Source organism: Coturnix japonica, chromosome 9 (genome assembly GCF_054131305.1).
Source record: "Coturnix japonica strain WE chromosome 9, WE-NBRP24, whole genome shotgun sequence".
In the NCBI taxonomy this organism is placed as follows: domain Eukaryota; kingdom Metazoa; phylum Chordata; class Aves; order Galliformes; family Phasianidae; genus Coturnix; species Coturnix japonica.
Window position 1 is genome coordinate 11,053,373 of NC_140671.1, and position 69,411 is coordinate 11,122,783.

General features: G+C 51.0%; 2 protein-coding genes across 9 annotated transcripts; one reads left to right on the forward strand and one right to left on the reverse strand.

The window, feature by feature from the left end:
* Positions 1-30,431: 30,431 nt before the first annotated feature.
* LOC107321106 (uncharacterized) lies at positions 30,432-40,575 on the reverse strand. Of its 7 annotated transcripts, none has more exons than XM_085509579.1 (3): positions 40,312-40,569; positions 39,471-39,546; positions 30,432-30,966 (listed from the first exon to the last, which is right to left on the reverse strand). In XM_085509579.1, the coding sequence occupies exons 1-3, from the start codon at positions 40,457-40,459 to the stop codon at positions 30,870-30,872; spliced, it is 321 nt and encodes a 106-aa protein (XP_085365705.1). In that variant the 5' UTR covers positions 40,460-40,569; the 3' UTR covers positions 30,432-30,869. The 7 variants fall into 7 exon arrangements, with proteins under 7 accessions (XP_085365705.1, XP_085365706.1, XP_085365701.1 ...); XM_085509580.1 differs by lacking the exon at positions 30,432-30,966 and adding an exon at positions 33,456-33,720 and having other exon boundaries at positions 40,312-40,564; XM_085509575.1 differs by lacking the exon at positions 30,432-30,966 and adding an exon at positions 35,849-36,449 and having other exon boundaries at positions 40,312-40,575.
* Positions 40,576-40,679: 104 nt separating this feature from the next.
* TBX3 (T-box transcription factor 3) lies at positions 40,680-52,559 on the forward strand. 2 transcript variants are annotated; one of them, XM_015878342.3, is made up of 8 exons: positions 40,680-41,110; positions 41,718-42,163; positions 43,857-44,124; positions 45,240-45,386; positions 47,156-47,232; positions 48,553-48,710; positions 49,872-50,575; positions 50,953-52,559. In XM_015878342.3, the coding sequence occupies exons 2-8, from the start codon at positions 41,769-41,771 to the stop codon at positions 51,400-51,402; spliced, it is 2,199 nt and encodes a 732-aa protein (XP_015733828.1). In that variant the 5' UTR covers positions 40,680-41,110; positions 41,718-41,768; the 3' UTR covers positions 51,403-52,559. The 2 variants fall into 2 exon arrangements, with proteins under 2 accessions (XP_015733828.1, XP_085365700.1); XM_085509574.1 differs by lacking the exon at positions 40,680-41,110 and having other exon boundaries at positions 41,616-42,163.
* Positions 52,560-69,411: the final 16,852 nt, after the last annotated feature.

Consider the following 69,411-nt stretch of genomic DNA (forward strand, 5'->3'; position numbering starts at 1 on the left):
CTTTGCAACCCCAAAACCCTATGGTCAAACAAGTAGCACACGCGCATGCCCTCACCTGAACCTCCCTCCAGCGGGGCTGGTTGCTGCCCGCCTCATTTATCTAAAACACGTCTAAATAAGCCATGGCAAAAAAGATAATTCCTTGCTCTAAATCCCAGCGTTGCACCACAACCATGGGCTGTGGGTGCCATAGATGAGGTGCAAGGTTCCCTGCTGCAGATGCTATTAGTGCTGCATGGGCTGTTCCAGTGCCTGCTGAAGGAGGAGGGACCCCGAGTGTCTGGGGGGAGCAAAACCATTCCGTGCGGCTCTCTCTGCCCATGTGCTCCTGCTCTGTTGGGAGAAGCTTGAACCACACAAACATCGCGTGTGAAAACTCGCTCCTGTCAGGAAAGCTGCTTCCCATACACAGCATAAACCCCAAGTGCTTGTGATTTAAGACCAAAAAAAAAAAAAAAAAAAAAAAAGGCAAATAAAAGGATTTGCTGTTAAAATTATGACTTGGCAGCACCATATATGTGCGTGGGGGGGAAGCGCCTGCAACCTTTTTAGAGGAATACTTGCCCTTTGGAGAAGGAACTTCCATTAAAGTAAAAAGGTTCTCCTTAGTAGGTGGGCTTCTGGCAGTGTAGGACAGAGGAGAGGCTGGCTACCCCATTTCAGCTGCAACAAAATTAGATGCTTTCACGCAGTCCTCTTATCCCTGACAGCTGTGGTCTCCTGGTGTTTACAGTAGACATCCTGTTGCTCAAGGGAGACTCTTTTGCCTTGTTGAAATGAAACAATTTTTTTTCTTCCCCCTCCTTGTTTCCAGTCATCGCTTTACGCAATTCCCATTCCAAGGGGCCATTGGAGTGGGGACTCTCTCCTCTGCTCCCAAACAAAAACTGTATTTTTCAACAGCGGGTTCTCTATTGGGATGAGGAAAAGAAACTCCAATTTGTGGGGGGGAAAAAATGGTCCCAGCACCCGTGAGGCCAAGTGGTGCATTCAGCATGGTTCAAAGAGGCAGAGCCCAATGGCTGTAGCAATTCCACCTGTGGAGTGGGAGCTGCCACCTCCAGTGATGTGGGGACATGGGGAAGCACGTACCCATCCCCCAACCTCCTGCAGGAGGCCTGAGATGGAAGAAATGGTGAGATTCTATAAGATCGCTATCAGAGGAATGGCTTTCAAGTGACAGCAGTGTCTTTAATCCAGCAAAATCTTTCTGCTTCTCTTGTTGCCCTACAATAAAAACAAAGGTAAAGAGAGAGAAGAATTAAGAACGTAGAGACTTGGGTTTAAAAGGCTTATAAAAATACATGTAAAGCGAGAAACGAAGAGAACAAAGGGGTAATGGAAGACGGCAGACAGTTCTCATGCCATTAAAACTGCATCTCAGGAAAAAAAAAGAAAGAAAAAAATCCCCCAAAAAAACATTAACCATCACTGGGAGGACAGGGGGGAAGCTTTTTTATTGTGAACATGTGCAAATGGAGGCTTCAGCCGTATAAAACCCATGCCCACAATAAGTATATTTGTGTAGCAATTAATGTGAGATCACAGGCTTGTCTTTTGCCAAATAGTCGTGTCAGCATGGGGTACATTATGTGTGTCAAGAATCCAGTTTCCAAATGTGGAAGGCATTGGGATCGCTGTAATTAAATGTTTTGTCATCACAGGGCAGAGCCGTGTGCACTTCAGCTGAGAGCAGCACCTAAAACACAATCTCAGAGAGTTTGCTTTTTTGGCAGCTCTTTAAGGAAACTTAATGTAGAAAGAATTTCAAGACACTCGTAATTAGATCTAACCCCCCCTTCACTTCCTCTCCCCTTAAAATGCAAAGGGCGAGCTTTATTTTTTCTCTTGTGTCAAGGAAACTGAGTTCAAATCTCTCTTTATTGTAGCGGGGCTTATCTCCCTGGTTTGCTGCTTCTCCATGAGATTGATGCTAGGGTTTCTAGTAACACTTCTGTAAAGCCAAGACTTTCTGGGAAGTTTATTACAGCAGCTGCTAAAGGCAGAGCAGAGGTGTCCAAAGAGTGCAGGAATACGCATTTACCACACTTGCGACTCAGATTTAGTTACAAGAACTGCTGCAGTTTTTTCTGATATTCTTTTTTTTTTCTCTCTCTCTCTTTCTCTTTCCTATTCCTTGTGGATTTATGAAGGCTGAAATAAGGCTGTGGTCTCTGGTACTGTGTTGTAAGTGAGGCCAGAGGCTGGAGGTGGTGTGGGAAGGATGCTGAAGAGGGGTTGAGAAGTGGGGAAGGGAGTGGGATACATGGCAGAGTACATGCGGAGACAGCATCTTTTATGGACTTTGTGTGCACTGAGAGCTCCCTGCAGGGCTTTCATCACCCCAGTGTGTTCTGAGGATGTTTGAAAAGCAAAAAAGAAACTGCCAGTGGCCTTGTGGGATAATCGCCAGCCCGTCTTCCTGCCCTCAGCCCAAGGAGAGGGCAGCAGTTGAGACTTATATATTATATATATATTACATATATATATATAGTATATATATATATATGCCCATGACTGCTCTATGTTTTACTTTACCTTAGCAAAATACCCACTGTTTTATTTTATTGTCTTTAACCACAGCTCCTTGGGAAGGATGGCAAGAGAGACTTACTGGCTGTGTTGGCTTTGGGAGATGGCATTTCTTAACAACACCTGCTAATTCATTGCAACCAGGCCCTGAACAAGGACTTCTCACTGCTTAGGCAAGGTTTTATGTGAGCATGGGAGCATGTGATTACACGGACAGCCAAGTCTGAGCAGAACTGAAACCTGCAGCAGTCCGCATCGCTCAGTATGTTTGTTTGTCTTCTAGGTGTTGTAGAGGGATGTAATTTTATTATTATTATTATTAAAATCCCCCTGATCCATGGAACACCCTGTCCCCCTGCATGCAGAGTCTTGTTGGGCTGGGAGAGTACAAGTTTGCAGCCAGTGCACTCCCAAGGAGCCGCTGCTCCATGCCTGCCCCAAACCAGCAGAGCCCCAGTGAACACCAGCGCAAAGCTCGTCATCAGCTGTGGAGCTGGCTGGGAAAGGAAGTGGAATAAGCGAGGCTGTTTTCACTCCAAGAGTAAGGCGAATAATTCAGTACAAGCAACACAGCCACCTAATCCTATTACGGCTGCTCCTGGAAGGCAAAATCCCCAGGCAGCTCCATGAATAATTTCAAAGAAATCCCAAATATTAACAGAGAAACCAGAGGGAGGCAGGGGAGCAGAGGTGCTTTTGGCTTACTTGCAATCCTCCACGTGATGCTGGAGGGAGCAGAAGTGCCCTTTCCCTCTGCACCAGAGATGCTGAAAGGTTTACTTTGCATTTTTGTGCCCTCCAATTATAGTATCAAAATAGCCTCCAAACCCCACAAAGGAGAATTTGTGGCAGTGCTCACTTTGTCTAGGTCAACAGAGCAGCTGGTGTGAAAAAGAGAGGTCATTAGTGCTGTTCTCCAGGGGCAACGGAAGGGTCCTGAGCTCCTGAACCCTGCTCTCCTATTCCTTTTGCTTCTTCTTCCACCACTAATCCATCTGACAGAGTGTGGAAGCTCCAGTAGAGACTGCAACCCCACTGCATCCCCACTGGCACCCATTCAGGTGCACAGCAGTGGCTCTGACAGCACATGGACAAGTGCCACTAGCCAGGATACCAGCTGGGATGTCACTGGGATGGCTCATGATGGCATACTTTCCTTGATCCTGCTCCCACGTTAGTTGTTTCTCAGAATATTTCACTACACCAAGGTCACACTTCTGTCTGCTTGGCTCACATGGTGCAGAGACAGGTATTTATGAGTGGGGTTGGAGTTACCCATACCACTGTAATTTGGGAATCATTACATGAATGCTTCTGCTGCTCGCTTAGCTTTGCAACGGGGTGTTGGCAGAGAAGCTGAGGCTTTCCCAGATTCATTTCAAGCCAGGCAGACGTGTGCTAGCTGAGGCATTCACCTCAGCCCATCCAGATCAGTTCCAAGCCTGTAGCACATAGGACATCAATGCAGGAGATGTGGGCACAAGGCCATGGGTGCTGTTGGCAGATGGGACCCCACAGCACACATCTCAAAGGAGAAGTGCTGCCCTGGCACCCTGGTTAAGCTCTATTTGAATAACGAGGCACATAGTTCCCATAAACCCCCATTACTGTGGCTCTAAGGGATGATTTTAATACACAGGGAACCAAAAGGTTTGCCAGCAAGTGGGAGCATAGCTGAGCACTGACATCCTACAACCTGTGTCCCTCAGAGGGAGTGGACTTCAAACCCAGCAAAGCTCTTCCTTCAGCTCCAGCAGGACTTAGGAGACTGATGGAGGACATGGAGACTGCAGATCTTGTTGGGACCAGGAAACGATGCATTGGGAGAGATGAAGGTAAGAGAGCATCACACTGAGGCAACAAGCGTCTGAGCACAGCAGTGGAGTTGGCAAAGGCACAGTAAGGTGCTAACAGAGCATTTGAAGCTCAAAGATCAGTCAGGAAGGAGGAAAAAGCATTTCCATGAGGTGGCTGTTATGGAACAGCCCCATTCTGACAACTCCTCCCTGGGGATCTGGGAGCTGCATGCCACCTGCGGGCTGAGCAGGAGCTTAACTGTGTCCTACCGTAGGCCAAGGGCTTTGCATCTGGCACAGCCAGCCCTGGTTTGAGGATGATGAAGTGTGTGCCTTCACTATCTATTACTGGTACTCTGTGGAGGCAGCAGAGCCATTTCCTGATTTTTTTTCATGCAAAACTGTGCAATTTTGGCCAGGATATCTGCTTGTTTCAGATATGATTTTTGAGCAGTGATGAATTTGTTTCTTGTAACTTGGCTTGGCTACTCAATCTGCTTCTTGATGCTCTCATGCATTTTTGTATTCTACTACAGGAAAAGTGGAGCTAAGCTCAGCCTAATTACAGAGACAAATCTTTGCAGGTATGACATTTGCAATTGTCTGGACCTAATTTCTTTAGGAACATTCCTGACATTAGTTCAGGAGCATTTCTTCTTTATAATTTGTATTTTGCATTGTTAGAATGTTTTGGGGGGATCTGTTGCTGTAACTGGTTCCTTACCTACATAAGAAACCACAGCTTTGATACAATAAGCTGCAGCAGAGCTCTATTTAGACCTGTTGTTTTCCAGTAAGTGGCCATCATATTAGCAAATGAGACAGCGCCGTGCAGTCTCATGCAGACAAACCCCCTTCCTCACTTGCCAGCATACATCAGAACTAAGGAGGGCACCTAAAGCCAGAGAGAAGCAGCAGCAGGGCATTTTGCAGCTGGAAGGAACGCCCTGCTGCACCGATACTGGAAATACACACAGCTTTCATGTTTTCTCAGTAAATAGTTGAATAAATATTTATCAGTAAACAGAGAGGGTAGGATGTGTTGGGTACGTGTGCACACAGTTGTTGGGTAGGAACATGGACTGGCAAAGGGGTCATGGTGACAGTGGGAATTTATTTGAATTGCAAAATGCCTTATTTGAATCTTTTCAGAATGAGAAAGCTATGTTTTCTTTCAGTTCTCTTGGAAGGGAATCCATAAAGAAGGAACTGAATAAGAGTCTCCGAAAGCAGATGAAAGCATGTGCACAGCACACTGAGATGAAACATTTTGTTGAACTTGAAAGTATTTGTGTTCTTGGAAAGGCTCTGGCTCTGTGTGTGTGTGTGGTTTGTTTTGCTGCTCTGCAAAATGTTTTTAAGATGTTGAGGACTTGGAAGGTAGAAAATTTCCCAATTTCTGCCTTCTTCAAAGCAGCTGCAGCCATTTGTGCCTTCACCCTGCAAAGAGTTGTTAAAATAGTGAATAAATGGCAGGTTTTGATGGGATGCCATGTGAACAGGCAACAAGGTGCTATTTGGAGGGTCATCCCTGACCTGAGAGGTCCCATTGCAACCTCTCCAAGCCAAGTGCCAAGTCAGTTGGGTACCACCATGCAGCATCACTAAGCTCCAGACTGCTCTGCCTGGGCCTGGGGGCTCTCAGGACCATTCATCCTCCTGAAATGCCTGGAAATGAGGACTGACAATGGAAAGCTTGTTGTTCAGCCATGCAGCTGCTTCTGAGAAAGATCCCCTTCAAGTGGGATCTAAACCAAAAGGTGAATATCCCTTATTCTGGGAGCAGAACCCAGGGCACTGAGCATCCCTAAACCTGCCTCCCAATGGATGATTTGCACCAGCAAACCACAGGGCTTTGCAGGTGTATATATGGATGAGAATAAGGATGTATCTGCTTGTGTGATGGCATTCCCCTCCCAGTTGCAGAAGGAGAACACTTTTCCCTGCACAGATCTATGCACTCAGAGTGCACTCAGTGTGCATAAGGTGAGCAGCTCCCTTTTTCCTTAAAGGAAAGCATTTGGCTGAAAACATTGACAAAATCTAACATTCCCACTTATTTTAGCACTGCAGGGAATGACAAAGAGAAAAGAGTTTGGAGAGAGGTATAGCTCTGGGCTGAGCACAGATTTAGTTGCGTGTGGAATGAAGAAAAGATAGAAGTATGGAATAGGAGGAAGTCTCCTCTGCATGGTATGCACACACCACTGATGGTTTTGGAGGAACAGGGGGCAGGGCAGGACCTGAGGTTTGCATCCCCACTGCTGCTGATTAGGAGTGTCTCTGAGCCAGAAGAGCAGGCTGCTTGGGCTCATGATATGACATGGACACAGGGCTCCAGAGCTACTGCACTGGGGCCAGTGCAACTTCCAGTACTTTGAGGGCTGTGACAAGATGAGGGCTGTGACAAGATGAGGGCTGGAGGATCCGGCACCAAACACAGTGAATCAGAGGGCAAACATGCAGCAGACGAGCCCAGTGACCTCTAGAGTTGTATAGCATTACTGGGAATCAGCAGGAAGGGGGACTATGGAGAAACCAGGCTGGACTCAAATTTATTAATTTCTTGAACATTCTAATGTGCTTTCACATCTAAACTTGCTAATTTCCCCTCGTGTCTCTCTCCCAAATAGCTGCAGTAGCTGGGGGCTGAGCATCTGTAAGTGTTAAAGCGAGCCCTTCCAGGGGATTCAGCTGCTCTTTGTTTTCTCTTTGTGTGCTACAAATATATGTCTAAATATTGATGCATTCCTTGAGCATCCACCTAAGCCTGGAAATGCACGAGGGAACCGAAAAGTGGCATGTTGTGGACGTGTAAATAGATAGTGTTACACTGAGGCTGAGGGGCAGAATCAACCCTCAGTGGAAGCGGATTACATTTGTGCGCTGATTAAGTTCATCTGGGGGCCAGGCATCATACAAACTACTGCAGGTATTCCTTGTTTTTAGTCTTAAAGAAGGAAAATCCCTAAACCAACTCCAGCAATAGTGAGGTGAGCCCCTTGCTCACAAGGAAGTGTGCACACAGACACGCGATAACTTTGTCTGGAGCTGTCATAAAAACAGAGACACTTATATGGGGGTGAGAGGGCACGGGAGGCTTTGATTTAATAACAGGGGTAATGCTATTTTTCTGTTATTAATTACGCATTATCCATAGGACGTTCACTGCACTCACTTTAGATAAGTCACATCTATATTTTTATTTGAGAAACTTGTCGGATCACATAGGAGATGATGGCTGAAGGCAGAGAAAGAAGTATGCTTGGGGGAGAGGGGGGGAAGAAGCACTGCTGCACACTCCCCACCCCCCCACCCCCCCCTTCATTCCCCATCTGGGACCTGAGCCTGACGCATTCTTGGCATAGCTCACTCAGTGAGCACCGAATGAATGGGGGCTCAGAGGAAACCTGGGACAGCACCCACCCAGAGCTCCCAGATGGATACCTGGCTAGGTATCACTCCTTGCTGCATGCAGGGGGTGGAGGTTTAGCAACCATGGGATGGAGCATGGGTGTTCCCCCAAGGACTGCCCCAAAAGGCAAAGGTGCTGCACTGTTCCCACTGCTGCTGATGGTCCCCAGGTACCAATGCTGCTCTCAGAATGTGGCCAGCACTGATTTCCCATCTCAGAATCCACATAGGAACAGTAGAGACAGATGAACGATAATGAGATGAGGAAAAAGAGATGAGAGGAAATGAACGCCCTGTGAGGAAATGCTCTGTGAAGGCACTACTGTGTGTCACAGTGCACTGAAGGGCCTCTTCACCTCTTCTTCAGGTGAGCAGACCCTTCTCCTTGCAAAGGGCTGCTGCTCTGTGGCTCCATAACTGGTTGTGCCAGCCCTGTCCTCCTGTCCCAGGTGCAGGGACTGAAATGGGAATTTCTGTTAGTTTTTCTTTCACATACACACACATCTCAAAATGTTTATATTTTTCTTTTCCCAACACACTGAGGCATAAAAGGATGTTACTCAGTCACTCCAGCTAGAAAGCAAAAAAGATGGAAGTTCCTGCTATTTTGGGCTGTATGAAAAACAACACGGGGCTGTGCGTTTTGCACTTTAGTTCATGTTCTATAACCTTCACATATTACGCTAGGGAGGGCTCCCCTGGGTTCTCCCCCCCCCGAGTCAAGGGATGTCCCATGGGTCCCATTAATATTGTGTGAAAATCGTATCTCCCTTTTCATAGCTGGCATGCTCATAGCACAGTGGTTTGCATGCATAAAGACTTAAACTTCTCTTCAGGCTCTTCCTAAAAGTGTAGTTGTGGAACTTTGCTGCTTGAGAACATGTGTACCTCACATTCAAGGGGCCAACTTAAGCATGAGGAGGGGGACTTTCTGGAGGAGTATGGATAGAGAAAAATGGAGCAATCCCTGAGCAGAGGCACAGTGATGTGCTCCCACGCAAAGTGGAATGATTGAAAAAAGGCTGCTTTTGTTCTTAGTGTAGACCCAGTCATAATAGGAACAACAGGGAAGTACTTAATAGGGTTTCAGCTTGCAAAACAGTAATTAGAAATGATATTCCTCTGATTGCTCAGGGCTGCATTTGTGATAGGTCATTCCTCAATCGTGGCTGAATATATGTGATGTCGAGGCCCATGCTTGCAACATTACAAGGCATGCATGCTTTTCTTTAATCATTATTATTTCACTTACAACCTGGGTGAGTGATCCCAGCTGGTAGATAAGAATCAAACACACACAAATACGGCTCATCTTTCTTAACATATTGAAAACCTGAATGGTAGAAGTAGTCTTCATCCCAAGCCCTGCTCACCCCGTCTGCCCAGATGGTGTTTCTGTCCTGGTTTAGCTGTAGTTAATAGATGAGCAATTACCTAACCCAAACTCAACTTTTCTCTGAGTGCTGGAGTTGTAAGTCCTGGGCATTATAGGGGACTTGAATCATTGGCTGGCTATTCCCTTCTGCTGAGCTTGGGATGCAATCTTCTGGCCAACTCCAAACCACACTGTTTTCTAGCTGCTCCTGTTTTATCTTTATGCCCCAACTCTGGTATCCAGACACTTTTTTCCTTGAGTCCAGTAGGTCATGCTGTAAAAGGTATTTCCTCTCTGAGTCATAGAGGGATTTGCCTTTGTTTCAGCAGGTTGCCTGCACAATCAGAGCAGCACCAGAATAGTCTCAAGGCATGCATGCATCTTCCATATGTCAAAATACTTTGCCCTTTACATTAAGATGTAGAGGGGGTAGAAAAATCCCTGATGAAGGGAAAGGGGTAACAGTGTCTAATCACTGCAGAACCATCTTGAGCTAATTGAGTTTGTCTAAAATTCGTCCAGCCTTTAAGATTTAATAGAAGATGATGGTCTTAATGCATCACATGCCTTGGAGTAAATGGATACTCTGCTTTAAAGGCCCTGTTGATGTTATGTGAAGGGGAACAACAGTTGTTATGATTCTGAAACTCAGATTGAACCCAATTAATCAATGCTGAGATGATTTGAATCATGTGGCATGCATGGTCACCTCTCTGATATTCTATCCTTATCCCTCCCTAGACTGAGACATGATTGATGTCAACTGTACACCGAATTTTCAGGGGGAAGGCTGAGCCAAGTCATTTGGACAGAGAAACAAATTAGATCAAAAGTGTGATCCAGGGAAAGAGAGATCAGTTTCAGGGCGGGAGCTTACATTTATTTTTATACCTTGGGTACTGTGTCCGGGTGCATGTGTGTCTTGGGGACTGCACCGGGCACTACGAGTGTGTGTGTGCATCAGCACCATTTCGGGCTGAGGTGTGTTGCCAGAGACAACTACACGTGCCTCTCTCGCAAAACCAAAGTGCAAATCTCACCGGGAGTCACGTTTGCAGCTTCATGCGGTTCTTAGTGTAAAAATAAATCTCGCCGCCATCCTCAGGTCTTAGGTTTCAACCAGTCGTGGTTACCTTACGACTTTTTCCTCGGAGAAAGGGGATCTGGAGCGGGGTGAGGGGGGTGGAGCTGCCTTTGCCCACGAGCTCCCGGTTGTGCCCAGATCGGCTGCGGGGAGCGGCGGCTCCGGCGGCGGCTGCTTCCCCCGGTGATGCTCTCGGAAGTTCGGATTCCACTCCCTGGGGCCGCCCCGGCCGTGTCACAAAGCGCCGGGCAGCACCACAAAACCACTGGGATTTGCAGGATGCTCGCCCCAAACCTGAGCAAGGCTTCCGAGCTGCCGCCGGTTCCTTCGCCCCTCTTCCTCCCTCATGTTTGAACCTGGGGGTCTTTTCCAACCTTAATCATTTTGTGATTCCTACCCTAAAATTAAACCCAAGCCTCCCTCGTCCGCTCCGAGCTGCTGGCGCGGCTCTGAGGGGCAGCGCTAATCGGCTGCTTCCCGGTCGTGCCGGGCTTTATGGAGCGGGTAATGGCAGCAGGAGCTCCTGCGGGACCTGAAGTCATTGCTACTACACCCTGTAACGCTTTTGGGGCGGAGGAGCTGGGATCGGGCAGCCGCTTCTGCCGGAGAGGAGCGAGAGAGTCTCTAGGCTTCCCAGTATTTCGACCCTTCCCAAAAGCCCAAACCTCCCCAGCTCCTTCCTATTGCAGGACGGTCAAACCCTCTTTGCCCACCAAACTTTCGGTGTCCGTCCCAAACTCCCGTCGCTGGGAAGGAGCTGGTAATGCTGAAGTTTGCTGATGCTGGAAGCCAACTAGAGGGGGGGGGGGGGGAACGAAACAAAAAACGGGAGTTTGCCTTAGTTACTATTTTAAGCGATTCCGTCTAATTTTGATTAAAGTGAACGTTGTAACAGTTCAATACAACCTCGTCTCATCTCTTTAATAGCTTTCAGAGCGTCTGCGGGAGAAAGAGACCTGAAGGAAGTTAAATGATGTCAAGATTATTTTTCATTACTGCAGTTTTGTTACAGTTAGAAAAGCAACAAATACTGTTAATCTGGTTCAGTGAGGGGGCAAAGCCTTTAAGTACAGATGCTTTTTTCTTTACTCATTAACTTCATTTGTGAAAAACTCTTGTGATATAATTGCGTGTTTATATTTCCTTAGCTCGTTTTCCTTTCTTTTATTTTCTTTTATATATATATATATATTTGCCCCCATCGAAACTAAAAGTCAGTGCTGCTGAAAAGCGCTGATTACCCTGACACGTTTCTTCTCCCCCAGTGGAAACGAGGATGTGTTGAAGCAGAGCAAATAGGAAATTCTGACGAGAGATCTATTGTTTTTAAGAAAGAGCTGAACAATATATGCCTTGTAAGGCTCTGCTTGTGTGTATGAGTTAATTAGAGGCTGTATAAATAGCCCCACACAGGTACGTAAGTAGTTTCCGCAAGTTTCCAAAGCTTTGCTATAGGCTGCACTACGAACAAAAGAAAATTGGGCTTTTGGGGAGAGATCTGAGCGTATAAAATGTTTTCGCTTTTCTCACCACCGACCCTTCAGCCCTTCCTGCCTCCTCTTCCGTCCCCTCACCGAAGAAACCAATGAGGCTGGGATAAGTGTTGCCTCTGCGACTTGGAGGTTTGGGGCTCTTCCCCTCTTCCTTCACAACAGCTTTCTGCCCCAATACCGGGGGTGTGGGACAGAACGCATCCTGCCTGCTGCCTACCCAGGCTGAGGGGGGAAGGAGGAGCAGTTGTGGGAAAGAAGAAGGATTTGGGGGTTGAAAACGGGAAACAGTGCGGCTGGGACGTCTCATTTGTTGGGATTTTTTTTCCTCTCCAAACCAACCCCCCCCCCTCACCCCCCCACCCCCGCCGCTGCCCGCTCCCTCGAAGCCTGCACATTGTCAATCAGCGGCAGAGCCCCTCCGAGCTCCGCTCCTTTTGTGTCCTTTCAGCCCTCTGCCTAATTGTATTCCCAATTGCATTTGCTTTGATGGATTTACTTCCTTTTATAATTTCCCTGTTATGGACCCTGGTTTTGCCTTCCCGACACTTAATGTGGAAAAAAACGTCCCTTCTTTGCTTAGCTGGAGAAGCTCTGTGCCGGGCTCGGCAGGGCTCAGCTGGCGTTTTTCTTCTCTTTATCAGGCCTTGCTATTCACCCCTCTTCTCACGGGTTTTACAGTGTCTCCTCGTCCCCTGCTTGATGTTCTTACGCAGCTCGAAAACCTCAGAAGACGGGGAGAGAGCAAAAGCCGTGAGAGCTCTCAAGAGAAAAGCGCAGAGTGTATGAAGGGGAGACTGAAGAAATGCAGGAGTTATTGCAGGGCAGCAAATAGCAAAAACGGGGAGCCGGGCCGCTCAGCTCCTCCCTGCAGCTCTCCCGTACGTGGCTGCATAGTGCTTAATGCATAAAACAGATTGTTATGCAGACTAAGGAAGATAAGGGAGGTGTGCTTGCCCTGGGCGCTTAGGGGACGCAAAAACACTGATGCAGACGGAACGAGTTTCGGAAGCAGGGAAGCAGCTGGGGCTCAGCGGAGCCGTGGGGCTGCCTGGGGTCCCCCGCCGGGTGCGGTCCCTGCGGGCGGAGTGAAGCGCTCGGGGAACCGTCGGGGCCGGGCCCAGGGCCGCAGGGTGCCGGCATCGAGCTGGGGCAGAGGGAGAGGAGCCTTTGGGAGATGAGCAGTCTGCCTTTGGGAGATGAGTAGTCAGCTCTTGAGAGATGAGCTATCAGCCCCTGGGAGATGAGCAGTCAGCCCTTGGGAGATGAGCAGTCATCCTTCGGGAGGGGATCAGACATCCTTTGGCAGAGGTATGCACTTCTTGTAGAATAGTCATCCTTTAAGAGAGGAGTGCCCATTCCTTGGGAGAGAACAACCATCCGTCAGGACAGGAGTACCCATCCTTTAGGAAAGAATTAACTCTCCTTTAAGAGAGGGCTATTTATCTTTTAGGAGTGGAATAACCATCCTTTAGGAGAGGAGTAGTTTACCCTTTAGGAGAGCAAATGTCATCTTTTCTATGTCGAATAGTTATCCTTTAGGAAAAGACTCTCCATTGTTCAGGAGAAGAATCTCCACCTTTTAGTAGTGAAATTCTCTCTTTAGGAGAGGAATCTCCATCCTTTGGAAGCATCTCCATTATGAAGCAGACCTGACATGGTATTATCAGGGACAACCAGGGCAGAGAGGCTGCAGAGCCCAGCCAGGGCTGCTCACCAGCCTCTGAAATCAGTTTCAAGGCTTTGGGTGCAACCTCCAGCCTGCACTGAGGAGATGGATCTACCATGCCTCCCATCACCATGCTCCTCAGGAGCTGCATTTTTCCTGTTTTTCAAAAGCTGCCACTTCCTTCTTTACCCAGCCCTATGTCATCATGTTTTAAAATATTTTCATGCTCCCAGGTCCAAGTCTTCTCTTTGCACCAGGAGCCACCCAGGGCTGTCCCCAGCCCCACAGCCTGGCAGTGCCCACTGTGTGTCCTGGGATTGCAGGGAGTGGAGGCTCAGAGGATGCTTGGATGTGCACTGCTTTGCACTTGTAGTAGATGGGGGAAAAAAAAAAACAAACCCTTGGCACCCCTTTCCCAGTGAGCTGTAAGAGGTCAGACAGTGGGGGGCAAAAGGTTATTGAGGGCTGAAATAAATCCCAGCACCCTGCACCCACTGTCCTTTTCACGCACCCCATGCATCAACAACAACAATAACAGTCAGGCTGACACTGCGCCCATTTGGAGAACAATCCTTTTAATCAGGGAATAATCCACAGGACACTTTAAAGAAAAGCTCGAGCATTAACCCTATGCCCCAGTATAATTCTTCCGAGAAGCATCTGGTACTTATATCACAACATGGGATTAGCTTTCTCCTCGCCAAGTATGCCAGATCAAAGGGGTTATCCACACTATACGGGGACCTTATCAAGGTGTCCCCTCTCCGAGCTCATGGCAGCAGTGGTGTGGAACACATGTGGGTTTCTGCAGCCTTTTCACAGGGTTTTGACATGAGGGAACTTCAGTTGGGCTTGCCAACCCCTTGCTGGGGTTGATAGGGAGGGTCTGGGTGATGAAGGGATATTGATTATTTGGGGCTTTATTCTATCCCCTTCTGTGCTACCAAGACTCTGTTTTGAGTATCATATCCCAGGACTCCACATCACTAAAGAAGTAAGAAGGGAAGGCAAGAGACACTGTGCTCCTTCCATCCTCTCTCTGTCACCCATCCCGCTGCAGCTCCAGTTTAGGCCTCACTGGTGTTCCTGGGTCATAAAAAGATTTACAAGACACTGTTAAACCAGCAGTAAAAACAATTAACTTTAATGGCACTTTGGTAGAATTTTTCTCTCTCTTCTCCTTTCCCCCAAAGCCAGAACACAGCACAGTATCTGCCCAAGCCTCATCCCAGCCAGCATCGCCATTGGGGTGGGACAGCCTGCACTTGGGCCATGGGGGGAAAAGATTTAAGGTCCCCTCTGGCAGCCCTAAAGGGGCTGATGAAGTGGAGGGGCCCCACGGCCAAACACCTGCAGCAGGACCTGTCCCACAGGGATGCAGTGGGAGAAACCTGCTCCTTCCCTGTGCTCTGCCCCAGGCCAGTTGGGTGGCTGCACTCTGAAATGTGCCTTTCAGAAGGCAGGGAGAGCCAGGAAATGCTCTGATGAGTCTTCTACATTGAGCCCTGTCTGCCATCCCTCAGTCTCACATAGGGGTATTTTCTTTTCTTTAACTTGCAAGGAACTGGAATTGTCAGTGGCAGATATAAAGCTGAAGTGGCCAGAGGATGAGCCTTATCCAAAGCGAAGCAATTTAGTAAAACCGTCACTGTCCCTCCATCTTCTTCCCCTCCTCCAATGAAAATCAAATTAGTCGTCCAGCAGTATAAATGATAGTGTGGCAGCAGTTGGAAGCACTGCTTGGGGTAAGTTCATTAAACAGATGGTTTACAGAAAGACCCAGAAAAAAATACAAATACAAATTGATATTTACTTCTGGCAGTTGTCGGTGAGGGTTTTCTGCCAACAGTATGATAGCAAGTATATTTCCAGCCCTGAAATAGAGCCACAGTACTTTATAGAGGAAAGAGACAAACTGGGGCGTCCTGCATGAGAGTTCAGCAGCCTGTTGGTTTTAGAGAAGTTTTGCTGATGAAGAAAGTCTGATGGTAAAAATGAATCCTCTGAGTGTGGCTCTTGTGTCTCAGACCCCCATGAACTGCACCGAGAGGCTTCAGTCCTGTGTTCACCTGTTCAGGGTATCCTTCATGGGGATACACACAGCATGGGGTGAGAAGAGGGGACATTGGTAATGTGTTCAGTGGTTCACTCTCTACAGCTCATTTCTCACTCTTTCCAGTACCAAAGCATCTTGTTTGGCACAGCGATGCCACTGCACAGTTTGCTGCAGCTTTCTGCCTGGAGCTCTGCCTTTGTGCACATGTCCAGGAAAGCGGTGTAATCACAGGGTTGCTGACACAGGGCCACACAAACACGCTGTAGCCTGCTGCCCACTCACCTCTGTCTGGGCACCTGTTCTTCCCATCTCCAATGGGAAGTCACCCAGAGCAGACCTCTCCTTTTGCAGTAGAGAAGGCTCTGGGGAGACCTCATTGTGGCCTTCCAGTACTTGAAGGAAGCATATAAACAGGAGGGTGAATGGCTGTTTACAAGGGTGGACAGTGATAGAACAAGGAGGAACGGTTTTAAACTGAGATGGGGAGGTTTAGGTATTAGGAGGTTTTTTACTCAGAGGGTGGTGACGCACTGGAACAGGTTGCCCAAAGAGGCTGTGGATGCCCCAGCCCTGCAGGCATTCAAAGCCAGGCTGGATGTGGCTCTGGGCAGCCTGGGCTGCTGGTTGGCAACCCTGCACATAGCTGGGGGTTGAAACTAGATGAACATTGTGGTCCCTTTCAACCCAGGCCATTCTATGATTCTCATTCTGTGACTCCTCCCTCCCTTTCTCCCTCTTTTGCGTTTCCTCTTTCTACCCACTTAAAAAAATGCTTGAAAGGCGTCTCAGAGAGCAGCATTCTGAAGCAGACAAATCAAAAGAGCTGGAAAGCAGTTTTCCTCCCTCCAGAGCAGACAAACCCTCGACCTTTGTTGGTTCTGCAGGTATATAAACTTTTCTCAGAACAGGCGTTCTAACTGCTTGCACTGGGCTCCCTTTGAGTGCTTGGCACCCTGTGTGAGTGGAGCAGAGAGCAGCTGCTGCAATCGGCTCTATCTCAAGGAACCCATTACACCCGCAGAATAAAAGCATGGACAGGTAGTTGCATGCAATTAGGCACTGTGAGCTACCGCTTATCGGCATTAACCAGCTAAGCACATGCTCTTGGCATGTTCTTGTCCTGCAATTTCCAGCCTTGTCAGTCCTCTAATGCTTTTTTGTTTTTTTCCATGGATCCCAGCAGTGGTTTAGCCCTGGTGACAAGCAATTTGATTTCCAGCTGATTTTCTCAAACCTCTTAACACCAGACTCAGACTCAGGCTGGAAGATGCTGTCCTAGCCCATTCCTGCAAAGAGTTTGCTCCAACTATCTATGGAGAGTGCATATGCAAGACAGTGAGTGTGGTTCAGCGAACTAGCAGTAACTCGTTAACTTTCAGGGACTTAGTCCTTTATGTTTGCCTGCCTGTAATGGAGACCACACAGAAGCAGGGAGCAGCAGGCTCATTCCTTGCCACTGGTATCCAGAAGCAGGGGGAGGTGATAATTATTTGCTTGAGCTCTCCTGTTTTAGGATAGTTGCCGTTTGTTTGTTTTTGGAGTGATCAGCAGCCAAGTTGTGGCTTTGTGAACTTAAAGGCAGCTTATGAGGGAACAGGATCTTCACCTTATGAAGTGAAAAAAGCCCTATGAGTGGCTTTGGTGTTAGGAGTTGCAGTGGATGGATGAGTGCAATGAATGGAATGGGTGCAATGGATGAGATGAGAGTGATGGATTGGATCGATGCAATGGTGGGGGTGAGTGTAATGAGTGAAATGGATGGGAGGGGTACAGTGGCTGAGATGGACTGGATGGATGGGATGGATGCCATGAATGGGATGGGTGCAATGGATGAGATGGACTGGGTGGATGGGATGGGTGCCATGGATGGGATGGGTGCCATGGACTGAATGGATGTGATGGATGCAAATGCATGACCTCACCAGGAGTCATTTGGCAGTCACAGCAATTGAGTTGCACAAGGGGCTGTCAGCAGGCTTGACGAGGGAGTCTCCCATGTGGGAATGGGACTAGAGAATGTCCTTCCATAATTCCACAACAGATAGCCAAAAGAAAAAGAAGTATTCTGTTTCCTCAAGCAGGTTTTGTTAGAGCTCACGGTGAAAGGGAGCCCAAGCTGAGATTTAACCCCTGAGCATGTTCTGCCACTGAGCTTAGTGCTTCACCTCCTCTGATTCCAGCTGAAGGCCCCTAATTCTCGTCTTGCACTATATGTAGGGCTAAGCATGGGGCTGTGTGCTGTGCTGAGATGCACAGTTCCCACCCCACAGAGTATTGGCAGGCCTCTTGCAATGGGAAGCCACATCAGCTTTTTAGATATTTAGATTTCTAGATTTTCTTTGGGTTTTTAGCCAAGGGCACCAGCTGTGGAGTTCACTGTCACTGTTGGTAACTGGAACCTGAACTTTCTTATCACCTCCCATGAGAAGGCAGGAGCAGTGTCACACATAGCACCTTGAGGCAGGAGAGCAACAATGCCATGCTGCTGCTTTAAAAAGCCTGTCACAGATATGGTTCTCTGCTTTTCCTCTGCTGGTTATACAAGTGCTGCTTTAAAAAACAAAAGCAAAAAAAACCATGGAGGCAGACTTGAAACAACTGCACTCTGCTGGAAGAGTGTGCATGTGAGATATGGAGTAGATTACACCCTGACATGGCACATAAAAACACTCTTTCCTTTTAACACCTTTATTGCTAGATTTAAAGGGTAATCAAAATATGTTCCTAGCTGTTTGCTTACACGCTATAAAAGGACACTCATACCTGTGAAATTAGATGACCTACAAATAGTAAAATTGGTGTATTTTTTTGTGCCCATGACCTTTTGAGCGAGGCTGCATAAATAAAGGAGAAGCAAACTGTTGGAGACGCGTCAGGGAGCAGGAGGTGATGGGGACAGCGCTGCTTCTCACCAGCATGGCTGAGAAAAGTACCATGAGCGTTTGCTAGAGGAAAATGACTCTGATCCTGGGCAGCATTGTTTCTTTGAAGTCAGTGGAAGGATGCCAGTTGGTATGGGGCCTTGTGGAAACACACTGTCTGGCCTGTGGGAAGGCACCTGTGCCTACTTGCACATCCTCCCTGTGCTCAGTCCTTGGTCCTCATGTGTTTGTTCCAGGGTATCCTCAGCTGCTTTTTTTTTTTCTGGAGGGACTGGATGGGGTGGGTTCAGACCTAGCAGGTTGGGAAAGGACTAAGTGAAAGGGTAGCAATATAAAAAAGAAAATAGATGGATAGATAGATAGATAGATAGATAGATAGATAGATAGATAGATAGATAGATAGATAGATAGATAGATAGATAGATGGATGGATGGATGGATGGATGGATGGATGGATGGATGGATGGATAGATAGATAGATAGATAGATAGATAGATAGATAGATAGATAGATAGATAGATGGATGGATGGATGGATGGATAGATAGATAGATAGATAGATAGATAGATAGATAGATAGATAGATAGATAGATAGATAGATGGATGGATGGATAGATAGATAGATAGATAGATAGATAGATAGATAGATAGATAGATAGATAGATAGATAGATAGATAGATGATAGATAGATGATAAGAGGGAGAGAGAGAAAAGGAAAAAAAATAGAAGAAGGGGAAAAAAGGGGGGGGGGGGGGAAGGAAAGTAAGAGAATAAGAGGAAGTGATGTGTTGTACCATGGAACCACACGGCAACAGCGATGTATGCTTCTCCCACCACCACGAACCCCTGGCTGATGCTGAAGGGGGATCCCAGTGGCTGTGGTCTCTCCCAGACTGCTCCCACCACTCCCTTCCTGCGCCCCTATGCCCCACAGCTCACAAGGGCCATAACCTACAGCCTTTGCATTGCTCACAGTGACAACTGACAGCCACTGCATCCCCTACAGCACTGCCAGGAGGGACGGGCAGAGAGACAGCCCTCCCCACAAGATCCATCCTCTATGCTACAATTTTTGTTTCTGATTCTTTGCATTGTTCCTTGTTTTCCCTTTCTCCTCCACATCAAGCATGATGAAGGGCTGAGAATGAAGCCAAACAAGTGAATTTTGTGGCCTTGCCCACACGAGGTCATGAGATTTTGCAACAGACCATGGTCTGGAATACCTTGAGCCCTCATTGTCAGTGCTGCCCTTTGATTCCCCAGACATCCTGCAACTTTCATAGCAAGCAGGGAGTGGGGAGCTGATGCAGTGCTTAGGAGAAGGTGCGGGAGCAGTGGCAGCACTGGTTGGGCCAGATGGCGGCTGACTCTGTCCTTCTGTCTGGAAATGAAGCAAATGCCTCTGCTCTCACTATCAGCTCCATGCATCACATGATTCATGCTCAAGGAGTCCCAGAATTACAGCTGTAAGGCACGTTGTGTTTAGGGTCACTGAAATCGTTCTATCATAAAAGAGCCGTTGTTGTGGGTGCGCTGGGTAAGAAACAGCAGAAGGGCTGGATGGGCCAGGTGCCCAGCCATCTTGTGCAAGCAGGATGCATGCAACTGTTTCCTTACTGCCAACATGGGTCTTTCAAAACACTGAGCTGAGAGCAGATGCCCTGACCCCCAGAAACACAAGTGCTGGGTGCCCACCTCTCCACAACACCCTGCAAGGACTGCAGCCAGCCTTCACATTCACTACTAAAATGCATAAACATTCATTTCCAAATTATCCCAAGCTCCCGTGACTCAATTAAAGCTGTTTGCAGTGTTTCACCTCCTCAGTGCTGTTTTTCAGGGGCTGCGGCTGCAGGAAGCCCCCAGTCCATCACCCTCTTATGTTCCTCTGGCATTTGCAGGTGTTCTCAACTCAGACCCAACTTGGCCAAACAATTTAGTTACCAAACAAAAACAATGCTTGCTGGCTCCTGTGTGTCATGGCCCGTACAGGATCCTGAAAGGCGGTCGGTGAAGCAAAGGGGAGGGAACCTCAGAAAAATTTATTGCAATCGAAAGCAGAAATAAATCCTGCTCCTCCACTTTCCCACTGCCAGGTACTCTCTGCCAGCGCCACTGGGCCAGCTGCGTGAAGGGAGTGTGGGCACCAAAGGGCTGTCAATGGGACACCTCTTTTCTCACTTTTCTGCTGAATGTATGGGAGTAAGGACTTTTTTTTCCACCTGAAGTGATTAAAAAAGACAGACAGGTTGGTGTCAATCAGACTCTTTCCCGCAGCACATGCAGGCAATGGACGCAAGCTGGGGTTGTTGGTACAGTTCTGTTTGTTATTCCACCAGGTCTAATTGCTGTTAGTCATACAGTCATGCTTACTGTTAACCACTTTCCAAATTCATCCTGGGGACACCTCTCCTAAATTATTTCCATGCTGGTCATTTGCCATTTATTTCCTTCTCCTCTGTTTTCTGTCTCAACAAGTTTTTAATCTATGACAGCACTTTATCTCCCAACCCCATGATTATAAAATTTCCTTCAGAGGCTCCACTGAAGGGCTTTATCAAAAGCCCTTTGAACCTCTCCATAAATTAGAATCTCTGCTCTCCTTTTCCTACTATTTTGTTAACTCTTTCAGGGGGTCATGGGGACAAGTAAGCTTCAATTCACCTTGAGTAGGGCTAGATTCCGCTCTCTCCTCCTGTACTCCCAGTGGTTAATCTACCTCACTCTTTCAGCATTATTCTCTTTTTATCACCCCTCTCTCATCCTCCCCAACACATCCCAATCTCTGGCCTGGGATCGTGTGTTGTTGCTCCCCAATGGGGGTATGGCCTTGATGGAGCTCACAGCTCCCCCCTTCTCTCTGCAGCACCAGAAATGGATGAGGCAGAGCAGACCCTGCCAATGCCCATGGGAATGTGACACTGTGTTGGTGTGTTTTATTCTGGAAACAGACTCCTTAGCCTCAGAAGCATTTGGCATTCTCTGATGGCTGCGACAATCTTGTCTCAATATTTCTCCACTTGATGCTCTCTGGCTCCTTCCTAACTTCTCAGACTGACATGAGGTGGTCCTTGCACTAGGTGATAGGAACAAAGCAAAGGGGTGGGTGGTGGCAACCCTGTCTGAAGGATAGAGCATTGCATTGGCACTCTGCAGACTCAGATTATTTCTCCCTGTTTCTGTTCTTGACCAGATAGGTAACCCAGGGTGAGTCAGTTCAACACTCTTTAACCCTCCTATTTTCCCTCCCACACTCCTTCTATCTCAGCACCTTAGATTTTAATATATCTAGTGCAGGAAATTGTCTCTTACTATGTGTTTGCACAGTGCCTTTTGCAATCAGATCCTGGAGGAAAAATCATAAGTCAACACTGTAGTCTCTTCCTTGAATATCTGAATCTCCTTTCCTTCTTTGACTTTCCCGTGACTTCTTCTCTGGCTGCATGTGGATAATGCATGATCAGTCCCTTTTATTAAGACAGCTGCTAAGAAAAGGATATCTAAGTGCCTTTGGCTTGTCCCTCCACCCCCTTCCCCCAGTACCTCAAATAGAAGCAGTGGTTTGAACTTTGGTTTGAGTCAAAGTTGACCAAAGGGTGGAAGTTCCCTTCTGTGAAAATTGATGACAGTAGAACAAATGAGGAGCCCAGCAGTGAATCCCACCAATGTAGTATTAAAGTAAGCACATATTTCTGCTCAATTTTCTAAGGATCCAAATGGGGGACAGCACCCAGAAAGGGTGCTATGAAAGAGTTAACATGGGTGTCACTAGGGTCCATGTGCTATGGGATGCTGGAGAAGCTGCTCTGAGGGTCCTCCTCCCTTGCACAGAATCCTGAGTGATGAGTGAGGAACACACCTCAGCCTGAGCCTTAGCACTGTATAGTTTAAAGGGGCAATCAGCCATGGAAACCAGGCTAGGTTTGTTCTGTTCTGGTTTTCATAGCACTGTGTGCTCCCTGTGACAGATGTGTCTGGGGGCACTCAATGTCCGCAGAGCTGTTTGGGAACACCTGCCTCCCATTCACTCATTGCCCACACACTGAGCTCTGGGGCAGAAGTGGGGGAAGACATTACTTGCTTTCATTTCCCCCTCTAGGTATCTCTTCGTTGAATGTGCTGAACGGTTGGGATTTGGGGCTCGGCAGTTGCAAACCCTGTTATCATAAGAGCATAACAAACCACCAGTTTTGGATGCCCTGATTTTCTCTGAGTGGGTGGTTTAGAAGATGAAGGAGTTGACTTTCGGAGTGCCGCAAAATCCTTCCGCCAAATATTTGGCTGCTCAGCAGTCCTGAATACTGAAACCCTCAGGGCATTTTTGGGTTGGGAGTGTGGAAAATGAGGAACCCTGAATGAACAGACTCGCAAAAATTAGAGGTTCCTCTATGCTGTGCCTCAGTTTACTCATAAGTAAATTGGGCAAAGTAACCCTTGGGTTCTTGCCTCAGGGGGCCCCGAGTCAAAATTCTTCATGCTTCAAAGTCCTTAAGGCACTTGAATGAAAGACTCTGGCCCCAGTAATTACAGAGTGTCGTGCTTCCCTATGAGATAGGGAAACATTTGCCAGGCAAGGTTTTGAAAAGAAAATCAACGTTGCGCTGCCAAATCCTCCAAGGGAAAATGGAAGATTTACTGTGTGAGCATCAAAATGATCTGTTGTCATTTAAGGCCATTGCTAATGGATTTGTGGCCAGGCTTTATTCGCACAATCCCAGCTAGCAGGTGGAGGGAGCATGGCACATGGTGTGGTTGCTGGTCGTGGGGTAGAGATTTGCATAGGCGATGGTTCTGAGGAAGTGCCTGCCCAGCAGAGCCACGCTACTCACTTCCCTAAGCTGAGTTTTTGGCTTAGTTCCTTGAAAAACATCTTCTCAGATAGAGAGAAAGGAGGTCAGCTGTGACAGAGGATGTTTTGCCTGTCTCCCTTAGGACTCTGTTATGAATTTAACACAAGATTTCCTTAAAGCTCTGGGAAAGAAGGCAAGCTCCAAATTGTAGGTCAGAGCTGTGATTCACCCCTTGGCTTCTCCTTCATTTCAGGAGGGAAGGAAGTAACTGGGGTCAGGCCTGGGCTGAGCAAGGGGTGTCCCTGCTCCATGTGGCTGTAGTGCGGTGCCAGCAGGCAGGAAGGAGCAGGGCTGCCCTGTCCCACCGCTCTCCTCCTTGCTGAAGAACAAGATGTTGCCCTCATAAGCCACTTTCACCCCTCTGTGCTGTGTCTGGTGCTGGAGACGCAGCAGAGAGGAGCACAGCCCATCCAATGCTGTCCATCTCTTTTGCAGTCAAAGCCATAAAACGTGCCTCAGGCCCTCCCATGCGCAACAGTAGGAAAAGTTACAAGACCCCTCAATGCTAAAACCTCTTTGAGAAGTGCCACTCAGAAGCACTGTGTATCAAGGAAGGTGTCAGCACGAGATGATAAACGATGAGGTGCCTGCATTGTTGCTAAAGGGCCCATTAAAAATGAGACCGCTTTGAATTCGCAGAGTAATAACAGGCATGGGATATGGGTTATTGGCCTCTTTTTCAGCAGAGAAATGATAAATGCTTCTGTAGAAAGAAGGGCCACACCTCCTCAAACAAGACACCCTTCCCTTTCCCATCAAAATTCCTAGGTCAAAGGAAAGGGGTTGATTTCACTGCTAACACTCAGCCATAAGAAGTATGTGCTAGGTGCAAAAGCCACCTGTTCTCAGCGCAAACCTGGCAAGGGAAATGCACAAAGCGTGAGGGCTGCAAGGCAGTTTGCCTGTCACTCATCCTCCTGGGAACTCGGGAGTGATGTGTGCGCTCAGATGTGTGTGTGTGCAAGGCACGCACACGCCCCTGGGAAAGCTGTCACTGCAGGGGAAAGTACAGACAACTTCTTTCACTGTTTTCTTTTTTTACAGCAAAGAAATCCAGCTACTTCACTGCAAAAAGGACAATCAAAAAGGCAGGGGGTATTTTGTACCCATCTCACACAGCATCACCGAATGGCCTGGGTTGGAAGGGACCTCAAGGGTCATGAATCTCCAAACCCCTGCCACAGGCAGGGCCACCAACATTTAATACTAGACCATACTGCGCCAGGCTCCAACCAACCTCACCTTGAACACCTTCATGGACATGGCGTCCACAGCCTCTCTGGGCAGCAATCTCCTCATGCAGCCCTTGGAGGTCCCATTGCCAATGACTGTATGCAATGCTCATCTCTGCCTGTTTTGATCTTTGTACACTTAGGGCTTGACCTGAAGTCTAGAGAAATTGATGGGAACCTTTCTCTCCCCCTCACTGGGTATTTAGCTTAGGGACTTATTGATTGATTTTTAGCTTTGTTGGCTGTGCCTGCATCATGGACTTGAAGTACAACATGAAAATTTAATGAAATATTAAAATAGGATATTTGTTGACAAGAGTGACCCTGTGTGTCATGCAAGAAAAACTGCACATTCTGAACTGTCTTCTGAGTGTCCTCAACTTCTTCCAAATCTGATGTTTCCCAGCCACATGCTCCTTCTAGGGTGGTATGTTTAGGTTGTGGTTGGACTTGGTGATCTTTAAGGTCTTTTCCATCCTGAGCAATTCTATGATTGCATGATTCTGTGATCTTCAGGACTTCTTTGGCTGGATGAAGTGTCTGATCATGGCAGGTCTTGGGTAGGCATATAAAATGTCTGAGGTTTCTGAGCACACCCTTTTCCATGCTGGGAAATTATGCTGAGTTAGAGCACATCCACATCTCCCAGCAATTGAATATATGCAAACAGGCTGTGCCTTGGGAACAGGCAGCACACCTAGCACTGCTGGCATGCCCCAGGTGTGCTGTGTGTGCTCTGCAGTGGGGAGCAGCACTACCACAGACAGGAGAACAGAACAGGCTCCTTTCCCCATCTGGGAAATCCATGTTGGGAAAAAGCATGTCTCCACCAGGAAGGAAACCAAATGCAGGCCTTGGTGAAGGGAGGTGAGGAGTGGGTTGTTTCGCTAAACATCTCTCACTGAACAAAGCCTGCTTCAGCAAACACCTCTGGTATGAACTCCAGCGCCTCCAATCATCCCAGCACACAGGGATGGGATTTGTCCAAGAGACAGCATCCACACTATGTAAAGCAATGACGTGTAATAACTAGAGCTTGAACTTGGTTTTGTGGTTGCTCTGAAATCTTCAAACTGTCTCACTGCCTAAAATTCCAGCAGTGATGGCTGTGTAAGTACCTGCTTGGAGAGAGGGATGCACAGCACTGCCTAACCCTGCATGGTCATGCATCTGTATGCTTCCCTTTTTACCATAGAACAGAATCATATAATTGTTTAAAATTGAAGGTACTCTTAAAGGCCAACACCCCTGCAATCAATAGGGACACCTATAGCTCCACCAGGTGCTTAGAGCCCCATCCATGACCCTGACCTTGAATGTCAGCCCCTCAGAGTGGCTGAAAAAGGCATGATTCGACATCATAGGATTTTATTCTATCCTCTTCTTCACCCCACTAATTCCAAAGAGCATCTTTGCCTCTCCTCTACACGTCCTTTCCTCCACAAAGGAGTCCTGTGCAGGCAGCTGAGCCTAAGCATTCATGCTGCAAACTGCAAACCAGCCACATCCCTGCTCTGCTGCCCTCTGCACTGTTATCTGAGCATTGTCTCTCACCTTTATTTTTGTTTGTTGTGCATAGTCTGCAAAAACTGCATTTAAAAAAAAAAACAAAAAACAAAAAAACATAATGGGAAAACAAATATACCCCCAAAACATTATCTGAAAGTTGCCGAAGGATATTCTTGGTCTCATTGCTTCCAGCAGTGTCTTCACTGGCAGACTCCTCCTAATAAGCCTCAGCTTCCAGAAGGTGATGCAGCAAAGAGTCACCTCTGGTCCTTACAGGCTACAAAGGGTTTAACTCCATCCCCTTTGCCCCTCTCTTTTCCTGATATCTTCATCCATTTTCTTCACTGAAGTGAATCTTACTGTGGAAGAGGAGATTATCTCATGATTACTGTACATTAACGATGTGCACTGTAGGTGAAATGGTGAGTTATTAACTCTTTGTGTACCCTAGAGAAGTTTTTCACACCTATTTCTCTGGCCAGAGAATCAAAACTCAGCTATTAAGAGAAAGAAAGCTACAAAATCTATCTCTGGGCATTTGAAGAAGCCTAAAGATATTTTCAGAAGTGCCGAATCCTTAGAGGTTCCCAAAGATTTTAGAAGAATTTCGAGTTCTTGCCTCTGGCCATAACCTGAGCCCAGAGCTTAGGGCTGTGGCCATGAGCAGGGGGGACCTGTTTTCAAATCCCCATACTTGCCTCATTTGGGACAGGTTTTCTAAACTTTCCTAGCCCCCGGGGAGGTGAGTCCTCCCATCAGGCATTCCCAGTCTTCTCTGTTGAAACCACTTGACTTTGTGTCATTGGGAAATCATCACTGGAATGGGCCCCAGAAGAGGCATGGGGGGAGAAACAAGAAAATTTCTCTTGTGTGTGTTAAGGTATCACAGCTGGAGAGATGAGGAGAATGTGGCACCTATCAAACTTGAGGTACAGGTGCCTGTTAGAGCAGCTTAGGACTTGGCAGTCACTCTGTGCATGGCATCCTGTGTCTGTGCATCCCATGTCCAAGCACTATGCTGCTCTGTCCTGGAGAATGTGGGCACCATGGTATCCATTGAGAGAGCTCATTCTATGCTGCAGCAACACGCCACCTTTATATCTGGCTCATTAAGGTACCCAGACTGGAAGAGAAAACATACTGGCCCTGCTCAGCAGTGTTTGGATGATGAGATGCTGGGCACTTGCTTAAAAGATGTTTTGGGGTAGGGGCTATCAAAATTATTTCCACCTCTCTCTAAAGGAGATAGGACCCTCAAGTATGTCCCCATTGCCCTCAGGCTGAGTGGTGGCAGCCAACCCTTCACCCAGGAGTGCTGAACATAGGGCTGAGTGGCCCCAGCTCCACCAGACACCACACTTGAGAGCTGGATTTGAGGAGGGTTTTCAGCAGACACTAGAAGGTGGCAACAGGCTCTTGGTGGGGAGATGGAGAATGCAGCCTTTGTCCTCTCCGCAGATGAAGATGGCAGCCAGGTCTAGACAGATTCCAGAGGCATCTGGACAGCCTCTGTCATCGAGGTTGGATCGCTACGGGAAGCACATAAGGGCGGTTATCTCCCCTATGCCTTCTTGCTGGGAGGGGCCAGCTGAGGTTTAGGGGAAGCTGGCGGCTGCACAGGTATAGCAGGGAGGCTGTGGGGTGGTGGTTGCAGAGCACTCATCACAACTCAAGTGCCAAGAAGTGGCTTGCAGGGACCTCTGTGATGTTTGTCTTCCTGAGGCAGTGGGAGGCTGGGAGACTGCCATCATCAGGGAGATCTCTCTCCACTTTCATTCCATGCTATAAGGAAAAGGGGAAAGGGAATAAGAATCAGGAGAGGAAAAGAAAAGAAAAAAAAAAGGGGGGGGGGGGGGGAGAGGAGGAGGGGTTAGGAGAAGGGGGAGAAGAATAAAATAAAAATAACAAATAAAAAATAAAAAGCAGAGTGGACCTTCTGGCTTCCCCAGACTAAACGGCACCACTGGTCATTTCTGTAGGCTACAGGGGTTGTCAGATTAAGATGTAAGGACAGGTGTAAATCTGTCCTGTCATGCCACCCTTCTTTCCATCATCTTCTCACCTGAAGGGCTGCCATTTATTGCAGAGAGCAAGCAAATAAACCCAGACATCATTTTGACTCAGAGAGGGGCATGAAAAGATGCCGAAAACCTCCATTCTCTGCTTCCCCCTCAGAGCAGGGCTTTTACAGCCAGCCTGAAAGCACCCCGCTCCAACTGTTTGTCAAAGCAAAGCAAATAAGATCTGTTGTGGCTCAGACCAAAATCCACTTGTTAGCAGTTTGATTTTTAACAGTCATTCCCAGCAGAGAGGGCTGGAGGGCAGGAGAATGGCTGCAGCCCAGGGCAAAAGGGGCTGCTGATCTGCAGGGTCTTTTCCAGCATGGGGACATGTAAGAAGAAGTGGGTATCAGGGGGGTCATAACCCCCTGGATATGGTTTTTCTTCTGGCAGGTCCCTCATCTCAGCTCCTTCTTCCCTCCCTTTGCCAATTGTGCTGATTGTCTTCCAATCTGGAGTGAAACTTTTCTGTCCCGCTTTAAGAAGCCATCCTCAGCATCAGTCTCCCCATGGTTTTCATTAAGGAGGGGATGGTGTGTTTCACATCAAAAACAACTTTAATCTCGACTGAGTTCTGAAAGCTAAAGGTTTGCAGTTTTCTTTGGCCACCTTTGATTATTACTTCTTCTGTTTCCCAATTCGATATTATAGATCTTCCCTCCTGGCTGAAGTCCTTAATGGCCGAGTCCAGTCCTGCTCCCCCAAGTACCCATTCTGTAGATGTAGCAAACTCTAATTAATTATAACTTATCTCATGACTTGTCAGCATCACATGTTTGATCCCGTTTAGAAACCATATTCCCAGGGGATGGAAAGACTCGGGAGTAGGTTGATGGTACTCAACAGTGATTTAATGGACGCATTAATGCCGAGACAGATAACTGTGTAGCCATGTTAAGTAATACATCAAGAATCTTTCCAAAGAGGCAACTTTACAGGTCGCTGCAGAACTGCTAACTGATATTAACCCGCTTTGCATTGTACTGCACATACAGGCGCTGGGAGTTCACACACTTTCTATTGTTGTTAAGGATTATTTTTGTTTCTTTTTCTTTTTTTTTTTTTTTTTTTTCCTCGAGCAACCTCTTCCCACTGCCCCCTGGAAGCGCCGGATGACAATGTTTCACACGCGGGGGTAGGGTGAGGAGGACAGCAGGCTTGTTAACGGAGTTGATTTTAAGCCCGCCCAATTACCGGCCCAGGGCGAGCTGCTGCCCGGCCGCGGGGCTGCCCGGGGTGTCTCCAGCCCGGCAGCAGAGCCCTGGGAAAGCGGCGGATCTCCGAGGAGCGGAGTGGATACGTTCCGCTCTCTTCCCCACCAAAAAAGCTGCGGGAATGGGAAGCAGAGGGTTTGTCGGTCCCGGCTTTCCGTCCTCTCGGCTGTGCCAGCACCAATTGTGAGCTGGGAGACCCAGCCGGGGGTGTTCCCGTGGGCTGAGGGCTCCCTCTCTCTGCTCCCGGGTAACGCTTCGGGGGGTGGGGATAGGTCCATCCAGAGGGATGGGGTGCCGGGGGTTCTTTTGGCTCAATGCTCGAGGTATTTCCCCGTAAAGAATCCACCTCGGCGGCCGAGAGAAGCTGCTCCCGGCTCCCCCGTTCCTTTCCATCTCTTTTGGTTTTTTTTTCCCCCTTCTTTCCCCTTTCTGCCAACCGAGAACCTTCAGGGCAGTCTGCGGAGAGAGGGCGGCTGCTTGGGAATTCACCTTACTGAGAGCGAAGGGAAACTCCCGCCTGCCTCTTTCCAGTAGGGCTGACAGCCCGGCAGGGCCCCGCTAACCCCTTCCCGGGGAGGCACCGGCTGGCAGAACGCGGCCGTGCAGCAGCCGCCGCCAGCCCTCCCTGCCCAAGAATGCGGGGCCCGGCTCCTGTGGGGCGGGGGTCAGCCTGAGGAGGCAGCTCGGAGACCGAGCCCTCAGCTACGAGCACGGGGAAGGCTGCGGGGGAGGGGGGTCTTTGCCTCCCGGCCCTGGAGCGCGGCCTCCACCCAACGGGCTGGGGCCGGTTTCTTTGCATTTGGGTCCTGGACCGGCATCTCCCGGCCGTGGGGCGTGTGCGGAAAGAGGTGGGCTTAGCGCAGGTTGAGAGGGGCTGGTAGTGTGCCACCGCTGATTACACGCTCTCCCCTAAAGATGGTATCCGACATGAGATAATGAGGCTCCGTGACCGGCCCCAGGTTCCCTTTAAGTTTTCCCATGGACTCGAGCTGTCGCCAGTTCACAAAACGGCAGTGTAAGACAGCACCACGCTACTCAGATCCAATTTACGGCGCACAAAAGCTGATCCCCAAATCCCTACTAACAAACCGGGACCCGCAGACAATTCCGATAATGTTTAGTTTTTATTCATTTCTCGACTAATTAACTGGAATCCCACCTCCCCCCCAACTCACACACACACTTCACCGTCCCCGTCCCCCCCCCGCGCCCCCCCCTTAACAGTGCCCAATTAATCTGCAATGTGTGTCAAAGGTCTGGAACCCACTGTAAACTGCTGAACCTTTGCAAAGATTTCTGTATCTCTATATTGATCTGATTAGGACCGGGGTGTTTTTCCCTCGCTCTTACTGCGTGCAAAATAATAATAATAATAATAATAATAATGTGGCTTTCCTTTTTCCACCCTTTTAAAAAGCTTCGCCTTCCCGATCTCTAATAGGAATTCTCCAAGTCGCATCCAAACCTCCCCTTGGTGCTTGTGAAAAGCCTCGCTCCTTCTCTCTCTCTCTCTCTTTTTTCTCCCCTGGGGACTCCAAAGGGAATCAAGTGAAATGAAGTGATCTGCGAGACAGGCGGGGAGCGCGCGTTGGAGGGGATTTAGAGCAAATCTGGATTCGCTGTGAAACGTCCCATGCTGGAAAACAAACAGCACCGGGGTGCAGGGCTAAGGGATTGGAGGTGGGGAGGGATACGCAGAAGTGCCTTAGGGGAGGATTCCTGCTGCCGCCGGGCGATGGCTGCCGTTCGGGGATGGCTCCGCGCTCCGCTCCGACGCTGGGGCCGGGCAGCTCTTTTCTGATCTTCGGAGGGAGCGAATATAAAAGAGGAATTTATTAGCTTTCAGTCCATCCGAGGAATAAACATTGATTTTATTGACCTAATTATGGGCCAAATGACTCCTTCCATCGATCACGTAAAATACTTCATTTGGAGAAAAACAGGCGCGGGCGCCCGGAGGCGGGGAGAGCGGGTGGATGTGCTGCGAAAGGGAAAGAAAAGCAAAAGCCAGAAAATGTATGGAGAGGTTTTAATGCAGTTAACGTGCCCGTCGCGCAGCAGCCAGAGTCCTGTCTCCCAGACGTTGCAGCGCGGACGTTCTGCAAACTTAAAGCTTTTATGTCGAATTCTAATCCGGCCAGTCAATTTGGCTAAAATAGCATTAAACAAATGGACAGCAGTTTATTTATATTCCGTCCACTGTATTTTATAGACAGAGGAGAGTTATTCGAAATGTATTTTACAAGCACAAGATAACACGTCGTTTCAGACCGAGAGCAGCGATTTCCCGTAATTAGAGTAGACTCAACACTAATAAAGCAGCAAACAGGCTTTTCTCTGTGTTTAAACCCTGCTACTGTCCTTAGCGCTTTCCTGCGGGCTGGGATTGCAGATTCGTTGGCGAGGGAGGGAGGGCACATGAAGGCACCTGTCCGGGGCTTTGGGCTGCTTCCTTGCTCTTCCCAGAGCGGGCAGCGCTCATGAAAATCGAGTTTTTAGTTTTTCTTTGCTGGCCGGTGACAGCGAGACCTGGCTTTGGATTTATTTGTTTGGGAATTGGCGGGGGGGGTGGGCTCTGTATTTCGGGGGAGGGAGCGACACAGGACAAAACGCAGTTTTGGCAGGATGTTTGTTCTCTTCTTATGTCACTTGAGATATTAGTTCTCAACCACCTTCCTCCAGCCCTAAGTGCAAGGGGCTCTGGCAGATACTTTCAGCCCAGCTGTTCCACAAAGATCGATCTTTCTCTTTCCAGCCTTTAAACTCAGCTCTGCGTTTCTCTCTCCCCAACGCGTTACTACTCCCTCGAGACGAGCTTCGGAGCTCAGGGGCTTCCTCCCTACCCCTGCAGCAAAGCGTGACGGCCACACTCCGAACTCCACGAGTCCCTCGGTCCCATAACCCGGTGTATAAAAACGCCGGGGCCGGGTCGGTGCTGCGCCGTGCCCGCACCAACTTCTGCTACCCCGACAGAGCTTGGGAGGGCCCGGGGCCACCCACAGGTGAACGCAGGTCCCGCAGGTGACAGCGGGCGGTGGCTGCGCCATCCGGTGGCCGCAGCCCCGAGCAGCCCCGGGCAGCCCCCGGCACCCGCTCCCGGAGCTCGTTTCTGCCGGGCGCGCTCCCTCCTCCCTACAGATAGAGCTTTATGCAGAACATCTGGAAGGGAAGGCGAAATAAACGACAACGCTTTTACACCACTTCCTACTTAACTTTTCTTTTTATGTGGCTGCTCTGGATTTTCCGACGCTTTGTACCGCTCCAATCTTGTTTGGATGTTTGTACATGTAATACTCTGCCCACTTCAGCTCTTTGGGACAGGCTTTTCTTCTGTTTTCTTCCTTCCACCCTCCCCCTAGACCCCCCTCCACATCCCAGTGCGCACGGTCTTTCGCAATCCGCTCTGCTCACTTCGCTGCCGGGTACGGACGGTCAGGAGCTGTACGGACTGTGCCTCCCATAACCTGCCCCGGGGCAGAGTGAGCGGCTCCGCGAGCGGCGGGCACCAACAGCGCCCGTGTTTTTCAGAAGTAGAGCTGCCTACATGGCGCTACCACCGAGTCGCTCCCTAAGCCCCCCATTCTCCTGCCACCTTGTCAGCCTCTTGTCTCCACCGAGCAGGACTTTTTCCTGACCTCGGATCGAGACAATTGTCCAAATGGTATATAAAGAAACATTGGATTAAGCATACGTGAATGCTTTCTCCGTTATTTAACAGGATCTTCCAAAACGAGCGTGCCCGGTCTCGCTAACGAGGCTGGAGCTGTTCGGGGGCCGCCCCTACGGCCCCCGAGATGCTTCGTGAACCCGAACGCTCTCGGCGAACTGGGAAACGTCTTCACAGCTGCATTTGAGCTCCCAGATCCCCCTAAATCCGGCATCAAAGTTGTGAGAAAGCACTTCTTCCAAGCAGGAGCGCGTACCCAGCAGCCCGTGGTGATGCCCACTGTTCCCGCGTGTCGTGCCACCCCACCTCCCGTGTCACTTAACACCGCCGCCGCTTTCCTAGACCGGAGCTATTGAATTATCCTTTTTAATCCTTGCCTTTACAGAAGCGGCTGCGGCAACAGGTGAGCGGAGGGGAGGAGATTCGGGGCCGGGGGCTGCAGGCACAGAGCCGCCCGAGTGCGCGCTGAGCGATATGGGGAGCCCAGCGAGGTGGTAAATGGGGCCCGGAGCGAGAAGCGGCCCCTTCCCCTCTCCTTCCTGCGGGATACAGCGAGGGGAAGAATCCGCTCCGGGATGAGGAGCGAGAGCCTCACAAATATTGTTTACACCTGCGACGCGAAGCTGGCTGCTCTCGGCTTTAATTGGAAATCTTTTCCGTATGCCCCAACTCTCAGATCACCTGGGTTTAATAAGTGTTCATAACACCCCCGCTGCTCTGGAGAAACGCCGTGGTAGGAGTCGGCTGTGCCCGTGCTTCTGGATCCCTGCAGTGGACACAGCGGTGGGAGAGAGTGGCCTGCAACGTGCTGCGGGTCCGGGGAGGAGGGTGGGGTGACGAGGAGAGCCATCAGGTGAGGGCTGCAAAGCACACGTATATCCACACACACCTATAGAAAAGCGAGGAGCAAGCGCGAGATCGAAAACAGAGCCTCTCTTTCCTTACAACCACGTGTGCCATTAAAAGCAAATCATTCATAGTATTTTAAACTATAAAAGCATGAGATCTTTCCCCTTCTGATACTTTTCTTTTCTTTTGGAAGGGGGTAGAGATCCCATCTCCTTCTCGCGGGTGACCTCGAAGGACCAGTTTTTTCACTTTCCCATGTGTGCGCATTCACTCTTTCCAAATATCAGTCTAAAGTTTGGTCAAAATTCTAAACTAAAATAAAACGGAGCTGCAAAAAACCTCCCACGCCCTAAAGACGGAGAAGAGCCTTTTCATAAATAAACGTTCCCAGCTCGTTCTGCTCCCCACGGGGACGGTCTCTGGAGGGTTTCGCTAAGTTCCATCCCTGTGAGTGCAGAGCAATGAGCTTTTCCCCTACATGCCGAAGGGACGAGGCTGCCGGTGAGACTGCCTGGAGCCCCGAAGGCAGCGATTTATCCCCTGGCAGCACTGAGAGCTGGAAAGCGATGGGAGAGGATGGAAGGACTTTCCTCCTCCAATATCACTTTTATGGAGCGCCGGTGGGACACAGCCCGCAGCTCCTTCTCCATCCCCACCCCCCCACCCCCACCCCGGCACGTCCTGTGTCACCTATAGGTTGACACTGACCAAGTCGTAAGGGGAAATTTGGTACGTTTCGGTGCCTTTCGCAGCCCCCGTATAGATGCGCTGGAGCTTCGGGCACATACCTGGGACGAGACAGAGGAGGAAAAACTGTTCCCACCCACCTTTCCCCCTCTCAGCAGGGCACTGAAACTAAATGAAGTTCTTCCCTTCTCCCCTAGAAAATCGGCAGGTTTTTAAATTGGTTGTGTGTGTTTTCGGTGCCGAGAAGTTTGCGCTTTTAATCTCACTCGAGAGGGAACAAGTGACACGCAGTTACTACGACGGTGTCACCCCGAGAATCCCCTGCTCAGAGCAGCCACCCGCAGCCTCCCAGCTCGGAGCTTCTCCGTCCGGCAGGAGAGGAGAGGGGTTAAACATAATGGGAAAACGGGAGAAGGAGAATGGAGGGCGAAGACAGATGGGGAGATGCACGGCTCCTGGGACCGTCGCACATCTCCGTTTGCGATCACCGCAGGGATCGAGCCCTACCCGGCCGGGGGAATTGGTCGGGGCACGGCGGCAGCTCGGCTTTGGTGACAAACGTGGCGTACAGACAGGATGTGTCCGATGCCTCCCCTCGCCTGTCTTTTATCTCCTGCCAGGGGGCGTGCGTCGGGGGGTTAGATCTCTCTTTAATTGAAACCTAGTAAGGAAAATAGTAATGGATACCAGGCTCCGACTGAGAATACGTGGCCGCGGCTACATGATGAGTGTTAGTTCAGCAGACTTTAAGAAGCCAATTCTTCTCTGTCATTTCTCTATTGACAGTAGCCCCTATTAGATTTACCATGTCCTTTTGCAACAGCTGTTTCCACTGCCCCCCACCCCCTCATTCTCCCCCGGGCCGAGGTATCAATCGATCGCCGGGTGGATCCGTGGCATCTCGAAGAAAATGGGAGAGTAGCGTGGCAGCGCCGGTGCTGGAGGTTCCTGGTTTCTCTCCGTGCTCCGCTGCAGCCGGCGCCCGCCGGTGCCTCGGGGGTGCCCAGGGGGTGCCCGGGGGCGGGGATCGGAGCAGACCCCGGGGGAGGTGGGCAAGGTTCCAGCTCCGGGGCTGGGTTGTTAAAGAACACGGCCGATGGTCAAAGCAGATTAAATCGGTTTCTCTCTCCGGGTGCCTTGTTCTCCTGGGTCTGCAGGGAGCAGGCGAAGGTGGGGGGTGGGGGGGGGGGGAATGCCGCATTGGAGAGCTGTAGGGCTCCTTCGAGAAGGCTCGTCCCACCTCGGGATTGTTTTTGTGTTGTGTGTGTGTGTTTAAATAATTGAATAAACGTATCCACTCGTTCCCTCTTTCTGTCTCACATGCAGACACACACAGACAGCATTGAAAAGATAGATCTGTTTGACTGTAGGAAACGACAATTAGTTCTACTTCCTGAGTGGCAAACTGTGTGTATGCGCCTGGATATTAAAAAATAAATAAATGAATAAATAAAATCTTTATCTAAGTAGTGAACTCTATTTACAATTTCTGCTTAGCCAGCAGTGGTGGGAGCAGAAGGATAGGTGTGTATGTGGGGCGGGTTGCGGGGGGGGGGGGGGAGGCGGAGAGCAGGACTTTCATTGCGCCTCTGCTAAGAGCGTACTCCAGGATCAAGGCTGGGGGAAAGGGCAGCCCGGGCTCGGGGACGGGGGGGACTCTGGGGTAGGGATTCGCCTCCGAGTGCCCTCTGGTTTTCTTCTCCCATCCGAGGCTGGAGAGCGTCAGAGCTGTTTGGGGATGGAGACCAGGTGACAGCGGGTCTTGCCGCAGGGATATGAGTGGTTACTGTGTTTGTGAGCCGTTGTCCCAGCTGGCTGCTTTGCTGGCAGAGAGCAGGAGCCAGGCCGTGTGCCAGGCCGGGAAGTGCGGAGCCGGGCCGGGCCGGGCCGTGATATGCTGTGCCGGGCTGTGCCGGGACACTGCAGCCTTTCCTGCGGGAACACACCTCAGGTACGGGTGAAGGATGAGAACCTTTCTCCACCACTCTCTTCACTTGCATTTTTTCTGATGCCCTGAGGTGTGTGTAAAAGTGCCTTCGGCTCCGTCCAGCCCTGTAAGTCCCAGTTAAGAGGACCGGTGACCTGGCCAGAGAGAAATCTGTGTCGGGTTGGTTTTTCTTGTTGGTTGTTGTTTTTTTGTTTTTTGTTGGTGTTGTTTTGTTTTGTTTTGTTTTCCTGCTTGTATTTCCAATCCCTCTCCACACTCCTTTGGACCCGGGCAGGTTATTTTGCAGAGCACTTAGATCAGGCTTTAGCTAAAATTCAGCTGTCCATTGCAGGAAGAGCTCTGCCCAAGGGAAAGCAAAGAACTGTCACGGTGACCCCTTTCCCTCCCCCGCAGCAGTTCATGAGGTCTGAGTATACAGACTCGCCCCATAGAGACCCATTTCATTGTGCCCGAGGCCTGCAGTGCCGCTCCACGATGGAGCAGTGCCAGCACCGGCCCCAGCTCCTGACACCTTTCTCTGGGATCGAGTGCAGCCCGCACAGACAGGGGAGCAGCACTCGGAATAAGCGCGTCATCGACGCACCCCGAGTATTTACTGCAAAACTGCCAAAGTAAACGAGCCGACTGCATTTTATTTGGGATAAACATAGCCCAGCCGCGGTTGCGTGTTGCCTTCCGAGGGCTGGGGGCCGAGCAGAAGCTGCGGCAAGAGGAGATGGAGGCGCCTGGGATGCTCGGACTTGCAGTGCCGTAAGAAAACACATCGAGAGAACGGAAAGTCCCACTGGGGAGGTGTGCAGGACTGCAGTGCGTGCTGGCCCTGCTCCCTCCTGCACAGCACCCACTAGCACCGCTGTCAGCCCGGTACACACGGGGTGCAAGGAGACTCCCCGGCTTTAGTAGCTGCATCACGGATTTACGGTGCACTCAGTGCACGGCCCCCCCTCCCCGGGGCGCGCACACCCACGCAGCCTCCCCTGCACACGCACACGAGGCTCGCAGCACGCACACACGCCTTGGAGTGGCTCCCGCAGGCTTGGGAGAGGACGTGTGGGTTCATCAGTCGCGCTGCCATTCTTTTCCTTCTGCCTTCTCCCTCCCGCTGGCTCTTCGGGACACCGGCAGAGGCTTGCCGCACGCCCCGATTTCTCGTGCAAAAGCTAAAAAGTTGCTTAGGAGTGCGAAATCTGAGCGAGCGGAGCTCTCACAGCCGCTCAGCAACCAGGGCAGCTCTGCTTTCCCTCCGGCCTGCATTGAACAGGGGAAAAGCAGGGATGAAGCTCGGGAAGTGGCCGGGGTTGCCGCGGGCCCGGCGAGCCGCTCCCCCAGCGCCGGCCTTTGGCTCCTGCGCTCCGAGATTAGAGCCGCGGCCCGAGGAGCCAGCGGGGACCTTTCACGGCTCTTTGAAGCTCCAAGATAGTGTCGGCCTTGGTGCAGCGCGGCCTGCAGACGGGCCGGGGGCAGCCGGCTATCTCGGCATGCTATCACCCGGCCTCCTCCTTCCATAGCCCCATTCCCATTCCCACCTCTGCTCGGCTCCCGGCCCTTCGCTCTGATCTTTTTTATTTATTTATTTATTTATTTTTTCCCCTCCTTACTCTTTCCTCCCTTTCGCTCTTCGTTTTTTTGCGGGCTTCCTTATTTATTTATTTCCGCGCGTCTCTTATTTATTTGTTTCTGGCAAAGAGGCGGCTAACAAGTAGCTGGAACCACTGGCCAATATTTAACTAAGATGGCTGGCCATCAGGTCCCCTTTTGTTTGCTTGCAAATTAATCATCCAGCGCGCAGTCGGCGCCAGGGTAGATTTATCACACACAGGAGGGGGAACGAGGCGGCCGAAGGGAGACAAAGGCTGTTCGCACCTTCCCGCTTTTGATCTTAGATTAGTGCAGCCTCCCTTCATAATACGAGTCTCCAGGGGGCTTCGTCGGGGAGGTCACTCGGAATTGGCGGAAGTTTGCACGCCATCAGCCAGACGCTGACATTGGAAATCATAAGCGGCAAACGCTTCGTTTCCCTCCGCGGGCCGCCGTGCGGGTGGGTGCCGAGCAAAGTACGGGGCGGGCGCGGAGGGCACCAGAGGCTCCGGCCTCCACCGCGGCCCCGAGGGCGAGTACCGGCGGGGCGGGCGAGGGGAGCGGGGCGAGGCGGCTCTGGGAGCGGCTGCGCTTGTCCTACGAGAGCCTGCGGGCACCTCCCGGTCCCCGGCAGACATCTGCGGCCTGCTCGGGGCAAACTGCGGCCAAGTTTCTCTGAGCCGTTCTACCAACAAACAACAACTTCTTCGGGCGTTTGTTGTGGGTTCCAGAAGGGGAAGGTTCTGGGCTACCCGCTGCGGCTGGAGGCGGGAGCCCATGCCCCGGTTCCGAGCAGAGCTCTCGGGAAATCTCACTCACTCCTCCGCGCAGCCGAGGCGAACGCTGCACGGGCGGCTAAGCTCTTAGTTCCTTGAAATACATCACGCTCCCCCCCACCCCCGCCCTTGTCTTTTCCCTACATCTTCTTTGAATGCATTACTCCCGCTTCCTTTCCTCCCTCCTCCTCCCTTCTCCCTTCCACCCCCACCCCCTACCGAAGGGGAGATATTTTGGTGAATGCAAAACGATCCTAGACGCTGGTTACTACAGGGACTTCACCAAGCTGGCGCCAAGCGCTCTTAACCATGTGCGTCAAAAATGCAATGCTAGAAGAGCTAATCACTTTAGAGGTTCCGCTCCCATCTGCGCGCAGGCAGCTCTCCCCGCTCCTCTCCCGCAGGATTATCAGCCCCTCTTTTAAGGCACGACGTGGGGAGCGGGAGTATCCCCCTGGGGGGGATCAGGCACCTCCTGGCACCACCCGAAACGCGCGTGCCCTGCGAACCCACGCCCCCACCCGACACGCACGGCCACCCGCAGATGCGCACCCACGGACACGCACCCCCCGCACACGCTGACACTCGCACGAACCCCCGCAGTGACACCGCCCTCCCGGGAACACGAATCCCAGAAACTCGGCAGGCGAATCGGGGCAGACGGGGACCCACACGTACGGGCTGCCCCGCAGGGAGCGGGACCGAGAAGGGGGACCGGGCCTGACCCCCCCCGCCCGCCGCTGCCCCGCACAGCGGCCCGGCCGCGGGGAAAGCCACACTTCCCGTCTCCTCCCCGCGCACCTCATGGAAGAGGAGGGGTGTGGGAGCGTTAACCCTCTCGGCGCCGGGGCCAGCCGAACGGCTGCACTCCTCCCATCTGTACAGAAAGAAAGAACGCTTTTTAATATATATATTTTAATATATATATATAATTCTATTTTATTTTTTAATTTTTCAGCCCTTCCCAGTCGGGGAGTGGGGGTGGTGCTTTACCGTTCGCAGGCGATCAGCAGCCGCCAGGCTGAGCGGAGCGCGGCCCCCGGCTGCACGCAGCCATCACCCCGCGAGGACCGCGGCCGGGCCGAAACGCACAGCCAAGGTCTCCCGGGCCGCTTCCCACCCGGGTCTCGGTCCCGGGTACGGGGCGATCGGGAGGGAAACAGCCCGAGGTCAGGCCTTGAGCTGTTTTCTGCATTAAAAGCAGCGACTTTCCGGGGCGGAGGGCGGGGGGGGGGGTGGTGGGGGGGACGGGAATGGACACCGAGTCGGCGGCAGAGGGGCAGCGGAAACCGGCGACAGGAGCGGCGCAGTAGGGACGGGTGTGCGGCCCGAGGGGCTCCGGAGGCCCAGGATTTTTATTTTTTAATTTTTGTATGGGAGTGAGGGGGAGAACACCGAGGTTCCCGCGGCCGCCTCCCCCCACCGGCCACCCCTGCGGGCCAGGCCAGAGCTCCGCTCGGTGTGGCTGAGGTGTGGTGGGGGCACCCGGGGCTGGACCCCCTGTTCACCCTGCCTGGTGGCCTCCTCCATTCCACTCCCCCCCCCCCCCCCATCCACCCGCGCCCTATCCCCCCCTTGGCTCCCGATCCGCCCCCGCCGCCACCCCAGCTCTGCCGGGAGCCGCAGCGGCAGGAGCTCCTACCGAGCGCCGGCAGCGCCCAGCTGCCATCTCTCCGGGGCCAGGGCCGCTCTCCGGGCACGGCGGGGGGCGAGGCGGCCCCGAGAACCCCCCCTAGAGGCGGCTCCCGGCCGCCCGGCCCGGTGCCGCCTGCTCCCTCCCCTCTGATCATGTTGACATATTCACACGGCACGGAGTACTAGTGATGCTTTGCTGCAGCGTTACAGTTTCCGACACCTTCTTTTTATAACTCGGCTCTGTCCCCCTTCCACTCGACCTGTCAAAACCACGCCTATGGAGCCACACAATTGGTCCGAAAGCGTCAAAGAGCCAATCAAGGAGGCTCCAGCTCCCTTGTAACCCACAACACATCCATACAATCTGGTGCACGCAGAGCACAGACTCACAGGGAATTCTCAGAGCTGAGAGGCTCCTTCTCTCCCTCTCCTCTCTCCTTCTCTTTCTCTTTCTCCCCCCCCCCCCCCCTCCTCCTTTCTCTTTCCCTCTCTCTCTTCCTCCCTCTCTCCTTTGCTGGAGCGTTGCTGGAGAGGAGACAAGAGTATCATTCTTCCCGTTTTGTTTTTTTTTTTTTGGTTTGGTTTGGTTTTTTTTTTTTTAAACGCAGAGTGAAAGAGAAAGGGAAGGAAAAAAAAAATAGGAGGAGTGTGAAAGAAAGAAGAGATCCTGATGGAAATCAGGGCACTGTGACCAGCTCCTGCTCGGAGCGGGGGGAAGGCGAGGCAGAAACGAGATTTCCCTACAAGTTTTGCTGTTGCCGCTGCCTGAAGGTTGCTGAGGAGCCTTCCCCGCTCGGCGAAGGGGGGTGGGTTTGTTCGCTTCTCTCTTCTTTCCCTCCCTCCCCAGCCTCTGCTCTGCAGCCTGCCCGTACAGAGGAAAGGTGGAGGGGTGGGGGGGAGGGGGGGGACACAGCCGACCCAAAAAGCGAGCCCGGCTTCCAGCCACCACCCTCCGCGACGGAAGAAAAGAAAAGGGACTGAGAGCAAGAGAAAAAAGAAGAGGAAAAAAAAGATCTCGGCTTGTCCAGCCCTTCCGTGGCAACGGGAGCACACAGCGAACCCGGTGGATTTTTTTCTCCCCTTCCTCGGCATTGCTTTTCAAACGCAAGGACTTCCACTCGGGGAAAAAAAAAGCCGCAGAGAAAGAACAGCAAGACAAAAAGCAAGACGAATAATGAACAATCCTGTTACCTCGCTGTCCCGAGGGCCGAGGATGTGCCCCGGCTCGGGAAGGTGTAGGCTGTAGAAGTTCTGCCTCTCCCCCATGTACTGTGCTGTTTAGAGCTTGTTTCCCCCCCACTTTTTTTTCCCTTTTTTTTTTTTCTTTTTTCTTTTTTAATTATTTTTTATTTTTGGTGCTTTCTCTTTGTATTGTTATTATCTTAATTTTTCTTCTTCATGATGTGCTGTTAGAAACCACTCCAGGACTAACTCCAGCAGTAGGAAGACCGAGGAGTGGAGTGGATGAATATACCGATGAGAGATCCAGTGATCCCTGGGACAAGCATGGCTTATCATCCTTTTTTACCTCACCGGGCACCGGACTTTGCCATGAGCGCCGTGCTGGGACATCAGCCTCCCTTCTTCCCGGCCCTGGCTTTGCCCCCCAACGGGGCAGCCGCCCTCTCCCTCCCCGGGGCCCTGGCTAAGCCCATTATGGATCAGCTAGTGGGGGCTGCAGAGTCTGCTATCCCCTTTTCTTCCCTGGGCCACCAGGCAGCAGCTCATCTGAGGCCTTTAAAAACTCTGGAGCCAGAAGAAGAAGTCGAAGACGACCCGAAAGTGCACCTGGAAGCCAAAGAGCTTTGGGAACAATTCCATAAAAGAGGCACGGAGATGGTGATCACCAAATCGGGAAGGTAGGTGTGGAGCGGGGGGTCGCGCTTGGGTTTTCGGGCTCCCTCCCTCCTCGGTCTCCTCACCCGGTAGCCTGCTCCGAAGCGAGGCTTTATCTGGCACTGCCTCCATCGAGCTCATTTCATCTGGAATTAGGAAAAGCGCGAGGCAGTTGCTAAGCCCCGCTGCAGGCAGCGCACTCTGGGGAAAGGCTCAACTATTGAACCACGAACCGGCCGCTCTCGGTGCGTGCTCAGGGGGCGAGAGGGGCTTTTCATGGTTCAGCAGCTTAATACTTTCTGGGAGCAGAAAGAAAATAATTTGGGACTGGAAAAGGCGCTGGCCTGATTGCAGCCTCGCGGTACGCGGTTTTCTTTCATGGAGAGAAGGGGAAATGTAGCAAAAAATATTTGTTGCGACGTATCTCTGCTGGTGAGGTGGTAGCTGCAGGAGGGCAGGGAGATTCTGTTTATCAGCTGCCTCGCTTGTGCCTGTGTCTCTGCCGTGATACAGGCATGCGTTTCTGCTGACTAATTATGTCTAGAAATGCAGAAAAAGGGGCGAAAAGCACTCGCGCTGCTGCAAGGGTTTAAAGCTCCTGCAGGAGTGTGCTGCATGTCCATGTATTTATATAACCTTCACGTGCGAATGAATGAACGCACACGGCGCGTATCACGCTCCGCATTTTTGGCATTTTATAGGTTTATACGTCTGAAATCCCTCTCTATATTCACCCCTAATTGACGTTTGCGCTCTTTTACAACTCTGTTTGTGGATGTGATGCCACGCAGCGAGTGAACCTTTAGCTCTCAGCCGTGTTTGCAACGCACGCCCCGGGGAAGGCAGCGAACAACCGGCGTGCCGTCTGCCGGCAGAGCGGCCGGGAGAGAAACCTCTCCTAAGAGCCGCCTCGGGTCGCCGTGCTGCGGCTTCAGCCCCGCACAGCTCCGGCTGCAGGCTGCGGACTTAGGGAAAGAAAGCCCCGAGAGCAGCAGAGGGGAAAAACCAAACACCTCAACCCGCTTCCCTGCCTTCCCCAAGTTTTCTGTCTTAATTGTGGTCTAAAGTTTTGCTCGAAAGCTTCGGCGAGTGTTAGGCGCTCTTACACGCTCCAAAGTCATGTGTTTCCTTTTAAGTTGGGCTTGCTGAATGCCAACCGCTCGATACAATAAACAGCAAATTTGTGGTATCCTGTTGCAGTTTGGAGCCGGACTTGGGAGCAGAGGGGAGCGCGGTTCTCAGGGAGCCCTGTGCACAGAGGTGTGAGCGGCTGCTGGGATCTCGCAGCTCTCACCGTGGGCTTCTCTTCTCTTTGGTTAATTAAAAGAAAGCCCCCCTCTGCTCTCTTAATAATGGAGCCAGTCGTAGAAGTGAGGAATATTTTTAACTGGAGCGCAATCTGCTCCTATTATTTAACAGGAGGGAAAATATATCTATATATAACGAGAGATCCGAGAGGGCTGAATGAGGCTTTGCTGTTTAGGAACGGAGAGGTGGGTGCCCACCAGGGGTATGTTCTGTGTCCCACCCGAGGGACAGCGTTCTCCTGCAACTTGGGAGCGTTGGAGGAATCTTTGTGCTGGGGGCGGGGGCAGATTTCTTCTTCTGGTGGACTGAGGGTCACCAACATTTAGGAGCTCACTCCAACGCTATGATTCTTATTATGTTTTCACTTTTCGTCTCGTCTTTTCTTTATCTCCCTTTCTCTGCTCATAGGAGAATGTTTCCTCCGTTTAAAGTGAGATGCACTGGACTGGATAAAAAGGCCAAGTACATTCTATTGATGGATATTGTGGCGGCTGATGACTGTAGGTACAAATTCCATAATTCCCGGTGGATGGTAGCCGGCAAAGCTGACCCTGAAATGCCAAAGAGAATGTACATCCACCCGGACAGCCCAGCCACTGGAGAACAATGGATGTCCAAAGTCGTCACCTTTCACAAGCTGAAGCTCACTAACAACATCTCCGACAAGCACGGATTTGTGAGTCTCTTTCCCCTCTCCCCAAGCAGCGTTCCCCCACAGTGCCCACCCCAGAGCTTTCCCAGGCACTGCAATTCGGACACCATATATGTGTGGAAAATGGGGAATAAACAGCCCCTGCATGCAGCCTGCTGGTGTGTGTATGTCCGGTTCTGATGTTCCTTTCTTTTTCTGTTGCCGAGGTCAGGATTAAACAAGCAAGTTTATTCTGTAAGCTTTCCAAACATCCAATCTGTACCATTCAGCATAAACTTTAGAGATATGTTTCCAACATAGTGCAACTCAAAATATCACAGAGCTGTGCTGGCTCTCTCTATATATATATGTAATATATTTTTAATAGAGACAATCACACTTTTTAAGCATAGGAAAATGATATGCACATGTGTATAAAGGGCTTAAAGGCCTAAGTATGCAAACATTTAAATATATATTAATCTGGATAATGTAAAGCAAGCCGGAGTGAAAATAAACAGGAACCAAAAGCAAAGGTCAAGTTGCCCATTCATGTCTATCCACTCCTTTACATTTACTGGGTTTGCAGAGATAAAAAAGCTCCCCCTGCGAGTGAAATCAAACAAACTGCTGATAAGCGCCCGCCTCTCCTCGCCATTTCTTTCTATTCCTGGGAAAGTCTGGAGCCGGGGCTGCAGCGGTGGCCGCGGTCGGGGAATCTCTAATGTGCCGAAGATTGCATTCGCTGCCCGTGATTTGATTAGACGATCCGCTCTTGCCTCTCGCAGGCCTTAAGTGGATTGAGGCGAGCAATTAGACCTGACCAAGGCTCTCGTGGTGGCGTTTCTATTGTAGCTGCTGTCTCTGCTTTATTTTTATTTTCTTTTGGTTCGCCTTGAAATCTAAAGCCGACGCGTCCGAAACCCAAATAACCCCCGCAGAACCCCTCCCTCCCCTCTTCCCCCCGCGGGAGATCTCCGCTGGCGTCCAGCGGGAGAGCCGGAGCTGTCAGTGCTTTGTGCTGGATGCTGAGCGGCGTGTGCGTGTGATTGCGGTGCGCTCGGGGTGCATAAATGCGGGGCAGCGCGGGCGGGTGCTGCTGGCTCTCACCCTGTTCTTTTCCCCCCCACTCCAATCCCTCCGGCCGCTCCGCACCGCAGACCATTTTAAACTCCATGCATAAGTACCAGCCCCGCTTCCACATCGTCCGAGCGAACGATATTCTCAAGCTTCCCTACAGTACGTTCCGGACCTACGTGTTCCCAGAGACTGAATTCATCGCAGTGACCGCATACCAGAATGATAAGGTAAGGAGATTAAGAAAGGATTTGTTTTACGTGTTTTGGCTTTTCGGAGAGCTTTTACTCCACATTGTTCCCTTAAAAATCACTGAGCTCGTCCCTCTCCTCTCTACCCCCGCTCGTTTCCCCCAGATCATCCCGCTCCGACTTCAGGACGGCCCTTGGGGGAGGGGAGAAGGCACTCTCCTGCAGCCGACCCCGGGCAGGGCAATTAAAAGGAAGGCTGTGTGCATGTGGGGGTGCTTTGGATATACATTTATTTTTCTGCTTCTCAGTGTGGGGAAAAGGGGCAGGATGGGGTGGGGATCGCTGCTTTCAGTGTGGATTTAATCTAAGATGCATCAGAAAAAGAATCTGATCCGTGTGTCGAAAGACAGGGGGGGTCGGGGGGGGAGAGCAGCGTGGCTGGAGATTTTGTAATTCTTCCTGGCCTTTGTGCTGTTTTAGCTCCTCTAACAGCAATTGGCAATAAGGCTGGAGCGCACGTCTGGTTCCTATTATTATTATATTATGATATTTTTTTTCATCCTGCAGTGTTTTATTATTTTTTGTGGTGCAGAAATATGCTCTGATCAGAGAGGAGTATTTCACTCGAATTGAGCTGGAAGGTCTCACAGAGACAGGGCGAGAAAGTTTGCAGCACTGCAGCCGCTGCCTTCCCATTTCTGCCACTTCATTGTCGCTCGCAATGAAGGTGGTACATTTGGGAGCCTGGCAAAAGGCAAATTTACGATAATTAAGTCAAGTGGAAGGAAGTGAAAGAGCCAAAAAGGGGCTCTTATTTTGCTGTCTATAAATTAGAACTTGGTGTGCGTGTGCCTGAAGAGCAGAGCTGTGCAGACACCGCTCGCTCTGTCCTTCTGTCCACTGCCATTCCTCACAGCCGGGCACAAGGAGGGGCTGCCCCCTTCCTTTCCCCATATCCCCATTCTGGTGGTGCTCGGCAGGCGTCTCACCCGTGTGCAAGGAAATGGAAGGTGAACGCATGCAGAGGATACTTCGCTTTGGGAGTTATACGCGGCCCATCCCGCAGCTGGAGGCACGGAGCAGCGGCTCTGGCCGAATGCTCTGATATCTCGGGGAGCGGGGGAGGGGGATGGGGAGTGGAGGTCAGGAGCACTGCCCAGATCGCATAGCTGAGGGTCTGGCCACTTCTGGTGGGGGTTTTCCCTTCTCTCTCCTGTCTGTGTGCGGGGGAGGAGTTGGAAGGGGGATCCTGGAGCTGGTGCTGCTCAAGCTCCGAAGCTGTTTGCTCACCAGGTCTTGCTCTCCTCTCAAACTGGAAATTGTAGAGCGAGCCCAGATCCCATAGAATCCCCCAAACAACCACCAAAATTCCTGCCAGCCCACCCCCAGCCTGAATCAGCCCGCTCCTGGCACCCCCAGAGCCCCAACACATGCACACGCGCGGGGTATAATGCGATTATACGAAGTATTTTATTATAGCGAGGGGGTGGGTATGATTCCTTTGTGGTTTAATTATGGCATTTAAAGAGTTTAAGCACAGGCATAACTTGCATGGATCGCGTTGCATGGATAACTGAATTCCGATGCGGCGGTGGCGACATGGGGCTCTTCCACTGCCACCAACCTCCTGCCTCACCGGCCAGCCCCAAAATGCATGGATTCGCCCCAAAATCCCACCCTGTGTACTGGGTGCTGCTGCCTGGGCAGTGGGAAGCAGGGAGAAGGAGGTCGTGTCAGTCATTCTTTTACTTAATCTCCTTTCTGCCCCAACCCCGCTTTGGTTTTCTTTTTTTCTTCTCTCCCTATAGATCACTCAATTAAAAATTGACAACAACCCCTTTGCCAAAGGTTTTCGTGACACCGGGAATGGAAGGAGGGAAAAAAGGTGAGTCTGGAAACATTATATATGGGTGTCTCGTTTGGTTTTCGTGTGCAAGGCTCAGAACATGACCAGAGGTCAAAATCACCTCGCGTTTCCTCCAAACCACACTCCCCCCCGCCAAAATTAATAAGGATCTCGTCATTAATAATGCCAAACCAATTGTATGTGAGTTTCTCCATGCTTTCCCCGTTTACTTTTTGCATTGCACGGGAGGGCCGATGAGAAAGCAATGGCTGCAGATGAAGGGGAAAGACGGCGAATGCCTTTGAAGAAATGAGTTTTCCTTTAAGTTCTGGCAGGAATATCGCACCCCCACACATTGTGGCTGGGAAGGAGCAGGGAGAAGTGAGGGTAGCTCTGATCTCCCCCAGCATTTTCCCACTGGCTCTCCTAAAAAGAGTGGGGGAGAAACATAAAAACAAACTGCATTGATAGGACCCCAGGAATATGGAAATAACACCGATAGATCACTTGGAATAGTGCACAGAATTATTATATTCTTAAAAATATTGGCCAAAATAGAGAAAAGGAGCTTTTTCCAGCAACACCCCCCCTGCCCCACCTCCCCTTGATGGGGAATAAGTCTTTGCTTTGTTTTGTTACGGCAGACAGGATATTTTAGCCATTTGCACTCTGTTTTAGATAATGAATAAATATGTCTGTTCCTTTTCTCTCTTAAAAAAAAAAAAGAAGAAGAAGAAGAGGGAGAAGGGGGGGTTGTAATGTTAAACAAGAGGCCTTTCTCCATGCCCAGCAATGAACCCGGCATACCACACACACACACACACGCCAGCTCCTCTTGTCCGTCAGTGTGAAAATAAAGCCAATGCTGGAGCCACAGGACGGAAATGATTTCTAATTTCTCTCTAAATATAAATAGATTTTACTCCGGGTTAATTGTTGGTGAAAAGATTACATAAAGTGCCTAACAAAATAACCACTTCCTAGCAATCTTAGCAACCATTAAGATGGCTTGTATCTCTGGAACACCCTCGTGTTTTAAAAGCTAATCTCCAGGGAACTGTTCCCCCTGCCGCCAGCCACCCTCCCACCCCCCCATCTCCCCTCCTATTCTTTAATATCTGCCGTGCACAGGATTGCTGCTAACAGCTTCCAAGAAATCTCCTCTCATTAGCAGCCAAGCTCTTGGCTCTGCTCTCAAGCAGTGCATTCCCCCAACATCCAGCTGCATTCTCCCCACACACCCACCTATGGACTCCCTAAGGGATATGGGATCCCCTAGAGGAGATCGCTATGGGGTGTTGGGGGCTCGGGATGGGGGGGCAGGGTGCTGCTCTCCCAGCAGTTCCATATGCCCGGCAGGAAGCAGCTGACCCTGCAGTCCATGCGAGTGTATGACGAGAGGCAGAAGAAAGAAAACCCTACTTCAGACGAATCATCCAACGAGCAGACAGCCTTCAAGTGCTTCGCGCAGTCCTCCTGCCCCGCTGTGCCCACCGTCGGCACCTCCAGCCTCAAAGGTGAGCACTGAGCCCGGTCCCATGGGGGCAGCGGGGACAGTCAAGTTCTGCTCGGGGGCATGGAGCCCGGCGTGCACTGCTGTGCCATGGCCACAGCCCTCTTTCTGCCTCCCCTCAGTTTTCTCTTTCTCTCTTTTCCCTTTTCTTTCTTTTCTCCTACGTTTTTCTTACTTTGTCTTTCCCAGTCTCCTTCTTTTTCTCCTCTCTCCCTCCTCTTCTTTTTATTTCTCTTTTCTCCTTGCACTTTCTCCCCTTTCCCTCTTCCCCTTTCCTCTGTCCTTCTCCCTCTTCCCCCCCCCCCCCCCCCCCCCCTCTCCCGGCCCCTCTCTTGCTCCTTCCTCCTCTCCACGCTTCAGAAAGGAGCCAGCTCCGAGTCAAGGGAGCAAAGACAGACCACGGGGCAAAAGTTCAAAAGTGGAGTCACTCCATTAATATTCCTCCCTGAATCTGTTATTAGAGGAAGGATCTTTCCCCTGGATACAGTCCCGAACTTTGTTATAGAAAAGTCCCTCTCGCTTTCTCTCCGTGCGGGGTTGAAAGCTGTCTGCAGCTCTTTCACATGTATTAATCCGTCCAGGGGTGGGGGGGTGGGGGGGAAGGAAAGCGCAGAGGGAGGAGGAAACAACCTCTTTTTAGTTGTTGCTTTACTCGTTTGTTTAAAGTCCTGCCGAGCCGAGGGGAGGGGAGCTGGGAGTGGACCCGAAAAGCAAACCAGATCTTCACACCTAGGGCGCTGAAATTAGGAGATATAGTGCAGAGGAATCCGGCAAAGCGTTTTGGGGAGGAAGACAAGGGAGGTCCTCAGAGTGACGGAGGCCGAGGAGGGGGAAGGCTACAACCTTCGGCCGTCGAAAGGGCTCCAGAGTTTGGAAAAGTTGATAGGAGACGAACCCCGACGGGGCGGGCGAGCGGGCGGGGTTTGCTGCTCCCGCGGGGAGCGGTGCCGCAGGCCTCGAGTCCTCGGGCTGTGCGGAGTCGGTGCACTGGGACCAGTGCTTACTTACCGCTGGGAGCCGGAGCGGGGGGCGGAGTGGACGTATTTATCTCTTAAGAAGTGATCTCCAGCTTTGCCATTGGAATTGCCAGGGAGTGTCCTCAGCCCGGCTGGGGTTAGGGACGCGCCGTGCCGTCTCCCAGCCCCGGGCTGCCTTTGTCTTTCAGATCTCTGTCCCAGCGAAGGTGACAGCGATGCCGACAGCAAAGACGACCCTTTGCTAGAAGCCAGCGAATCGGGCAAAATCAGCACGACCACAGCCACAACCCCCGCGCCGGCCAGCTCCGGGGCGGCTGCGAGTGACGACCCCCGGGACAAGGGGGGCAGCCCTTCCAAAAGCCACTTCTTCCCTAGCGAGTCGGCGACGAGCCGGAGCCGGGAGAGGACGGAAAAAGCCCCCCCGGACTCCCGGCACAGCCCGGCCACCATCTCCTCCAGTAGCCGAGGGGGAGGCTTGAGCGGCGAGGAACTGAAAAGCCCCCTCCGGGACGGCCCTAAAGTAGACGAGAACCGGCTGCTGGGCAAAGAGCCCTTCGCCCCCCTCACAGTCCAGACCGACAGCACGGCGCACTTGAGCCAGGGACATTTACAGAACCTGGGGTTCCCCCCGGCCCTGGCCAGCCAGCAGTTCTTCAACCCGCTGGGGAACGGGCATCCGCTGCTGCTGCACCCTGGGCAGTTCGCTATGGGGGGAGCGTTCTCCGGCATGGCCGCGGGCATGGGTCCGCTGCTCGCCACGGTGTCAGGGGCTTCCGCCGGCGGCTCGGGACTGGACAGCACGGTGATGGCCACGGCGGCGGCCCAGGGACTCTCGGGGGCATCCACGGCCGCTCTGCCCTTCCACCTGCAGCAGCACGTCCTGGCCTCTCAGGTACGTCCCGACGGCCTCAAGTGGGCAGGTTCTGACCGCCCAGTGCCCCTCAGAAGGAAGCAAGGGGTAGAGGGGCACCTCTCTTCGCTGCATAAGGAGTTGGATCCGGGGGTGGGGGGGGGTGAAGTAAGGCTTTGAGGCAGCCTTGCTGGTGAGGAGTAACTCATGTGGAGCCCCCCCAGCTCCTTGTGCCCCATTCTGGGCTCAGTGCTTCCCCGGGCAGCTTCAGTGCAGGGTGAGGCTGAGCCCTCGAGGGTCCGGGGGTCTGAATCGGGGAACATACCCGGTTTCGCGGTTCGTGTTGTGGGTGGGAGTAAGGAGCAGAAAGCGGGCACGCACTGCTAACACTTTTTCTCTCCCTCCTCCCCCTCCCGCAGGGCTTGGCCATGTCTCCCTTCGGTAGCCTCTTCCCCTACCCCTACACCTACATGGCGGCGGCGGCGGCGGCTTCCAGCGCGGCCTCCAGTTCTGTGCACCGGCATCCCTTTCTCAACGCCGTGCGGCCCCGGCTCCGCTACAGCCCCTACCCGTTGCCCGTGCCCCTGCCCGACGGCAGCAGCCTCCTCACCACCGCTCTGCCCGGGGCCCTGACCGCGACCTCCGGAGAGACCAAAGGCAGCGCTCTGGCTTCTAGCCCCGGAGCCGTGCCCCTGGACTCCGCTTCGGACCTCACCAGCCGCTCGTCCACACTCTCCTCCGGCTCCGTATCCTTGTCCCCAAAGCTGGGAGCCGACAAGGAGGCGGCTACCAGCGAACTGCAGAACATCCAACGCCTGGTCAGCGGCCTCGACCCCAAGCAGGACAGATCCCGCAGCGGTTCCCCGTAGCCGCCAGCTCATTTCAAACTAGTCTCGCAATGCACTTTGTTTGAAAGAAACCACATCCTCCATCCCGCGAAGCCTTTCAGCGCCCCCCCTTTCCCCTCCCCCCCCACCCCCCCCATCTTCTCCCCTTCCCCCTTTTTATTTTATTTTATTATTTTTTTAAAGTGTTTAAATTTTATTTTTAATATAAACCGCCCTGAGTCTTGTGGGCGCTGATCAGCAAAAAGTGTCGAGCTGGGGGAGGGGGAGGGGGAGGGGGGGGGGGAGCCGGGCCGGGAGCCGGGCCGGGGGCTGCCGCATTAAGGGGTTGCCGGAATGCGTGTCCCACCCCTCCCCCCACCCCCTTCTTTTTTCTTCACTGTCTTAAAAAAAGAGAAAAAAAAAAAAAGAAAAAAAGAAAAAGAAAAAAAAAAGAAAAAAAAAGAAAAAACGAACAGCCTGAAAACTAAATAAAGCGAAAATAAAGCGAACACCGAAAGGACGTATTGAAATAAAAGAAAGTAAGCGAAGCGATTTTTTTTCTCCTAAAGAAAACTGTATAAGCAACTCTCCTATCGGTCATTCGCCAGTTGTTTCCTGGGAGGGTTTGGAGGGTTTGGTAGCGTCAGCCCTCTGCGTCGATATTAAGGGAAGCTGTGTGTTAAACATATTATCGTGATGTCTGAGAACCACTCGGTGGCTTTTCTTTGCATGTTCCGTAGTAGTTTGCTTTTATTTTGGGGGGGAGGGGAGGGTTCTGTTTTTATTTCGTTGGGTTTTCGTTGTTTATTTCCGATGCTCGTTTCGAATCCCAGGGACAAAATAATTAATAATAATGATAATGATAATAATAATAAAAACGAAAAGACGACCCTCTTCCCTCTCCCTTAAAGACCCTCCCCGTAGCAACAACAGTAAGAAGTGTAGTTGGAAAGAAAAAAATAAGTGGGTTTATTTTATCTAAAAACCTCTGTAGCTCGACTGTAGGTTTATCACAGCTTTCCCTCTTTCATTGTATATGCAATAACAAGGTTTAAACACGCTGAGAAGAAAAAGAAAAAGCGGACACTATTATTAAAGCAAAGTATTTATGTAATTATTTGATAACTCTTGTAAATACGTGGAATATGAATACTCGAAATTAAACTTTAATTTATTGACGTTGTACATATCTCTGTAAATACGGCTGCAGCTGTCTTTTGTTTTCTTCTCTTTTCATTTCAAGTCGGTTCTCCTTTACCCACCCTCCCCCCCCCCCCCATCCCAGCCCCGAATCAGAGCGGCCCGGGCCGGACCTGCGGGTTCCGAGCTCAGCTCCTCGCCTTCAGTTCACCCCTCGCAAAGAGTCGCGGCTGGAAGAGGCAGAGGGGCAGCGAACAGCGTTCATCAAAGAGCTCGCAATGAGAGAACAGCGAGAGAAACCGCGACGTGCCGCGCTATGGCTTTTTAAATCCTCGCTCTCCCCGGTGTTCAAGTGCTACTTTCAGATTCAAATTTCGACCACGGGAGGAAAAAAAGAGAAAGAAAGGTTTTCTATACGTTCATCCACGACAACGGGCTTCTGCGGCTGCTCGGGCGAAAGAAAAGATGAGAGCCAGAGAAATGTCTTCACTTTGCGCTCTTTCCCATTTCTTCGGTTTGTCAAAGGGAGAAACCAACAACCACCAAACGCAACGGAGTTTTTCTTACTGTCTTGCTGTTGTCTTTGTTTGAGTGGGTGCGTATTTTCTTGGCTTCAAAGTCAGGTGTTGGTTCAAAGGGGGGAAAAAAAAATGAAGACATATTTTGTGTGATATCGATGTCGAGAAGGTTTTTTTTTTCTTTCTGTATTTTTTCCCGTGTTTTCTTTGTCTTTTTTTTTCTTTTTTTCTTTTTTTTTTTTTTCCCTTCTTTTTTCTCTTTTAAACACTCGCCGAAATTTCAAATAAATTTTTATTGAAACGTGCCGGGCGTTCCTTGCTGTGCCTCCAACACCCACCTGCCTCCAGCCCCCACCTGCCCGTCTGCAGAGACCGAGCGCTGCTCCCCCCTCCCCACCTCCCCGCTGTCCGCCCCTCTCAACCCCTATTACTTCTCGGGGAAGGATCCCACACGGATCGGCCAGAGAAACCCGCGGTTTAAGCAAGCTGCTTAATGTACCTTTCCATATCCCTCCCCCCCCCCCTTACACACACACGCTTCTTTTAAAGCGGATCCAGAGGGTACTAAGTCACCTCTTTTAATGGAATGAGATTAAGTGGCGTTTGAAAAGTTAATGAGAACGGCTCAGCGATGCTTTTATCTGTCATAAATTAATAAAGCAAAAGTGAAGAATCGGAGAATAGATCAGTTAAAATTTAATGCAAAACCCTCCCCTCAAAAGTTTCCAGGTAAAGAGTTTCCGAATCGCTGGGGTTATGGTGCTGTCCGGGCAGGGGACAGATCCTTCCGGTCAGCATCTGGCGGGGGGACAAGGGGGACCTTCCTGGGGTTCGCCCCCTTGTGCTGTGGGGCTGAAGATACACTGAGAATAAGCACTGGAGCTGCGCGGTGCTCTGGGGGGACTTGGGCCAGGCGGTCACCGGGAGCAGAGAGAGGAGCTGGAAGCTCCTGCCTGCACCGCTGCCAGCCCGTGAGCACATCCCTAAGCAGAACATATATATTCCTCCTCGTTAAAGAGATTTCCCCCCCTTCAGCAGTTAGTGGCCCGTATATTGGAAAGTGATTCATCCTCCGCCAGTAATAAATATTATAAGGATGTACTTCCAGCCCGGATCCTGGTTTATGCTCTGCCTGCCTCTCGGCCAGCGGCCTCTGGGTCCTGTGCCGGGGGGAGAAAGAGGTGCTCAGGGGGAACGCGGCCACGGAACTTTCTCCCCCTTATTTTCAAAGCAACTCCGCCTGGCTCAGCCGTGCTGAGCGGTGGGAACCCCCGGCTGCAACCCCCGTCCGCCTCGCCCGGCCAGCCCCGCTTGTTTCTGAGGCAAATTCTGGCAGAAAGAGACATTTCCCCATCTCAAATTGGGAGCAGTTGCAGGGGGGTCCCTACCCTTGAGAGCCGGGGGCTCACGGCGTTGCTGAGCACATCGGCTGGACACCCAGTAGGACCCTTCTGCGAACTTCGAGCCCTTTTGCTTGTTCGTTTCTTATCCTTTGCTTCGCTGGGGGATTATTCGCATTTTAAGGGGTGTATTTGAATCCCGGGACACACAGCCAGCCAGGTCGCCGGGGGTTTGTATTGAGGTGGGTTTTTCTCTCCCTCTCTCCCTTTCCCAGCCTGCCCAAGGTGAGCAAGTATGCCGATGTGCCTCAGAGCAAGGTGGGGCTTTTATGGACTGAGAGGTGGCGTCGGGGCTGGTAAAAACAAAACAACAACAAATCAAACAAACCAGGTTCCGGGCTGCATCCCCACGAGATGGATGTCGCTTGTCACCCAGATCCTCTGCTGTCCCCAGGGTTGGCGGCCCCGGGTGGGGGGTGTTGCGGCCCTACCAACCCCCGTGGCCGTATGATCACCCCGCAGCCTCGTGGTTCAACTTTCTCCCGTTAGAGAGGCACCGGCAAAGAGGCGCCTTTCAGCTCCGCACTATTATCCCCCCTCCATGTCGTTCTTCTCATTCATTCAGTTTCACGAACGCCTGTTATTTTTTTCCCTCCCCTGCTGCTTGTCCCTCCGCAATCGCTAGAAAAGTGAGGGCTGTTGTGGTGTTTGTGTGTGTGTGTGTGGGGGGGGGGGAACAGGAGATAGATTCTGGGAGTCGGAGAGGAAACTCGGCGCTGATTCTGAGCAACCCAGCTGCCCCCGCCTCCCTTTGCAGGCACCAGGTAGCCGCTTTGCAGGCACCGGCGCTTACCGTTGTGTTTTAGGCACTGGGGGTGAGGCCTGATTGATTCAACCCCCCCCTCCCACGGGCCTAACGCTGACCTCCCCCTCCCCATGCCCTTGCAAGAAATCCGTGTACCGCAGGTGTAACTCTGACTTGCAAATGGCTTTATCTCCTGTGTATCTTATTTGTATATAGTAACGTTAATGAGTAACTCTTGTGGCGCTTGTGGATGGAGGTAAACAGCGAGCAATCTCTCTGGATTATCCTGTCTATTACTCACCTGGCGCCTGTCTTGATATCCTCAATGGTTTTATGGCTGATGCAGGCGACCCGGCGCTGGGTGGGGGTGGGGGGGCTCGGCGCCGGGGGGGTCCGGCGGGGCGGCGGCGCCATCTCTTGGGCAGCCTGGGCAGTGCGGGACGGCCCCGAGGGGACCCTGAGCGGGGGACACGGGGACATCCACCGGGGATGGGGGCCCTGTGGGGAGATGGAGAGCGGAGAGGGAAAATGTGCCTGCCCTCCTTCCCTCCCTCGCCGGGCAGCGGGGCTCGTCGCAAGTTTTGCCGGGTTTTACTAGTAGGAATTTTGGCCGCCGGTACGAAGTGTATGAAAAAGTGGGATTTGGGCGGTGGGGCCGGTCCCGGAGAGGGGCAATGGGGCTGGAGCAGCTCGGGGATGGGTGTGTGTGGGGTGATGGGAGAGGCACGGGAACCACCTCCACGGGGCTTGACCGCTCCCGCCGCCGTCCTGCCAGGCCCGTTCGGCCCACTCTATGTTATTAGTTAATTATTGATTGATTACAAGCGCAGATTTACTGCCCTCTTTCCCCCTCCCGGCCTCGGTGCACGGTGCGCTCCAGCCCCTCGCGGGCACACACGCCGCTGCCCTCTGCAAACAGCCGGCGAGAGGTGGGTTGTGGCTTTTGGACTTGACAGCTACCAGGAATATGAAATATTCGAGCCCTTTCGGTCGATCCCCGTCCTCTGGCAGCCTTCTTATTTTGTTCTTTTATGTCCCGGCTGGGGGGGCTCCCACAGCCGACAGGCCCCTCACACACGCGGGCTCACAGAGCGCCAGGGCTCGTAGATCAAAGAGACTTGGAGAGAAAGGTTTCCTTCTTTAAGGATTGTTCGGAAAACCTTGGAAGCGGTGATCATTCTGCCTCCGCCCTTGCCCCGGGCTGCGGGGTTGCACCGGGAAGAGCTTTTGGGAAGGCAGAGAGAAAGGGCTTGAGAGAAAAGAGAACAAAAATAAAAAGAGAAAAGAAGGAGAAGAAGAAAGGAGAGGAAAAAAAAAAATAAATGAGAAAAAAATAAAAGAAAGAAAGAAAAAAGAGAATTGCTTGAAATTCATCAGCTGCGAGCACGGGGAGCGTGTGCAGAGCCGCGGGACTGCGTGTCCCGGTGGGCAGTAGCCGGGGTGTAGGGGATGGGGGTCCCGGCCCGGGGCTTTCCTGCAGGACTCGGGGAGCCCACTGGGGGAACGCACAGGTGGCAAGCGCTACTGCCACGCCGTGCCCTTGAGAGAGGCTCAGGGATGGTTGAATGATGGACGGACAGATGGATCAGTTTGTTGTCTCGGGGAAGGATAAGAGAGTTGTTGTGGCCGTTTCCTCGAGGCTCTGGCAGAACGGAGAGGGAGGGGGGGGGAGCAGAAGTGTCTCCCTGCGGACACTCTCGCTACCGCACCTCGTCGGGCCGCAACCGAATGGGGCCGGGAGCTCCGGAGGCACCGGGTCGGGAGGATCCGTGATGGAAACTTCGGGAATCCAAGGGTTGGATTGAACCGTGGGGAAATAGAGCAGGAAAAAAAAAATAAATAAAAATCGAAAACTTGTTTTTTTGCGGCTTCTTATAAAGAAACCCCGAGCCCTCAGCCCCTCACACACAGCGCCAAAGCAAACAGACATGCATGGGGACATTCCAAGTTGTGTCCTGGAGGCTGGCAGCGCGTTATCTCCCTGACCCGTCGACCTCTCCCTGCAGCCAGACCCCTCTCACATCCCCGGAGCTTTCACAGAGCGGCCGTTTCCACCTGAAGCCTTCTGACTCCGAACAGAGAGAACAGCCGATAGTGCCGGGATCGGCTCGTGGGGTTGCTTCGGGGTTTTTGTTGGTTTTTCTCTTTTCTTCTTCTTCTTTTATTTTTTTTACCCACTTTTCTTTCCAGCCTGCCCTGTACTTCCCACGTGCTTCTCCCAAACGCCGCATTATTAGCGAACAATTAAGGCGTGTAAAAACACGGCGAGGCGAAGCCCTCAGCTTAAAGTGGCCATTCAGGGAGTTCGTACTCCGGCTTCGGCTGCTCGTCAGGGGCCGCAATGGGTTCCCCCCGGGGGCACGGCGACTGTACAGGCTGCTCCGGGCTCAGCTCCCAGGGCTGCTCCTCCTTCGGGTTTTCCTTTTGCTCACCTTTTATTTATTTATTTAAATTATCGAACGATTCTGGAGAAAGTGCTTTTTTTTTTTTTTTTTTTAATCTCTCCACTCTTTCATTTATTTATTTATTGTTCACTCTCGGCCGGCGTAACTCGCCGCAGCTTAACGGGGATGTAATTCCTGCTGAACTTCATGCTGTTCTCACTAGAGTTAGCTTTCCATCACTCCCCCCAGACAAAGCTCTTTCTAACGAAGGACCTTATTTAACCCAACACTGAAAAAACAACAACAAACAACAAAACAAGTACCGAACAACCATCAACAATCCGACCGTTCGTATCGGGCTGTGCTTTGCTGACCCAGTCGAGTTCTAACGTAGCGAGAGAGCCCCCACCCCATGGGCATCCCGATCCCTCCCTGCCCTGTAGCCCCCTTTCCCCCCGGCTTCTCTCTGTTCCGAAGTCCTTCTCAACTTTACTTCCTCATGAGCCTCCAGAGCAAAATAGAATGAGTAGGGAAATAAGCACGACAGGAAAAGGCAGCGGTGTTTTTTCCTATGGACTTGCTCCATGGAAAAGGTACGAGCGGGGCGGTGGAGCTGGGGGTTCCTCACACCGCCTTGGCCGTGGGGTCGAGGAGATGCGGAGCCTTATCTCGGTAAAGGTGCAGGAGGGAGATGAGGGCTTTGCAGGTCAGGGCGCACGGTCCCGTTTCGGGTCGCTATGCAGGAAGGGCTCCCTTCCCGGCCGCTCCACTCGGAGCACGGCGCTCACCCTTCTGCTTTACCCCGCCGCTCCAGATTTTGTTTCCGACAGCTTCCTTGCTTGTTTTTAAGCTCTCCATCATCGTCACTTCGGGCCCTTTCCCGTGGACTTTGAAAGATGTTTTTCAAGCTCGCTCTCCCGAGTCCGGTTTCCATTTATCCCAAGTCCGAACTAAAACAAACAAACAAAACACATCCAAACATAAATCGCCCCCGAACCTCAAACACAAACGTACGTAGGTAGGGACGCTCGCCCGCTTCGCTTGCCGGAGCCGATGGGGGCAGGGGCTACCCCAGGAAAAGTGAAAAGCTTGTTTTAATGGCGGTCATTGCTAAATCTCACCTTAGGGCCAAAACGACTCGCGACCCATTGCCCTCCTTACGATGTATTTATTTGTCTCAGTGGCACCAGCCGTCAGTCATTAGTGGGGTGGGGTAGGGGGGGGTTAACCCGAGAGCCGCACGAAGGTGCTGGTGGTGGTCTCCTTGGTTTGTTTTAGATGTGCTTTCTCACCAGGAACGCGGCCCTAGGCGAAGCAGCGCCCTGTCCAGGCTGAGCCCCCGCGGCAGCGCGGCCAGTGAGGGCTCCTCCGAAAATGCACCGCGTTCAGTCGGAAGAAAAGTGGGCTTCGTTTTGCAGCCCGAAGCGGCGTCCCAGGCCGGTAGAGACTTTCTTTAATAAACCTGGAGACTTTAGTTGTTTTGTTTGCTTGTTTTCTTAACGATTACGAGGGAAAAATAAAACTTAAAGAACCCCGAAGGGTGGAAGCAGCCGGAGGAACCGGCCGTGCGCTGGGAGCGGAGCGGGCACGGAGAAGCTCCCGGCACCTACGTTTCTGCCATCGCGCTAATTCCGCCTCCGGAGCTCCGAGTGACTTTATTTAGCTGTACTGCACTTACACAGTACGGAGCGTAAATAGCGCTGAGCAGCTCTAATATGTTTCGAATACTTCTGCAGTCCAAATCCACGTACGTGTGCATATGGCGTTACATAAAGCCGATGGGAAAGGATGAGGTTGTATGCGCATTCCTTTCACTTTGATTAAGACGTGCACGACACACGAGACATCGGGCACGGCGCGTCCCGGCCTCCAGTGCCCTCCCTTGGCCCCGGCAGGCGCCAGCTCCCCCGGAGGCTGCAGCGGAGCCCGACTCCGTCCGAGAACAGCCGGGAGGCTCAAGCGGCTGTGTTCGGTATCTGCCTCTTGGTTAGCTCGGCGATATCGACCCTATCGCGTGTCCCGGGTGAATATCTCTCTTTTGGCCACTTGTGAGAATCATCAGCTCTCCTATTGCCCCTGTGCTTCTCCTTCGGCCTCCCGTCGTCCCAGAGAGACCGAGGACTGCTCGGGAGGAGCTCACCCCCTTTTAGAGACAGACGGCTCTTTGCTTTGTTAAGTCTACCGAGTGTTTAACCGTGGGCGGAGTGGAGAAGAGAGATAAAACGTAAATGTGGTCCCCTCATCCTCTCCATCCCGGTATCCCACACCTCCAAATTTCTGCCGTCGGGAGAGCTTTCTCTTACTCCTGATTTAATCGCGGCAGACTCCGGGTAGAGCGATACACGGAGGGAACCTCCATCCCCAGATATCTCTAATGCCCCGAAATCATGAACTCACGAAGTCTTTGCAACAGCAGGACCTGCAACAGCAGCCCACATGTTTGAGTGGAATGGAGGAAGGGGCCGAGGTCACAGCGCCCGGAGCCGCGCCGTGCCGGGTCCCGCTGCTCCGCCGCTCCTGGAGTGCCACCTGGTGGGGACAGCCCGGCAGCACGGCCGGGAAGCGGCCCCTCCTCACGGGAAGCAGCTCTTAGGGACCGGCGGGGGGAACCTCGGCGCTGCGGGAGGCCCCAGGTGCCTGGACACGAGCTGGTTGAGAGACAGGGCAAGTAGAAGCAGTATAAGGAAAGACACAAATGAGCCTGAGGAAGAACTGTCAATACTACGTGCCCACCTTCTTTCTTTTATAATGGTGTATGCGTGAATGCCATCAACACTGACTAGACAGTTCCTAAAGGTCTCAGTGAACTCCACATGAGAATCCCATTGCTGGATATTTATAAGGAAGCAGCATTAGGCCTGGCATTTTCATAGGAAACCTCCCAAAGCGTTACAGGTGTGTGTGGCTGAGCTTTGAGAGCGGGTGGGGTTCTAGTGAATGAGCTGGTTTGCATGGCACAAGGCTTCCCTTGCTTTATCTTGTGGCTTTCCTGTTGTCCTCCTTCACATACCCACGTGCACACACTGAGCTGTTTTGCTTTCCTGTTTTCTTTTTTTCTTTTACTTGCTGTCTTCACCTTCTGCTCACTTCTATGCACACACAAACACATGCAACACAAACATCTCCTTACATTTTGTTTCACAGTTTTATTCATGTTGTTCCTTACGCTTTTTACTCTTGTACACACATGTAGCTTTTCTTCGTAAGTGGGTTGCCTTATTATATGCTTTCTTACACATACACCTCTCTCGTTTCAAGACTGTTCTGCACCAGAAACTGCCATTTTGCATGAAGCACTTCTCTCTGGGTGAGAGATCAACTTGCTTTGGAGGAACCAGGGGCACTAAAATGTGAGAACAAGGATGTAGAAGCAGGAAGACATGCATCAAACTTCAGGGTAAACAATAGGAATGATACTGATTGTGTTTTAATGTGCAGTGGTTACACAATGGGGAAGAAAGCCTTCCCAGGGAAAGAAGACACTCACCTCTTAAGAAACTGGAAGCAGACATGAAACTTCTGAACTAGCACGGAGGGACCCTTAGGAAAGAGCTTTCCAGGTCTGACAGAGCTTCCAAATCAATGCTGTCCTACTTTCTGACTGCCTCTGATTAGTGATGAGTGATGCCCATTGTCCCTCTCCATACTGGTGACCGCCCTCATTAAGGAGCCTGAATTGTGTGTGTGCATGTAGGCGTCAGAGCTGGTTTGTGGGGAGCAACAGGAAGGTAATTCCCAGGTTCCAGGGGCCTGAGAGACTTCTGAAGGAGTTAAATCCTTGGAGCCTGGCGTTAATGCTTGCAGGATGGGCAGGAGAGATGGCTGTCGTGCGAGAGAAGTGCCAATTGTGCCACAAAGGCTTAGTGAAGCTGTGTGAACAGGGCTCTGGAGGAATTCACAACTTAGAGGGCAGCAGTTTTGCTGGAGGTAGAAGGATTTGGTCAAGATGCAGCAGAGGAACAACACTTGGCTCCTCAGTGATGGGTTGTTAGGAATTCTGGAAAAGAGCAGTCCCTGCTGCTTTTTAATGAGTTTTCTGAAGTTCAAAGCATTTTTAGTGAGCAAGGTGCAATGCACAAGAAAAAAGTGTCAGAAAACATGAAGGCACAGCTGCTCTTTCCACTTGAGTAGCTGCAAGCAGTTTGGATAATGGATATTCTGTTCAGATCCTTCCAGAGGAACTTTGGGTCTCCAGCTCCTTGCTAAGAGGAGACACGCTTATTTATCATTTATTTATTGGATTATAATTCTGTTTTATGGGTAATCAATTACCATTTCTTCTGCTTCCTCTTCAGTCACATTACCCTGGTGATATCAGGGGGTGAGACCACTCCAAGAGCACAAAAATGTCCCTTTGAAATGCATTTCTGTCAGGTTTTTAGGTGTGAATATGAGCAGCTGGTGGAAGGTTTGGCAGCCATGCTTCAGTTTGGCTGTGGCACTGGGTTGAAAGAGCACCCTCAGGTCCATGCCCTGAGTATCTTGAGGACTTTGATGCTTCCCCTGACCCTTCTCTGAGCACTGTGCATATGGGGCTCACCCCAATTGCTTGCACTGAAATGAGCCATAGCTAGAAATAACGCCTACTTTGGGGCTGAGCTCTGGTTTAAGATACTGGGGGGAGATGGGGAATGATGGGTTCTCAGTAAGTGCAGCCATGAAGTGCTCTGGAGAAGGCTGACCTTTATTAGCGCTGCATAATCTGTACCCTCCACATGCTTTCCCCACCCTTGAGGGGGGATCTGACGCTTTGTGGGCCCTACACTGCACCCTTGTGTCTCCAAGTTCTGTTGAGGAACACATTCTTTTCTGTGGGGCCAGAACTGGGTTCAAATGATCCCAGCCTTGTTTTTGCTCCCAGAGTACCAGTGTGGCCTTGCAGAGAGCTCTTAGCCAAACTATGGTGAGCTGAAAGTGGATAGGAAAAGGCCTGAGATACAGGCCAAGTCCTGTGGTATCAGCCTCTTGTACTCTTTGATTTTTGGATTGATTTTCCGTTTTTTCCTTGGCTGAGGAACAAAGATAACCTGGATTTGGGAGGATGATGAAACTCAGGGGCGAGCATGGCAAAGGCTCAGTGTTAGGAGTGTAGCTGGAGGGGAAGGAACTTGCTGAATGGGTGACACACTCCCTCTAGCTGGGCTGGCAGCCTTCTGTCATTCCGCATGCATTCGCCGAGCAGGCTGGTCCATTCAGCACCTGCTTTCCTATGTGAGAAGTCCCAAAGCTACCTATGAGGTTTCCTTACTTTCGGGACTTCAGTCAGTTGAAGCATCAATATGTAATTTTCTATTCCAGGCAAGGCACACCCAGTCCATCTGGGACAGCACTGCTGATAAGAAGTGTCACTCAAGCCTGTGAGTTCTCTGGGGCAAGCACTGCGACAAACAGCACACAGAAATAGGGCAGTCACTGTGGCAGCAGTTTCTGGTTGTTATTTTATACTATAGCACTGTTTGGTCTGAAGTGAGTAGAAATAAACACCACTTTAGAGCAGTTATTCCCAGGAAACTGTGCTGGACAGAGACTTTCTAAACAGCAATCTTTGATCTTTGAAGCCATCTGTTATCCCATCTGGAGATTTAATGCAGCAAAATGAATAAAACTTGGAAGGATGTGAAGAGAAACACAAAATGAGCCCATCTTAATTTCTGGTGACTGTTCTTATTAGTGCTTGCTATTCTTCCACTGCAGCTTGCAGCATTTGCAGAATATCCTTACCTGCTTCTTCATGGGTAGGTTTGTGCCCAGCTTGTCTTGTCAATGACCTTTTTCACACTGGGAAAGAGAACTAAGGAGGGGACTGGAAACTGTGTCACAGTAATTGACTTGTGCTAGAGGAAGCTGGGTCTGAGATATGACTCAAGGTCTGCAAAGCTGAGATGAAATGTGTGCTGCTTGGGTTGGTTTGTCACTGCCCTGGGGTGATGGTCTTGGTGGCATCAGCCTCCAGCCCTGCAGAGTCAAGCTCCATGTCCCGGCTTTACAGAATGTAAGGAAATAACCACAAGGTTTCCTTAGATTTCCTATATGAGGCTTTGCATGAATACAACTACTTGTTTATGTTAATTTTGCTGAAAATAAGCCTTATTTCTGCAGTATTCTGAAATCTGCTTTTTCCAGAAGGTACAAGGTACGGAGTTGGGCTTAGCTGAAGTTTCTGACTAGGAACCTACCTGTTCTGGCATCTGTGCTGTGATGGAAAGGGGGTTTGAGGATATAATTAACTTGTGGGATGGGTTTTCCTCTTTTTGCGCTGCAGAAGATCAATGGTGTATGAGTGAAAATGCTGGTGTCTGTGGTCAAAGCATTAGGTAGTTTGAAAGCATGAGAGAGTTGATCCAAGACTGGACTCCATGACCAAGTAGACTCCATTTGCTTCTGCTCAGCTCTCAATACCATGAGTCAGCTTCCTGAATGCGGGCAGCTCTCTTTTGACTCACTGCTTGCCATTGGCTTGGCAAAGGCTCCAGAGCCATGGGCAGCATGACTACATCTGTCTGTAACAGCTTCAACAAAGACTGAAGTCTAAAGCTGCAAATAGGCTTGAACTGCAAATAGAAGGGTAAAAGCTGTAGCTGGGGGTCTCCCTAATAGGTCTTGAGTGTGTTACCCTTTAATGGGTCCACACTGGAATGAAACACTGAAGGTAAGATATGTTTGTCCCCTTGACGGTATCCAACAGCACTCCCAGAAAAAGTTAATGATGATGATGTTCTTTAATGATCAATGAAGAAAGACCAGTCCCCAGTACAGATGCTGGCCTTATAATGACTGTTGACCTGTCAGGTGGGGAGGAGGGAGTTTGTTATGGATGTGCCTTATTGCTGAAGGCTGAAGAGCCAGCTGCAGAGCTTACAGTGAGTAATTGGCACTATGGCCTCTGCAGTGGCACAGAAGCAGCAAACAGCAACAGGAGGGAGTCAAGATCACAGCTCTGGCTGTTTTGGGGCTCAGAAATCAGTCTCCCGTGCTCTGTGAGATCTGGCTTGCCCATGAACACTCTACAAGCATCTTTTCCATCCCTGCTGACATCTCTCCTCTTACTGTGGGAAGAGCTGTCCCAAGCCCCATGTTGCATGGCTGCAGCCTGCATGTAGGAACAGGGCTGTAGCCTCATTTGGGTTGGGAGATGTTTCTTCTTCCTAAGCATGAGAAAGATTTGTAGGAATCTTTTGTTCCAAAAATCAATATTAGACCAAAGCTGATTGCTTTTGACACATGAGTTTGTGCAGAGAAACAGCTCTCTCTATTTCTATTTGCAAAAAGTAGTTTGGAAACATCTTTGGATGTAGAGATCCTGAGTCAGAGGGGTTCGTCTCTAACTTCAAAGGATCAAAGCCTTGGAGTGACCAGTACTGGCACTTCTGCCTTGGCTGTGAGGTGCTGGACTCAGTGGCCCAGAAAGCTTTATCAGCCAGCCACTTAGCTTGGTGAGAGCATCTCTTGGGTGAAGAAGCCTCACATGTTCTGTCTGTGCATAGATAGGAAGTAAAGAAGTGGGAGCATGTGCTGCTCCAGGCCTGCCAGAGGGGCTTGGGGCTGCTGCCAGAGCTGCAGGCTGTGCTTCACATCCTGGTTTGCTCCCGGAGGCACAAGGATGCACGTCAGGCTCTCAGAGCTATGTTTGCATAAACCTTAGGCGAACGCACTTATGTTTTAAAGTACTATATTAAAATGTGCCACTAGATGGCCCCAGGAAGGAGCCCGTTGAGGCTGTGGGGCCCAAGGGACTGAGAGCGGGCAGCCTCCAGCAGGCACCTGGCCTTGCCTTGGGGCTGCAGCTCCTCTCGTTTCTGTTTTGGGAAGGGCTGGGGCTGGTGCAGCCCAATTGCTGAAACGCGAGCGGTGGGAAAGAACAAGAGGAAGGCTGAGGGCTCCCACACAACCTTATCTCTTGCGGCACCTTCTGCTGGTTGTTGCATCACAGGGGTGTGCAGGTGTGGAGTGTGCCCAGAGGAGCAGTGCAAGCTCCTGTTGTAGCACTGTGCCCTATCTGGGCACCCATAGGGAAAATGGAAAAGGCTGCCTGGTGATGCTGCCTCTGTGTCCTATGTGGAGATGGCATTTCCAAGTGCCAAAGACGAAGGCAGGTTGGAGAACTAGCCAGGTTCCTTGGAGTCCTGTGTGAACTACAGGCAGCTCCCTCCATCCTAAACCAGACCAGCAGCTATGTGTGAAGTCCTGTGTGAGGGTTAATGATGCATGCAGCCTTGTGATAAGTGAGCCTGTGGTGTCTGCTGGCCTGAATGATGGTACCTGGGCACAGGGTTGAGCTTAAAGGGTCTATCCTGTAGCTGAGATGGCAAAGTAAGGTGTCTTTCCCTTCTGCCTTCTATGCAGGGCTGTACTGGAGTTTGGTCTTGCAGAGGGATGCAAAATATCTTGTATTCTGGCTACTCCAACTTGAATCAGGATCCAGGTTGACATTTAGGTCCCTGTATAACTCCAGGTCATTTCTAAGGCAGAAAATGGCTTTTTGGGGGGTTAGGAAAGTGCCCTTGGCCCATGCTTCAGTCCTGGGTCTCTGCAGACCAGGAGGAATATGAGGCTCTGAATGGTGACAATGGAGCCATTCTCTCTGGAGTTGATGAGTTCTTGTGGAGGTTTTAATGAATGGAACCTCAGTGGTGATGGAGAGAGAGAGAGAAAATCACTAACCTGGGGAGGTGTAAAACAGGGAATGGGCCTTGCCATGGAACATACTGCTGAGCCTGGCCTGATGGGCCTTTGGGAAGAGCTGGCTGCTGTATGACTCAGTTGGGAGGGAATGCATGGGGAGGAAACATGTTGTGTCTCTGTCACAAGGCCAGCTTTCTGGGACATGCCAACACAAAAGTCTGCTCTAAAATGAGATCTGGGAGGCTTTGTAGTGCTGCAAGATGAGTGAGTGATGCTGGGGAAGGCTGCAGGGCAGGCTCCCCTGAGGGCTGCCAGGGCTCCATCCCCACTTGCATCTCACTGCAGTCTGGGGAAGTACCTGCTCTTGCAGACAGGGAAGTTACATCCTCTTCCCTCTGATATGGACTTCTCATGAGGCCCTGGGGAAGCTGCTCTGCTCTTCCGTGCCAGGCTTTGTCCCCCAGGCAAACTGGTACGAATCCAAGGGTTTGTCTAGTTTCCTTTCTAGGTTTCCTCCCATGTTTAGTGGGTTTTATAACACCTAAGGGTGTCGGAGTTAATTACTCACTGGGTTTCAAGTGCTCTGAAAAAACCCATAATCTATTGTTTGAGACTGCTGCCTCCTGTCTTCCAGAGAAATGACAAATGTGGAAAGACCAAGATTCCTTGAATTGACTTTTCTTGTTGGAAGACAGATGAGGAAGCCCTCAAAAGGACTGAAGCGCTGCCTGCTGGGCCTGCCTGATGCCAGCAAAGAATGATGGTGCACAGGAGGGGGTAATAGTGCTAGTAAGAGTGATTTGATTTATGAGTTGGTCAGAGAAAGGATGAGGGCTCCCCCACAAGACCTCTTGCTCTATTACACCAGCCTGTCTTCAGACAAACCACAGGATGAGCTGCTGTTTCACATGGGGCCATTGGCTGACAGTGGAAAAACTCCATGATACAGTACATGTCCCTTTAGGGTGAGATACATGGTTTTCCTCCTATGAAATTCCATTGTCTGTGTGAACTGGTGTGACTGACCTCACTCAGTTTGGGATGTTTGGGGGCAAATATCTCTTTTTTAAATTTATTTTTATTATTATTATCTTTCCTCAATACAACTGTGAGCTGAAATAAGACTTGCTAGGAAAAGAAGCCCTGGGTAAACATGGATGAACTCAGCAAAGCATGGCCCAGAAAGAGATGGGCAAGTCTGAGATGGCTTCTTCTCTAGACAGGAGCCTTTTACCTGATAATCTTCATCTTATACCTGTCAGTACCCAAATGCCAAGCCAAAGCTTTCATTTTCCTCCCACTTTCTAGAGACCATTCTTAAAAATAAAAAGGCAGAGGTTTCCTGGTATAAACTTCTTTTGTGACAGATAAACTGAAACCTGATATTGGGCCCTTTGGGGCTGAGGAACCAAGGAAGCTGCTGTGTTTGGATTTTGCTCCTTTAGTTCCACTGAACCATGGCAAGTAGCTGCTGAGTCAATCTTGCTGCTGTTGTGTTGATGGGAAGGAAAAGGCACTGCCTGACACCTGCTGAAGATCTCAGCCAGGGTTTTTACCTGCAATAGGAAGAAATTCTGGAAGGTGAAAAGCAAAGAGAGCAGTGATTATTTCTGAGCATTCTAAGTTGAGATGAACCTGCTCTGCAGGATGCAGGTCCTGCTGCAGTACTTGAGCTCACACCGCTGCTTTGCTTCATGGGAGTAGTTGAGTGAACCTAACAGTGCTCTGCTGAGAGCTTTTTGCTCACTGACTTTGTAAGGCTGGTTGCTGCTGATTCAGGTGTCTGTGGTGCTAGACTGGGATCCCTGTGTGGACATGGGGAACTGAGTGTCTGTAGTGCACTTGTTGGATGCAAGGGCGCAGAGGGAAGTGGGTGTTCTGTGGGACTCTGGGGATGGAGAATTGTGTGCCTGGAGGAAGCTGGGGTGGTGTTGTCTCAGATGGTTTCTTGTGGCCCTTGTGGCCTTACATTCTCTCATTCCCACCCTATAGAGTCAATGTGAATGCAATTAGATTCAGTGCCCAAGTCTCTGCTGGGAGCCGTTGGTTATATCACTGTGAGGTGGAGAGGAAACTCTTGCTAAGGTGGAAAATAATAAAATAGCCTGTAAATACAGGCTCAGCTGCACCAAAGGGCCTTGCTGCATGGCTGCTTGTGCAGCTGGTGCTGATGTTTCTTGTCTGGCTGACCAGAGTGGGGAGGTATGGGGCAGGGGATGAACAGGCCATGCTGGTGCTGTGTCTGGGCTGGAAGGAGGGATGCCAACCCCTGCTAGCTGTGTTGCTCCCGGGCTGGTCTAACATTGGCTCTGCTTCTGGAGGAGCTCTGATAGAGCTGCTCCCTTCCCATTCCCATCCCTCAGTTAATGAGGGTAGTTTTGTCTGGGTCACCCATCTCTTTGCAGATTGCTCATAGGGTGCAACCTCCATCTAACACCACATATCCCTGTCCTCCTGAACTGCAGTCTGGGGTCGAGGTAGGGGAGAAATGAGTCTTGTTTGGCCTTTTCTCCACTGAAATGTAGAAGGCCGGTCCGTGGGCTGGTTGTAAATCAGTATGCATGAGGAAGGCAATTTTCTGCAAGTGAAACCTGCCCTAACCAAGCCCTGGGGGAGGGAGGAGAACAGCAAGTGTCAAGGTGAGACGGAAGAGCAACAGAACAAGATTTAATTTCCTTCCCAATAATTTTCTCAAGCTGTATAAACTTTCCTTATTTAAAATAAATACTCCCTGAAAACACATTCTGTGTCAGTGGCCCTGTGAAAACACCCCCAGTCACAACCTGTGCCTGTCCTTTGCTTGCAGCCTCAGCCAAAAGCCAGCAGTTTTACATTTTGCTCTATTAACTCAAGTTGTAAATTTACTTGTGCAAAGTCTCCCAGGCTGTGGAATGAATTTAAGTAAACAGGGCATACAATAATAGACTTGTGTTAGGGCAGGTTTTTCAAGTGGCCTGTAACTCTTGGGGAAAATTCTTCTAAATCTCTCCCTGTTATGTTGGAGAGTCTGTGAACCTGAACAGAAGGTGAAGGAAGACATAGGCAAGACCTTGCTGGTAACTATCTCAGGTATCCTGTCTTAAGGTCCCATCTGTGATTCAGGAAAGAGGATCCAGCATGTGGTAAAGAGTTGTGAGATGATCTCTTGCCTGGCATTTCATCATATTTTGTTCAAGGCTGCTGAAGTCACTCAGTGTGAGATGCTTATAAAGGCTCCAGGTTGTCCAATGCCAATTCTAAAA

Excerpts from the sequence above, each read along its gene's own strand:
- LOC107321106 (XM_085509575.1), bottom strand. The coding sequence starts at position 40,459 with ATGATCAGAGGGGAGGGAGCAGGCGGCACCGGGCCGGGCGGCCGGGAG. Across the intron at positions 39,547-40,311 it reads CTGGGCGCTGCCGGCGCTCG|ATGGGAGGAGTGCAGCCGTT; the intron begins GTAGGAGCTCCT and ends CTTTCTGTACAG. Across the intron at positions 36,450-39,470 it reads CACCCCTCCTCTTCCATGAG|GTCACCGGTCCTCTTAACTG; the intron begins GTGCGCGGGGAG and ends CTCTCTGGCCAG.
- TBX3 (XM_015878342.3), top strand. The coding sequence starts at position 41,769 with ATGAATATACCGATGAGAGATCCAGTGATCCCTGGGACAAGCATGGCT. Across the intron at positions 42,164-43,856 it reads GTGATCACCAAATCGGGAAG|GAGAATGTTTCCTCCGTTTA; the intron begins GTAGGTGTGGAG and ends CTCTGCTCATAG. Across the intron at positions 48,711-49,871 it reads CGGCACCTCCAGCCTCAAAG|ATCTCTGTCCCAGCGAAGGT; the intron begins GTGAGCACTGAG and ends TTTGTCTTTCAG.